The sequence below is a fragment of the Camelus dromedarius genome, chromosome 12, assembly GCF_036321535.1.
Source record: "Camelus dromedarius isolate mCamDro1 chromosome 12, mCamDro1.pat, whole genome shotgun sequence".
Classification (NCBI taxonomy): Eukaryota; Metazoa; Chordata; class Mammalia; order Artiodactyla; family Camelidae; genus Camelus; species Camelus dromedarius.
In genome coordinates, this window is record NC_087447.1 from 3658483 (window position 1) to 3719430 (window position 60948).

Here is a 60948-nt window from a genome sequence, read left to right on the forward strand (position 1 = left end):
GAATGGTCTTTAAAAAAAAAGTGTGACTGTTTCTTCGGGGGCTGCAGCCATCATAGACACATCTATACCACCGGCCTCTCCCTTCTCCTCAATGCTATGGTGAGGGTCTTCTCACTGAGGCCAAGAAAAGGAAGTTGAACAAGAAAACAGTTGAGGCATTTGCAAAATTTGCAGCCTGGGAGCCCTGCCCCCAGGCTGAGCCCTGTGGCTCCACCCTACGGACTAGAATTGAATGTTCAAGCGGCACTTTTTATTATCATTATGACTATTAAGCCAAGTAAGTTCTTAACAGCTGGGCTGGTTGTTCTGAGAAGCCCTGTCACTCTTTCCAGGGAGAAGGAACCCAGAAGACATGACATTGCAATTTTTTTTTTTTTTTTTTGGTAGGTCACAGTAGGATGGTTTGTAGGCGGGAACTGGCTGGTTTCAGTTCTGAGCTTTTGTTCAGTCTCACATTTTACCCCTTCCGGTCATGGCTGGCGATGTGAGGTGGAGCCTCCCATAGGATAAAAACGTGGGTTTGTTACTTTACACACTCTGGACGTGGACTGTTAGCTGGGTCCTGTTGGAACCAACTCCCAAGGAGCTTGCGGTCTGAAGGGCTGACTGTGATCAGCCTTTTCCTATGGCCCACACCCTCCTGTTGAAGTTGACAACCCCTGAAAGTAGTTACTGTTGTGCCCATTTTACAGATGGAGAAGCTGAGCATGTTCAGAAGGGAAAGGCTTTGGGGGTGGGTAGAGCTCAGTGGTAGAGTGCATGCTTAGCATGCATGAGGTCCTGGGTTCAATCCCCAGTATCTCCATTAAAAACAAAACAAAACAAAACAAAACAGTGAAAGGCTGACATTGTATGGCTAACAGAGATGGCCACTCAGTGTTTCCCTGAAGTGGGGACCACAGAGCCCAGAGCCTCCACGTGGTCCTGCCGGCTTCCCCATATCCCAGGTCCTTGGGAAACCAGGTTCCCAAGTGTTCATCAGAGCCTATTTCAATCCTCAAGGGGGCTGGCTGGATCTGGAAAAAATTAGTCACCTTAGTTCGACTATTCCTTTCAAATAAAAGGGTAAAAGCCCCGAACAGTGTGGCTTCCCACAGGGGAGCTGGCAGTGAGCTCCTGGAGTCTTCGCACGTAACTTCCGTGCATCCCAGGCTTGGCAGGAGGGCACTGCTCCTGGAACGGGGGGCCCGCAGGTGGAGGGGCCTCAGGCCTCACTGAGCCAGGTGGTCATTTACTCCCAGACACCCACTGAGCACCTACTGTGTACCGAGCACTGTTGAAGACGCAGGGAGCACAGCTGAGAACGAGGCACATGGGGGCATGCTCCCTGCAGGGGACAGTCCAGTGGAGGGAAGGGTCAGTCAAGAAACAAAGATTCCTTAAGGGCTGAGAAGAAGCCACAACCAGAGGGACTGGTCAGAGGAGGCTGCCTGGAGAGGCGGGGGGCTGGTGGGTCATGGCAGGTCTCCCGAGTAGCTGACATTTGAGAGAAGCCCCGAGAGGGGAGAAGTCATCCGCTTCCAGGTACGAGGTTGGAGAGACGATGGCCAGCGGGGAGTGTCCACTAGGCAAGGGGTGAGGAGGGAGCCCCGGAGGGGGTCTACTGAAAATAACCACCGCCAGTGTCCCCGGTACATCCTCCACCTGCGTTCCTGGCTTAACCCTCATAGCCTTTGCTGACTCCTTCAGGCAGGTGAGGAGGCCAAGGCTGGCCGAGTGCAAGACGGGCTCAGGGACCCACGGGGAGTGGTGGCGAAGGGGGAACCAGGGCTCAGCTCCTCGCACCCCTGCCCTCCACGGGACGGTCACTGCCGGCACCTGCTCAGCAGATGGAACGGCAGCGCTGGGAGAGGAGCCAGCCCTGGGTCCCTCACTGAGCTCACCAGCAAACAGCAGAGGCAGAGAGGGAGCTCCCCGAGGGGGGTCTGGGAGCTGCGGGGAGACCTCAGAGGGCCTGGGTAGCCCCTCTCCAGAGGAGGTGCCCACGTGGACCTGGACTGAGGGAGGGGATCCCGTCTTCCAAGCAGCTTTGCAAATGCAGAGTCAGGGGCCCAGAGGTGGAAAGACTTGCCCAGGCCACACGGAGAGAGAGGAGAAGAGTTCGGGCAGGTTCTGGTCTCCTGGGCCCCGTCTAGAATTGTCTTCCTGGCACCAGGTCTGCAGGCCTGTCAGAAGAGCCCAGGGTCCAAGCAGCCCAGAGTTGTACCTTGTAGCTGTGAGCTGCAGCCCTGAGCGGGGGGGGGGGGGGGGGGGGGGAGGCCTGGCCCCAGGTGGCCAGTTTGGTGAGGCTGCCGGCCCAGAGGGGAGCAAAGACTCACTGAGGAGCCTGGAGACTGGGTGCTGGTCCTGCCAAGTCACTCACTGAGTCCTGGGTGGCCCCCCTTTCTGGCCTCAAGCTGGAGACCTCAAACCTCCTAGGTCCCCTGCGTGGCGTGAATGAGCCCGGGCAGGGTTCAGAAGTCGGGTCCCAGGACTCCTTAGGCAGGAATGGGGTTGGAGGCAGAGAGGCCAAAATGGCCTGGGGATGTCTTCGGTCACAGGTGCTGGTGGCAGCAGGGGTAGGGTGGGCTCCAAGCCCCCTGCAGTGGTGGCTGGGCGGGACCCGTTGGGAGGTGACAGCAAAGTTCCTCAGGTACCGCAGAGGACACGGATTTTCACACCTAGGTGAGCCAGCATCTAGCTAGACCCCACCCCCATCAGGCCATAATGGGCACAGTGGGGGGCGGGGACAACAGGTGGGGGAAGGGAGCCTTCCAGAAGCCAGGCCCTGGGTCCCTGCTAGGTTGGGGGTTCTGGCCACTGACACTTGAATATTCCTGCTGCAGAATCAAAGGGAAGGGGGATAGTGGATGTCCCTGCCCCTGCCTCCTGTCCTTGCACGGAGGTGGGTGTGTGTAGGGCCACCGGGTGCACCCTTACACCTCACCCCATCTTCTCCCAGCACCGCCCACCTGGGCCCTCTGCTCTGCGATCCCTCCACCTGGTATACAGAACTCCATCCCTGAACGACCCAGAGGGCAGATGGCCAAACCCAAGCCCTTGCCTCCCTCCACCTGGTAGCGCCAGACTCTCCCTTCCACGGTCAGTCTTCCCTGGTGCTTACTGTCCCTACCTACCTCTCATTCCCAGGAGTCCACAGGGCCCCAGCAAAGGAGCAGGTTTCTGGGGAGTCCCTGACAGGCAAAGCGCAAGGAGTGACTTCTCAGGAGCTGAGGATGCCGGGTTAGGGCGGCACCCGGGCCGCTGGAGCAGAGGCGGAAAAGGACCCATGGAGACGGGACAGGCAGGCACAAAGTCCAAGAGGCAAAACTTTGGCTGGAAGACGGGAGTGGAGGAGACGCAAGGGTCGGGACAAACAGGTCCGTGGGCCGGGCGAAGCCAGGGGTGGGGGCCGGGGACCCTCCAGGTGGCACTCGCGGCGCTCGTCCCCGGCCGCCTCCCCTCCCCCAGCCCTGATTGGCAGGCGGCCTGCGACCGGCCGCGAGCGCCACAGCGCCCCGGGCGCCCAGGCGAGCGCGAACGGCCCCCTGCGGGAGCAGGGGCGGGGTGGGGGGGGCGCTCGGCTATATATAGCGGCTCGGCCCTGGCCGGCCCAGCGCGCAGGGAGGCGCGCACCGCTCCGCAGGGTCCCAGGCCCGGCCGTGCGTCCTTCCGCCGCTGCCCGCCTCTCCATGCAGCCCGGGTAGCTCCCGGCACCTGGGGGCCCCTTCGCTCGCCTCCCGCTCCTCCCTCGGCCGCTCGCTCCCTGCCCCAGCCCAGGTCGTGAGTTCCCGCCAGCCCCACACAGGCGCAGCTCGGCCCCCGGCTTCCCGGGCGCACCGACCTGCTGACGGACGCACGGCCCGAGGGCGGGGATGGCGAGGCCCGGGGCGGCCGCGGCGGCGCTGCTCCCGGCGGTGCTGCTGGCCGTGCTGGCGCCCTGGGCCGGCCGAGGGGGCGCCGCCGCGCCCACCGCACCCAACGGCACGCTGGAGGCCGAGCTGGAGCGCCGCTGGGAAAGCCTGGTGGCGCGCTCGCTGGCGCGCCTGCCCGTGGCCGCGCAGCCCAAGGAGGCTGCCGTCCAGAGCGGCGCCGGCGACTACCTGCTGGGCATCAAGCGGCTGCGGAGGCTCTACTGCAACGTGGGCATCGGCTTCCACCTCCAGGTTCTCCCCGACGGCCGCATCGGCGGCGTGCACGCGGACACGAGCGACAGTGAGTGGGGCGGGCGGGGCGGGAGAGTCCGGGCCCGGGGTAGCGGCCGCGCCTTCCAACTCGCACATGAAGGTACCGGCTGGCACCTGCTGGTGGGCTCGGGGAACCGGAGCAGACTCGGGGTCCCGTCCCTCCGGCGTGGGAATGCCGGGGACGCAGACACGCTGGGCACAGGGAGTCGCCGCAGCCACCGGCTTTGCGCACCGGGGCGGCCGAGCCCCGCCTCCCCGCCTTCAGAGGTCGGGGCTCCGGGTGCGGAATTCCAGCGCCTTCGCCCGTGGGCACAGGGAGAGCGGCGCAGCCGCTGGCACTCGCGGGGGCCCGGGACTCGCGCCCATGTCGGGGCCGGGCTCGGGGGCCGCCGGGGCCACCTCTCTCCTGTGGACCGGGACTGGGTGCGGACGCCGCGGGGAGGGACAGGCGGCGAGCCCGCTGGGCTCCGGGGACCCCTTGGGGGCGGCCTGCGCCGGGGAGCCGGGCCTTTTACACTCACCTGCACCCCAGAAATGGGGGTCTTGGAGGCTCGCAGGCGGAGGAGGGGGCCAGGCCGCGGCCAAGTCGGGCAGTGAGGGCCAAGGGTCCGGTGCCTGGGAATGACCCGCGCCCCGTCCCCAGGCCTGCTGGAGCTCTCGCCGGTGGAGCGGGGAGTGGTGAGCATCTTCGGCGTGGCCAGCCGGTTCTTCGTGGCCATGAGCAGCAGGGGCAAGCTCTACGGCTCGGTGAGTAGGGGGTTGGGGAGGTGGTGCTGGGGGCGCCTGGCGTGGGGAGGCAGGCGGAGCAGCTGGGCAAGATCGTGACTCTTGACGCTTCCAGGCCGCCCTAGGCGGGAATCGTGGAACTGCGTCCAGGTTCCCTTCCGATGTCCTGAGGCAGTGCCGGTGACCCCAGGCCAGCCCAAACAAGAGGCGCAGCCCCAAGACAGGAGCAGTGTTCCTGCCATCCATGCGCTGGGACTTGCTGGTCCATCAAAGGCTGCCGTTGGGCACCCCTCCCTGTAGCCCCTGGGGCGGGTCCCAGTGGGCAGGACTGCCGCCTTTACGGTGGACACAGTAGAGATGAAATTTTCTGGCTGCCAGGTGCTGGGCAGGTGCCTGGAGCAGCAGCTGCTGCAGGCTGGCATGTCCCTCTTCTCACCGCGGGGAGGTCTTGGCACCTCTGACTTCCCAGGAGAGACCTTGCAGCCAGGCTGGGGTGGGGAGGGAAAGGAGTCCCTGACTGCTGCCCCCAGGGTCCCTTGTCCAGGAGTTAGCCCGACCTGACCCTGCTCCTCCTTCCTCGCAGCCTTTCTTCACAGACGAGTGCAAGTTCAAGGAAATCCTTCTCCCCAACAACTACAACGCCTATGAGTGCTTCAGGCACCCCGGCATGTTCATTGCCCTAAGCAAAAACGGGAAGACCAAGAAGGGGAGCCGCGTGTCACCCACCATGAAGGTCACCCATTTCCTCCCCAGGCTGTGACCCGCAGAGCTCCCCGGGGAGGCGGTGCCAAGGGACACCTTGGTGCACTGCCTCTGGATGGACAGTTTAATGCAACAGTAGGTGTAAGATATTTAAATTAATTATTTAATGTGTATATATTGCCACCAAATTATTTATGGTTCTGTGGGTGTGTTTTGTATTTTTCTGGGGGAAGAAAACCCCCCAAGTCCTGACTTTTCTGGTGAAACAATAGAGACCCTTCTACTGGACTTACTTAACTTGTCGAAAAGTTGTCACAAGTGTGCTGCTATTCCGTGTATTAAAAACCGATGACATCAGACCTTGACATCAGCCCTGCTTTGCACCGTCCCCTGTGGTTTGGTGGTGAGCATCCCTGTGTCTGGAAAGGCTTCCTGGGGCTTTGGAAGCCAGTTAAGGAAGCTCCCTGTCTTGGCTCTGTTCCTAGCATCCTCCAGTGCCCCACTCCCTTTTGTGCCCTGGAGATGTTAATCGGGACATATCGGTTTACTTCGGGTACAGAAAGTGCACTGTCGAGGCCACTGCTGCCACTCCGTTTTTAGATCTGCCAAGAATGACCTTTGAACTCTGCTGTAGTCAATCTTCCTCGATCTACCAGATGGGGGAGACCCTTAGGCAACTTTATAAACTCCTGCTTTCTTTTTCTGGATCAACTGCAGCCCATGTTTCTCTGTGGCCCTTGGGGAAAAGGTATAAACAAAGCAATTCGGTAAATCTGATGCAAAGGATGATATTCCACTGGAGGTGGGAAATGGACAAGATGGGTGTTACTTACAATCACCAGCAAAACCCTATGAATGAAACACAGTTTGTGATAGCAGATACTCTTGATAAGTAATGGCATATATATATATATTTAAAAATGCACACACACTTTCCTGTGTTTGGGAAGCTTCGGGCTAGACCTAGCTACTCATTTTAGGTGGAACGACCTTGTAATTGTACAAAAACCCTGAGTTCGGTTTGCGTGGAGGGAGACGCTGCTTCTCTCTTGCTGCATTCCTTATTAAGTGGGTTTAACATCTACCTCAAAAGCTCAAAAGCCACTCATCTGGCAAAATCTGCAGAAAGCACAGACCGGGTGGAGGAGTTTGCCATTCCCAGTGGCTTTTTTTTTTCCATTTGTAGCCAAAAAGGACTGCAGATAGCGTCGGTGCGCCCCATTCGAACCTTGTCACGTTTGAGCTATCTTTACCCCGTGATTTACTTTTAGTAAGGATAATCATGGTGAAAATATTTGCAGACAGCTGTTAGAGTGCACTATATGGTCACCAAGTAACCTTATATTTTTCTTTATATATTTTGCAAATGTAACCCCTGTCGTTGAAGCAAAAGATGGAAGAGGCAGGGTTGGTGATGTTTAAAAAAAGTTCTGAGGTGATGGCAAACATTTAATTTTAATGAATGACTTTTTAGAGTTTATACAAAATGACCTTAGCTTGCTACCAGAAATGCTCCGAATGTTTCGCCAAGACTTTAATACTCTCCTAGGATGTTTCTGAACTGTCTCCAGAATTAACTTTATGGGAGTCTACAGACAGCAAGACTGGAAAATCTGATTGGAGTTTTTTGACTTTCACATTCCTTTTTAAAACTCTTTGTTCGAATGCAAATCATCTACTTAAAATACTATTCTTAATCTGAGGCCTAGAAGAAAGAAGCCACTTAAGACAGGACCATACATTTTAAACTGCTGTTCATGCAATATAATAAAAATGTTTTTAAAAGTTTTAAACCACGCCCTAGACTCCAGGAGTGATGCTCAAAAGTGCTGATTGCGGGGGGTGGGGGTGGGGGGTGGAATTTGCGGTCGTTCTGTATTTACTGTATTCACTTAGTAGCAAACCAGATTGTTTTAAATGCCGTACACATTGCACGCTGTCTTGTCTCAGGGTCCAATCAGATGGTCAGGAACTCAGAAGTCTTGAGTGCAGAATTCCGCCACCCTTGGCGACTTGTATTTATTCAGCGAATCAGGTTTAAGCGTTTAGCGACGTAACAGACCCCTGGAAGTATTGTCAAGTGCTTATCTTGCTGGGAGGGGGATCTGAGGTTGCTGTATTTACTGCTGTTTTCAGAATCTGTCTGTAGTTTTATACAGGTGCTGACCCACGTTGTGATTTATGTGCTGTGCACATTGAGGTACGGAGTAAATGGAAAGCATTTAGCGCTTCTAAAAAGAACCCCATGTAAATAGTTGGGAGAGGTATTGCAAACGATTAAAACCTGCCTTGAAACACCAAGCTCTGCTTCTCTCCCCCTGTCTTCCAGAGTCTATTTGAGGCCGGGAGCCTCGCCTGGCTGGGGCGGGGTGGGCGGTGTTGCCAGCTGTGTCCACACAAATGTGACCTTGAAGGCAGGACCCTGGGGGGGTGTGAGTGTCACCGAGCTTGGTGAGGACTCTGAATCTCGCAGTTTATTCTCCCGATGGGCTAATTCACACTGTCCCCACCCAAGGAACGGGGACCAACGAAAGCTCTGCGCCCCTTGCCTTGGCCCGATGGAGGCGAAAGCGATTCGCACTTTTCTGCGTGTTGGGGGTAAAGTCCCCAGAGTGACTCAAGGGAATTCTTGAGTACACACCGCCACCAGTCTTGAAATCAATATAATGAACCCCAACTAGCCATGTACAAAAAAAAAGAAAACAGAATAAAGTCATATAGAAAATTCCACGAGGGTGTCAATCACAGTAAAGGTGCAGGTTGTTTTGTGAGCACTGTATACCTATATACAACTGGTTTCTACTGGGATGTGATGGAGGAGGTGCATTAAAAACATGTCAAGCACTGGGGTGGGGGGGTGGAGAGCTCAGTGGTGCAGCACGTGCTTGGCAGGCACGAGGTCCTGGGTTCAATCCCCAGTATTGAACTGCCTCCAAAAATAAGTAAATAAACCTCATTACCTTCCTCCACCTGAAAAAAAATTAAATTAAAAAAGGAAAGAAAAGAAAGAAAAAGCAGGTGGTGTAGAGACAGCTACGGGGAGGAGCCTAGGGAGGGGAGGAGCGTTGTAAGCCTAAGAGGGGCTCAGACACCAGCGGGTGTGCAGAGGCCCAGCCCTCGTCCTCCTGCAGCCTCAGAAGGAGCCAACCAGCCCACACCCTGACCTTGGGCTCCCAGCCTCCAGGACTGGGGGTCAATCAGTTCTTGTTTTTTCAAGCTACCCAGTTTGCGGTATGCGTGGCTGCAGCCCTTTGGGACGAAACAGGGGTAATTTTTCATCCACTCTGGGGTGGGGTGGGGACCGAGTGAAACCTTGAATGATGCCCAGCATTGGCCCTGTCCTCTGTTGTCCCCGTGGTCCCCAGAAGATCTCTGTCCTGATCTGTCCTGGCCAAACACGCACGGTCTCATCTGGCTTCTGGGGTGAGAGCCTGTGGAATCTGTCAGCTGAGCCGGCCCCCGCTGGGCCTCCCAGCCTCCAGCGTAGACTGATGCTCGGTCCACAGGGGACTGACAAGTCATTCGTTCACGTAACGTGTATTTGTTGTGTGCCTACCGTGTGCCAAGACAACACAGCCCTAAGAGCGCGGGGTACGCAGGTGAGGAGAACCAAGATCGCTGCTGCGCACGGGGACGCCTCATGGTCAGGAGGGCGATGACGCCAGGCGAGGAGCGTCAGCATCCAATAAAGTGGGGGCGACAGCGGCCGGGGAAGGGGGGGGACAGGCAGCCCGGCCTCGCTGGAAGGTGGCCTTCGGACAAAGGCGTGAGGGCGCTGAGGTAGGAGGTGACGCGGGCGGAGCCGTCCAGGCAGAGGGAACAGCCGGTGCGAAGACGCTGCGTTAGGAGAAGGCCTGGTGCCTGGAGGAGCCCGGAGGAGGCCGGGGTGGCCGGAGCCTGGGGAAGGGGCCAGGGAGGAGGCGAGGCCAGAGAGGCTGGGTCAGGGGGCCATCTCGACACCCGGGGGCCGGCAGAGAAGGGACACAGCCAGCGGGCTGAGGCTAGACGCTCGAGGGGAGGACTCGCGCTGGAGGGGGTGCTGGTCAGCGTTGGCGGCAGAGCAGTGGGGGTGCTGAGACGTCAAGTTCATAAAAGAGGGGGCGCAGGGCGGGTAAAGGGAGGCTGCTGGGGTTTCTCCAAGTCCACCTGCCACCTAGGGCACCGCGCCCTCCGTTCTGTTCTCACATCTGCCCTCCTTAGTGACCCAACGGGCTTGCAGGCCAGCCTCCCTGCTTCTCAGCTGTGTGAACTTGGGCGAGGAAGGTGACTTCTCTGTGCCTCACAGGCCAGGTGTGAGGACGGAGGCAGGTGTGCAGTGCTCGGTACAACAGTCACCATCCCCTGTCGGCACTGTTATTCTCCCTGAGACTTAATTACAGTCTTTACGACCCAGTCCTTTTTATCTCAGTGCTGATGGGATGGCTTCCCAGCCCAGTGTTAGGAGTCACTGTCGTGCAGAACAAAGGCCCTCATCTGGGCGTGGCGGGGTCTTCTCTGAGTGCTGGCTTGCCTAGTTTCAGAAGGGGACCCTGGGGGCCTCCCTCCCCACCAGGAGCCCGCCCTGGTCCACTCCTGTCGGGTCTAGAGTGTGATGGGTCAAGGAGTCCTGAGCTCAGAGTCCTTCTTCGATGCAAATAAATTGTAATTGTTCTTCATTTATCTTTTGAATCCTAAATGTTTCTCTAAAAAAAAACTAGGGCCAGATACAGAGAACAAACTAGTGGTTACCAGTGGGGAGAGGGCGGGGGGGAGGGGCGAGGTAGGGGGCAGGGAGTAAGAGACATTAACTTATTATGTATCAAATAAGCTACAAGAATGTATGTAACACGGGGAACATAGCCAATATTTTATAATAACTATAAATGGACTATAACTTTTAAAAATTGTGACTCACTATATTGTACACCTATAATTTATGTAGTATTATGCATCAGCTATACTTCAATAAAAGACATTGTTATCAACAACAGCAAAGTGGGGAGAGGGAGGGGTGCCTGCACTGGGCCATGTCCTTGGTTGGGCAGGGGACCGCGCCTGCCCTGGACCGCTGGGGGTGCACAAGGATGCAGAGGAGAGCCCGGGACTCGGGCACCTGGCTGGACAAGTGAACACCGTTCCTGCCCAGCCCCCACCCCCAGCCCCACCCCCCTCCCTGAGCCTCATGCTTTGTTCACTCGGAGGCTGCAGAAGCACTCCACCCTCTGCACGTCCGAACCCTAGAATGGCTGGCTGGGCCCGCCCCTCCTTTTGCCCAGGAGCACAGGCCAGATCCTGGGGTGCCCTCCCCCCGCTGCCCACTGGCCTGCGGTCCCTGCTCTGAGCAGAATTGGTTTCGCCTCCTTGGCTCTGAAATTCACCCATCTCTCCACCTACTGGGCAGCACCCTTTGTGCCGGTCATCTCTGCATGGGCCCAGGTGGCTCTCAGCTGGCCTGCCTCCTCCACCCGGCCCCCAGCGGATGTCCCTTCCTCTGGGGCCTTCTCAGCGTGCCTGTCCAGTCCCCCAGCCCTCTTGCTGGAAGTCTGTCCACAGCCCCCCTTCGCAGTTTGGGTCAAGATCGCAGCCTCCGTGTGGCCAGAGACGCCGCTCTCGTTGCTTCCTGCTGCACAGCAGCCTGCCCTGGAACTCAGGACTCAGGACTGAAGACAACCGTTGGATTAAACCTCACAGTCTGGGGCTCTGGGATTTGGACAGGACCCAAAGGGCTGATTCTTTTGCTTCTCATGGCATTGAAGGACTCAGTCTTTGGATGGACTCAACTTGGGGCAGGAAGGGGGTCATAACTCTTACACGGCAACTCACGGCTTCTAGGGAGAGTGCTCAGAGAGGCCCATGGCTTCTTATGACCTGGCCTGGAAAGTTCCAGAATGTTCTTCTGCCATTGGTCACGCACACCCCTCAGACCAGCCCGGACTCCAGGGGAGAGAAAAGCACAGCGCGCCCAGCCCCTGTAACCTAGTGCGGAGGCCCTGTGCACGCCCGCGCAGGGCCGCCCTGCCACCCCGCCGCCTCCGCCCCAGGGCTCGGCCCTGCTCACGCCGCACGGCTGCTCTGGGGCCCGAAGGCACTGTCTGCTCAGCCGCCGGCCTTCTGCCATACTGCCCTCCCAGCCTGGAACGCTTTTCCCGCAGCTCAGTGTCCTGGGGCTGACCTAACAAATGACCACAAAACAGGTGGCTGAAAACAACTGAAATTTATTCTCTTACCGTCGGGAGGCCAGAAGTCTGAAATCAAGGTGTAGGCAGGGCCTCGCTCCCTCCGGAGGCTCCAAGGGAAGGTCCTTGCTACTTTTTCCAGCTTCTGGGGGCTCCGGGGGCTCCTGGGCTTGTGGCCACGTGCCTGCAGCCTCTGCCTTGACTCCATGTGGCCTCCTCATGTCTCCATCCACATTTCCGTCAATGTTACGGAGCATCAGTCATTGGATTTCAGGCCCACCCTAAGCCAGTATGACCTCATCTCAACTTAAATGATTACATTTGCAAAGACTGTTTCAAAAAACGTCTTGGGTGGACTTGAACTCAAAGGGCACTAATCAACCCAGTATACAAGTTAACTCTGATTTGTTATTAAATCACACAAGGGCCATTTGCTGTACGGACTAAAGGAATTGATACCTGCTCAGTGCTGGGAAGATCAGGGTCTGGCCTTCGGGGGCTCAGCCGGTGTCCTCATCCCCAGCGCCTTTTCTGGCTGAGTCTCACCCCAAACGGAGCCACGTTTCCCGTGACTGCTCCCTGGTGTCTCAGGGCAAGTTCCCTAGAAGCTAAAGCTGGATGAGGGTTCCCTAGCGAGGGGTTAATCAAGGGGGGAGCTCTCCAGAAAAACCTGGAAGCAGATGAGGAAAGCAGAACAGGACCAGGAAAGAGAAAGACGGGACCACAAGGGGTCCAGCCTGGCCTGACCCGGCGGGGCGCTCTGGAGCCGGGGACCTGGCTTGGTACTCCCTTATCTGTCCCTAGCTGCCTGCAGGTTGCCCCAGGGAAGAGCAGCCCCTCCCAGGCACCAGGCAAGCTGGCTCCTTTCTGGGAAAGGTAAGGAGCAGGGCGTGATGAGCCATCAGCGGCTTTGGGATGAATGCACCATCCTGGGAAGGGCTCCTGGGTGGGGACCAGCATCAACCACTCCAGAAGTTCTTCATAATCCTTCCACAGTTATTAATTGATTGATGAATTAAATAATTATTTGCGTGGGACTGTTTTCTCTGTCTGCCCAAGACTGGAATCTTTGAGGGCAGGGACGGGCTGAAATTCGCTCACCATCCAAATATCCCCCAGACCCAGGATGGCCCTGTGTACCTACGAGGTGCTCCAGGCAGGCATGTGGGGGAAGCCTTTCCTGGGATCATAGGTGTAAGTTAGTGTGTGTCCTCACCCCCCGGGTCGGGTCCACAGTCTGCCCTGCCGGGCAGGAGAGCAGGGGCCGGTTTCAGTGGTGAAGGAGCCCCTGGAGGCTAACGGTGGGACTGCCAGGTGTGATGTCAGCCCATCCAGCAAGTCTACTCTTAGTTTCCCCACTCAGCTATGAGGGCCAGGGCTCCCCCTTCTTTTTAATGGTGGTAAAATAAAACATAAATCTATCATCTTAACCATTTTTAAGTGTACCGGCTTGGTGGCATTTCCTTCCTAATGCTATGCAGCCATCACCTCCATCCATCCCCAGAGCTCTTTCTGCTTCCCCAGCTAGGCTCTGTCCCCATGAAACACTAACCCCCCTCCCCCAGTCCCTGGAACCCAGCACTCTATCATCTATCTCTATGGATTTAACTCCTCCAGGGACCTCCTGTAGGTGGAATCATACAGTATTTGTCCTTTGGTATCTGACTTCTTTCCCTGAGCTTCATGTGCTCAGCGTTCATCCATGCTATAGTCCGAGTCAGAATTTCCTTCCTTTTTAAGGCTGAATAATATTCCCATTTCGCTTGTTCATTCAAACATCAGTGGCCACTTGGGTTGCTTCCACCTTTTGGCTGCTGCGACCGACGCTGCTGTGATGTCTCTGCAAGGACCCAGCTTTCACTGTGCGTGCCCGGAAGTGGGATTGCTGGCGCACATGGTCATTTTATTTTTTTTGAGAAACCTCCACACTGTTTTCCATAGTGACTGCAACAGTTTACATGCCCACCAACAGTGCACAAGAATTCCACTTTCTCACATCCTTGTCAACATTTGTCATTGTCTTTTTTTTTTTTTTGATAGTAGGCATCTAGTGAATGTGAGGTGGTGTCTCATCGTAGCTTGGATTTGCATTTCCCCGCTGATTAGCATCTTCTCATGTCCTTGTCGGCCACTTGAAGATCTTTATTTTGGAGAAATGTCTATTAAGTCCCTTGCTCATTTTTAAAATCACACTGTTTACTTTCAAGTTTCTGAATATTAATCCTTTATTAAATGTATGACTTGCAAATATTTTCTCCCAGTTTGTGGCTTGCCTCTTCACTCTGTTGATCGCGTCTTTTGATGCACAAAATTTTAAAATTTTCATGAAGTCCACTTTGTCTATTTTTTAAATTGAATGATTCTTTAAATTCTATCATGTTTTACAATTTTCAAAAGCTTCACACACATAATTTCATATAATCCCATAATAAGCTTTTTTCTATTTTTTCTTTTGTTGTCTGTACCTTTGGTGTCATATCCAAGAAATCACTGCCAAATCCTATGTCATGAAGATTTTGCCCTATGTTTTCTTCCAAGAGTTTTATAGTCTTAGGCCTTACATTTAAGTCTTAAGATCCATTTTGAGTTCGTTTCTGTATATGGTGTCAGGTCAGGGGCCCTTATTTTTTTCAAAATAGTAGACAGCATGCTTATTTCCACGACTTTCGTTTTCCCTGACCCCCGGCTGGGTTGCGGGGGCAGGTTGGAGGGTGTCCCCTGGGATGGGATGGAGCTGGAGCATTGCGGACCCCCTGGTCTCATCCACCATGTTGGTTACTCCTTGATGCTGCTGGGCGGAGACCAAGACGCCTTGGGGATTCCTTTCCCAGTGGTCACATCCAATCACGTTCAAAGTAGTGTGACGTGTTTCACTTCATGAGCCAACTTTCACTCCGTCTGGCCCAGCCTCATCCAGAAGGCCCTTGGTGTATACATGTGGGGGCAGGTGGCCTTTGGCTGTTTTGCCCCTAGACCCCAGACCCCACACATTTGGACTGCCTTCCACACTTCTGGTGCCTGGGACTGGGTGGTGTTGGCAATGCCATCCTTGTGGGATGCAGCAAACCAAAACTAAGAATCACATAGATCTCAGTCCCCATTACTTCCTTTGGGGATGCTGTGTGACCTGTGCTTCGCCAACATCCACACGTGCATGCATAAATATATGTGCATGGGGTTGACCAGATGACACCAGGAGCCTCAGGCCCTGCACCTTTGGGGTCATCTTGGGGCCCGGTGGCCAGGACACCACTCAGAAGTGGTCCCTCTGGACCTGGAGCCCCAGTGCCCACACCCAGTGCCCTCTGGTCTGGTCCCAGGCAGTTGCTATCTCTAGAGCTGCCCCAGGTTGGTCCTGAAATGTCCCTCAGTGTTGTCAGTCCTGGACTCCCCAGCTCCAGGGCTCCTAGGAGGAAAGCCTGGGTCTGGAAGGCGAGAAGGACTCCTGCTGCCGCCCTGCACCTGCTGTGAGCTCTGAGCAACGAGGCTGCACCCACTGAACTCTGCTCTGCGACAGCAGGATGGAAACAGTGGTAACAGCCCCCCTCACAGGCTGGCAGGAGGGTTAAGAGAGTTGAGGCAGGGCTTCCAGGACCTCAGATGGTCAGGTGCCACCAGGGCTACTGCCGCACAACTCTTGGGGGTGCCGTTTCTTCCTGGGTCCTGGGTTCCTCCCCCGTGATTTTCCCTCTACCCACACACCATCTGTACTTCTATTTACCCACTATTTTTCTTTCCACCAATCCCTTTGTTATTTAAATAATTGTTTTAAAACTTTGCAATCCCAGCTTAAATGGAAAAGCATTGTCCCAAGCACACACAGAAGGTAACCCATGAGAACAAACTCATAATGATGCTCGCACATTCTTGCAAGATGCTGAAGGCTCTGAGCCAGGGGCTGCCCTTTTTTTTTCCAAGGAGATTTGCAAGTGTTAGAGATATGTTAAGGACTTACTATCACCAAACAGAAACTTTCTCCTCTTAATGAAAATGGCTGAAAGGGACGGTCTTCACTGTGAGATTCCCTGTGACTTAATGCCATCCCCCGACCCCGTCCCATCTGAAACTCCCTCTCCCGAGGGTGGCTGGAGTGACACTCTGCACTGGGACGCACCCTGTTAATACCCAAAAGGGCCCAAACAGCGGACTGCCCACTCTGGGCAGACACGGAGCCAAACCCCAGGGCACCCTCTCCACGAGGACCTGCCGGCACGTGCTTGTCTGTGCAGAAGCCCAGACTCTTGGATAAAACGATGGATGAGAAGGAGGGGCATAGGTCAGTGGTAGAGCACATGCTTAGCATGCTTAAGGTCCTGGGTTCAATCCCCAGTCCCTCCATTAATTTAAAAAAATGATGAATGAGTCTCTGGGAAGGTTCAAAAATGGCCATGACTTCTTTGACTCTCCTCCCACTGAGATCTGGGCGCCTATGTCCCCTCCCCTGTGACTGAGCGGGCTCCTGACTGCTCCCAGCGGTGGAAGAGCCACTGTGCCTTCCGGGGCTGGAAGGCGATTCAGCTTTGATTTACCAGACCCCTTGTCCTTGCAGCCCTGAGCCGCACCGTCGGAAGTCCCACCGACCAGCGCTGCCGTACTGGGAGGAGGCCCAAGCTTTGTGAAGAGGCCGTGTGTTCTCGGCGTCCAGCAGCGTTCCTGGCCATGTCTGGAGTTCAAGCCGTCTCATCCCACGTGAAGAAGCCTCCAGGTGACTCCAGCTCCCTGCTGCTTGTCCCCTAAGCTGAGGCTCCAGATACCGTGCAAGGGAGACAAGCCGTCCTGTGTGTCCTCTGTCCGAGTTCCTCACAACAGAATCAGTGGTTAGCCCAGCACAGTGGTTGTTGTCTTGTACCATAAGTTGGGAGGGAGCTGGTTAGAGAGCAGGAGCCAACAGAAGCAGGTGCTGACAGAGGCGGGGAAGATGGACGGAAGCGCACACCCCTTGCAGCCCACTTGCTCCCCAAAACCACAGGACATCCAGGCAGGCCGGCTGGCTGCACATTTTCCTTCCTTGGTTCTGGGAGGGGAGCTGGGGCCAGCCACGGAGAACAGTGATTGCTTGTCGTGGGAGCTTCTGGAAGAATCCAGGATTTTCTGGTGCCCTGAGGGAACTGCAGCATCAAGGGCCAGTGCAAATCCTGGTGGGTCTCCTGGATGGCAGTCAGTTCCTTCTGCGCCCTGAGGACCAGGAGGGGCCGCTTAACAGGGTGAATCGTTTCTGACCCCAGGAACTGGCACGGGGCTGCCACTTGCGCTAGGGGCCCAGGAGCTGAAAGTCTCACTCCATGGGGTCAGCAGGGAGAGGACGAGTGGCCCCTTTCCCTTCTCCTCTTCTGCATCTCCTCTCCTCAGGAGGATAACGACAAAAGATAAATGATCGCCTGCCCAGGGGGCCTCAGCTGCCGGGGGAGGAAGGCCCAGCCAGCGGGAGGTGGAAACTCTGACCAGAATAAGAAGGACATCTCTTGAAGAGATGCAATTGGAGCACGAAGAACAATTAATTTTTAAAATGAGTTTTAAATGTTCAATAGATGGATTTTAGGGGAGAAAAAAAGGATGATGGCTGAGTCTGAGATCTGAAGGCTCATCCAGAAGAAATAGCTTATAGTCCTCTCCCTGCTCAACCCTGCCTCCTCCACCTCTGGCCTCTCCTCGGCCTCCCTGCCCCCATTTTGTTCTGTGCCCAGGCCTCTGCACGCCGCCCCTGCTGGGCCTGCTCTCAGCCCCAGCTCAGGGAGGCTCTCAGCTCACACCAGATAAGCTGGCCTCCCGGTCACTCTCCTCTTGTGTGCAATTGTCTGAAATCTGTATTTCTCTGAACTGTGTTTATTTCTGCACATACCTGTTTGCTCCCACCCCCTCTTAGTGGCGAGCTCCTGGGTCAGGCCTTGCCTTTCTGGGTCAGCGCTGTACCCCAGAGGGAGGGCAGCGCACGCAGGGGACACTTGGCGTGCACTTGTTGAATGAATAACTGAATGAACACATGGAATCTGACCATCTGGTGATCATTGGACAGGAGGTGGTTACGTGTGGTTAGGAACAGATCTTTGAAATGGAAGAAACCTATTTACCAATGCAAATAATCAGCTGGACTGATGGTTGCCACTTCTGGGTAACCTGTTCTATCATTTACTTAATCTTTTTCTTGAAATCAACTCAGTTTTTATTTAGCGGAAACTGTATCCGTCCTGTAATTGGAAAACTGCTCTCCCCTGACACTGATGAGGAGCGACCTGTACACACAGAATCATGATTAAATTCCGGATGGAAACCGGTCCTCCCCAGAGCATCGGCCTGTGTCTTGGCTCTCTCCGAGCTAAAAAGTGAGGATCAGCAAGTCCTAGAAAGGTCTGAGGGGGCGGCTTTGAGACTTTCCTGTTTCCAGTCGGAAGGATGAGGGAGGATGAGCTGCCTGCACCAGCAGGTTATTCAGGTGACTTACTGCTGCGTCCGCAGACCATCCGCTCTGGGTTCCAAACCAGCAGGCGTCCATGGCTCGCACTTTGGGAAACACTAGAGCAGGACCAAAAAGTCAGCAAAGACATAAAGGATATGAATTTGAGTCATTTATCAACAAGAGAAACCCCTGTGCTCTAAAGAAAGAGGTTATACATGTGGACTGTATTCCACAGAATGTTCCTATAGATGGATCATGTACCCGGGTTTCCCTCTACCCCAAGAAAACTATAATGTAATAAGGCAATCCATGAACTAATCTAAGGTGAATTTTAGAATTTCCACTCCTTGGAAATTAAAAAGGAAAAGAGCTCTGCTAGATGGAGAAAATAGCCACGGACTCCCCCCGTCCTGCCGTGTCTTCCTTTGGAGCATGACTTTCATTTTTCCCAGCCGGGGGCGGGGTTTGCTCCTCCTTGAACCTGGGCTTGGCCACTCGGCTTGCTGTGGGCAGTGGGGCAGTCAGCAGACTTGATGCAAGATGAGGCTTGAAAAGTGGGCATCAGAGCAGGCGTTTCCTCACCGCCCGGGGGACCCTTGCGCCCAGGCTCCCTGCTGGAGGGAGAGACACTCGGCCCAGGTGCGCCCACTCCCCTCCACAGCTTGCCCACCGGCAGCCCCGCAGGCGAGGCCGTCTTCCGTCGTCACCATCAACGCGCCCGCAAGTCCCAGGTGAGGGAGGGCGTAAAACGCATCTACACCCAGACCCAGGTGGGGGCCCCCGGGCCCCCGGCCACAGGCCCCCCGGCCAGGCCACGGGCCCCCGGATGCGCCCTGGCTGGGGCGATGGTCTCTCTCCCTGTCGATCTGGTCCTTGCCCCCTACACACGCTCACACTTCCTGGGGACGCCCCTGACCCCTTCCCAGCTCCTTGACACCAGCCCAGGAGGCTGCAGATTCCGAGAGAGGAGCAAACAGTGCCTGGAGAAAAGCCCAGAACCCGCCAAGCCCCGACTCTTTGAAACAAGCTTGAGGGCAGGGCCTGATTTGTGCTTCAGAGCTAACGTGATTAGGGTGGCATTTGTCTCCAGAAAATGCTGATGGACTCAAACAGCCCCCGGCCCCCAGCCGCTCTCCTGGGGGGCTCCTGCGTGACTAGAGCCCAGCCCCAGCCGTTGTCCCCAGAGCTCGGAAGCTTTGCTGAAATCCTGGTTTGGGGTCCTCAGAGAGGCAGGCCCGCCGACCCTGGGCGATGCGTGTGTGGTCACCTCACTTCATGGGTGAGGAACGTCAGGCTAACGTTACCTGCCTGGCTGGTGGGAGGGCCCTCACGTGACCCCCAGATCTCTTTAACCCTAGACTGCCCTCAACCACTTCTCCCCAACGAGAGGCTGGAGAAGTAGTTCAGGCTGCAAAGATGGACAGGTGTTTCAGCCTCATCGCCACGGGTCAGGCCAAAGAGAGGTCAGGGGACAGCATGTGAGTGTTGTGGGGACTGCTGTAACAAACAGTGACACACCAGGTGGCTTAAGACGAGACAAGTTTATTCTCCCCAAGTTCTGGGGGCCAGAATCCGAAATCAGGATGACTTCCTGCCTGTTCCTGCTTCCGGGGGCTTCAGGCGTTCCTGGGCTGTGGCTGCCTCCCTCCGGCCTCTGCCTCCTTCCGGCCTCTGCCTCTGTTGTCACCTGGCCTTCTCCCCTCTGTCTCTGTTTCTAGTTCTCCCTTCAAGGACACCTGTCAGATTTAGGGCCCCCTCTAAATCCAAAATGATCTCATCTTGAGATCCTTACCTTAATTATGCCTGCAAAGACTCTATTTCCAATAAGGCCACCTTCATGGGAACTGGGGGTTAGGACTTTGATGTATCTCTTTGCGGGGCACCATTCCATCCAATACAGATGGGGAGGTGGAAGCCCATCCCCACCTTGGCCAGCCCGGCTGGGTCAGGAGAAACCGTCCTCTCCTGGGGCCTGGATGGAGACCGAGAGGGCTGGCCTGACTGGTCCCATCCGATGCTACGGCCCAGACTCAGCAGACAGAGGAGCCAGGCCAGGTGTGGACAGTCTGTGCCATTAGGGCAGAGACATCCTAGGAAAGCAAGTCCAGCTACTGTCACCCAGCCCTCAAGGTCCCTATCACATCCCCAGCCTCACCTCTCACCCTGCCCCCTCATCTCCCTGCCCCCTCCGAACCACCTACTGGAGTGTTCTTGCCCCAGATCTTCACAGGCGGGCTCCTGTACATCTGAAAGCCACCTCTCCTTGACCCCAGCTAGAGCTCCCCACCGCAGCCCCCCAGCCAAAACCACCAAGTTCACATGTGTGGTGTGTGTGCCTCCCCCTACCTCTCCGAGCCCAGGAGAGCAGGTCCCGGCAACCCGGGCATCTGGAGGAGCGCCCGGCACTCCGCAGGGATGGGACCACTGTTCGCTGAGTGACAGTGAGCATAGGCAACCATCCATTTTCCAGTCTGTGGTTTACCCACAGCCCTGAGGGTCTGCTCCCAGGCAGGGTCCTGGCTCCCCATAGACTCTGGGCTAGAGCCAGGCAGACTCCTGGGGGCAGGATCAGCGGGCAGCTGGCTGCAGTGTCAGCAGACTTGGAGCCTTTTGGTGAGAAATGTGCATTTCTATGGGCAAGATGGTCTCAGGAAATCTCCACCTATTCATGTGCAAACGCTGGGCCTCTGGGGTCCCCCGTAGCTGGGGCTTTGACAAGCAAGGGGCAGAGGGAGTGAGGGGCACAGGGGCCTGAAGACCCGCCCCAGGGCCAGGAGCCAAGGCCGGCAGACAGGGACGGGCAGGTGGGTGGCCGGCCAGCGGGTGCCAGGGCTCTCTCACCAGCTGGTGTGGGAGGTGAGGCCGCGGACCCTCGGGGGCTGCGCAGCCCCCGCCTCGGGTCCCGCTCACACCCTGGTCCGCGCTCCCTGCAGGCACTGGGTGTGTGCACAGAGAGTCGGGGTGCCTGCATCTCAGCCCCAGCCAGTGAGTCCCTCTCCCCCGTCCTCAGTTTCCTCATCTGTAAAATGAGACTTGCTTGGTTCCACTGTGTGCTTCTGGCCCTGAGAATCTCAGGAGTCCCGGACCTCGACCTCTTGCCCCAGGAGGCTCAAGTACCGCCCCCTCCGGGGTTGTTAGATAAAATCCAGCATGCCCAGTTCAATCTGAGTTTCAAAGAAGCAGACGTTTTAGCGCACGAGACATCCTTATACTGAATTGGGGAGATACTTATACTAGCAAGTTATTCAGTATTTATCTGAAATTCGAGTTGAACGGGGTGCCCTTCTTACTAGCTAAGCCTGGCCATCCCACCCCAGCTCTTCTCTCAGGTCGCAGGGACTCTTCTGCACCCATTTCTGCAGGGATGGTGACCCTGAAGACGAGGACCGAGGACCGGAAAGGCAGGGCCCAGCCTGAGCTTTGGCTTGGCCTGATCTGTGGGGGTCCCACTTCTGGGTGGTCCTGACCGAGGCGCTGTGCATGAACCCTTTTGCAGCTCACTCACACCGGCAGGGAGAGGTCCACGTTTCTTGAGGGGCTGAGCTGCAGGGCCCGGGATCACATGTGTCTGTGCTGCGGGCACAGTGAAGGGTCCTGAGGGCCCTCCTCCATCTCTGCCCCTGACTTTCCCCAGGATCACCCGGGGCACAGCCAGATGAGGCCTTTGCTCAAAAGCTCTGCTAACTCCTGCCCCTCTGCTCTCCTGTCTTCTGGAGTCTCCTTCTCTCTGGCTGGACCACTGCCCTCTGAACCCTGGTGGGGCAGGAGGCAGATCAACGGTCAACCCTCCCGTTCCCTGAGGACGGGGCTCGGGGCTGTCCCGCCTGCCCTGGGATGTGCCGGCTCTGGCCTTACCCTTGAGTCTCTCTCCCATTCCTGGGGATGCGCCTGATTCACGATTCTGAGCAAACTGCCTCGTAGCTGGCTCTGAGCGTCTCCCCATCTGCAGGGCGCCCTTAAAGCTCTTGGCCCTGGGGAACGGAGCAAACACTTCCTGCTGCCTACAATATGCCAGGCAGCCTGGCCCCGGAGCTTACGTCTTAGTTTGAGGGACAGGCAATAAACAAAACAAATTTGAAGACAATACAGCATCCCAGAAGGAAGGGCCAAGGAGGGTGCCGCTGTGTGCACAGCGCAGGGGCCGGGGCTGCGATTTTCATTTGAGAGGTGGGGAAAACCTTGCTGAGAAAGAAAGGGGCCTCTGAGCACTGATGTGGGAACAAGACCAGCAGGTGGATCGAGGGGGCGGGTGCGCTAGGCCGAGGGCACAGCCAGGACAGAGCCCAGGAGGCTGGGCTCGGAGGAGCACACAGACAGGTGGCTGCAGGAGCAAGTTGGGGAGCAGAGGGCAGAGGCAGAGGCAGATGTGAGCTTCGACTGGAGGATTTGGAGCAGAGCAGGGGCCTGACATGACTTGCGCTGTAAGAGGTCACCCTGGCGGGGGGAGGGTGGAGCTCGGTGGGAGAGCACGTGCTTAGCATGCATGAGGTCCTGACCAGCCTGGAGGCTCCTGAAATCACCCAGGCTGCAGGTCAGGGGCTGGACCAGAGAGGAGCCGGGTGGGGAGGTGGGAGAGGCCGGCGGACAGAGCGGGGAACTGTTCTTTGCAAATACCACGTGGCCCAGCTCATGGAGACAGCCGGGCCTCCTCCCTGTCCTTAACTTTGATGGCCACTGCCCCTTCAGATTGGAAATGCATTTGTTTTCCTCCTTTTCAATGAATGATTTATTTTCCGGTCTATAAAATGCACCCACCACACTTGCTCATGAGCTCACAGACCCAAAGAACGTAAGGAATTTCCCAGCAGGACAGAGGCCAGCCTCACCCCCTCCCCATAGCCATGCCTCTCTGCCCAGCCCCCTCACCCCTGCTGGGTCTAGTGCCCAGAGGTCCCGAGCCAGCAGCAGCCCTCCGGGGCCCCATGGGAGTAGATTCCAGGCCCAGAGATCCACCCTCGCCTTCAGCCACCCCATCCGGGAAAGGTCCCCTGCCTGGCTCGCCCGTGGGCTGGCTGCTGGCAAGCAGGGGGCAGCCTGGATGTCCAGGGGCCGCAGGCCATCAGCTGAGAGCTTGGGGCCCAGGAGGATGAGACCCAACAGGAGGAGAGAGAGGGTGGCAGGCAGAGGCCCGGAGAGCCCTGCCGCCCTGGGGAGGGGGGCAGAGTCTGCCCAGCTCTGCTGTGCAATCTTGGACAAATCACTTAATCCCTCTGTTCTGTACGCCATCCAGCTGCAAAACAGCACTTAGGAGGCTGGGGTGCTGGGAGCCCTAATTAAGCCAGGCTTGCGGAGGCCGCCAAGGCCTGCAGATGAAAGCGCCTGTTGAAGTGCAAAGTGTCCCCAGTAACTCCCTCGGGCCCGGATGGGAGCGACAACCATGAAAGAAGGAAGCAAGGAGGTGGCCAAGGTCACATGGCCCAGAGCACCGACCAGGACTGCGCTGAGGCCAGGCTGGGCCGGTGGGGGGTGGGGGGGCAGTCTCTGAGCGACAGGCCCCTGTGGCTGGCCCTCTTCTGTCCCCTCACCGGCAGCACCGGGGCACCGCAGTGTCCATGGCAGGCTGTTCTCAGGGCAGAGGAAGGGATGCACTGATCTGCTGGATGCTGGTGGAGGACCTCGTCCCAGGCTCTGGCCTGCAGCCGCAGCCAGCCTGCCCTTTGTCCTGGCACAGGGACCACCAGCCTCCACTTGGCTCTTGTCCTTCCCTGTTAAGCTCTGCTCTCCTTCAGGGCCTGCATGGTGGTGACCTGTGGCCTCTGGACCTGCCCACGCCCCCATTGCAGGGGGCATCGATGTTCTCCAAGCATCTTTCTGCCCAGGAGCAACCTCACTCACTCTGTCTGGAACACTCCAAACTCCCCTTCTTCCATTCTTTCCTCTCCATCTGATCCCAGGCTCCTAGTGACCACACTGGTGAAGTCCCTGCTGAAATGACTCACACGTCCCCTCCAGTGGCCTTCGGCTCCGATCCCCTCCCTTGTCTGCCTCCCATCCTTGTCCACCTCCCAGCCTCCACATTAGCAATTTACAGAGATCGGAGATCTGGATATGACCAGGAATTGTCCAGGAAGAGCCTGTGCTTAGAGGGCCCTCCCCCAACCCCACCCTGCCGAGGCTAGCCTCCCTGCCTCCAGCCCTAGAGCCGGGGCCCCCTGCTGGAGCCCTGACCCTCCAAGTTTGCCCCCGGGAAAAACTGACTGACTCTCAAGGTAACCTCTGTAAACATAGCGCCAGATGAGACCCCAGAGGTGGAAATGAGGTTCCTGAGAGGGACAGGATGTGCCCGGGTCACTGGGTCCATCCACATACCCTCAAGGTGCCTGTCGTCCAGAGGGAGCCCTGCGGGGACTGAGACTTTCTGGAGAGCAACCAGGCAGTGAAAGCAGGCCACCCTGCCCTGCCGCCTCCACCTGCGACTCAGCCTCCAGGCTGGCCTCCAGCAGGTGTGACCACAGCACACGAGTTGTCACACTTGTGTTGGAGGGAACGCACAGCGGGGCAGCTGCCATGGAGCGCAGTCTGGTGGTTCTGCAGCGAGTTAAAGGCAGAGTTACCACGTGATCCAGCAATTCCACTCCCAGGGCTATGAAATGAAAACAAGGGGTAAAAATGTACGTCCACACAAAAACTGGCACACAGATGCTCATCCATCACTATTCACGGTAGTCAAAAGCTAGAAACAGACCAAATGCCCAAATAATGGACAGAGAAACAAAATCCCATCTACCCATGCAATAGAATATTACTCAGCCATAAAAAGGAATGGATTACCGACACCAGCTGCTACATGGATGGACCTTGAAAACATTCTGCTATGTTGGAGAAGACAGACACAAAAGGCTAAATGGTATAGAAGTCCATCTGTATGGAATGCCCAGAGCAGGTCAGTCGGCAGAGACAGAGAGCAGATGGGGGGCTGTGGGGGGCTGAGCTTGGGGAGGTGGGGAGTGGCTGCTGTTGGGTGTGGTGACTGACTCCTCGGGGTGAGGGAAATGTACTGGAATTAGGAGTGGTGGCCACCCCACATCGTGAATGTACTAGCTGCCACTGAGCTGTGCACTTGGAGATGGTTAAAATGGTCAACCTCGTGTTTTCCACAATAAGAAAATTATTTACACTCAGAGGAGGAACCATTCCCCACCCCTCCCGAAGGGGCTGTAGAATGACAGCACATTTAGATTCTGTGACATTAAATGATGCAGAAAGTTGTTCCCCAGATATTAAGGGGAAAAAGTCTGGTTTGGATAGAAAGGTTTGGAAAATCTAGTTATGTATGACTGTGCATGGACGTTCTGGAAGAACGGACACCAAAATTCTCCTGCTGGCGGTCTCTGGGTGCGGAGGCCGTAGGGGGCCTGATGCGTGTGTGTCTGTGTGCACCTGCATCCTCGGTTGTCTCTGAAATGTCCACAGCAAACTTTTGTAACCAGAAAGCATTTCAGAGATGCAGATGGCAGAAAGCGTCACAGTGTCCTGGAGGTCCTGCCAGCCCACCCCGGGAGATGGCGGTGTGGAGAGACTCAGCAGGTGCTGTCTGTCTTTCCAGGACGGGGCGATTGGGGAAGCCCCTCCCCAGTTCAAGGGGGCAGCATATCTCCCAGTCACCGTCGCTTCCTGCTCAGGGGGCCGGAAGCCAAGGAGGGATCTGGAGAGACTGGGGGAAGGTTCTCCAGGGCCAGGGACGGTGAACGACTTTCCTCCATGGGCCAGTGGTACAGCTTTCACTCTCCGCTCACTCATCACTCACCTGTTCACTCACTTGCGAGGCATCTGCTCAGGCTCCACGTGAGGGTCTGGGAAGACTGGCTGAGGCAGGGATGCTGCAGGAACACGAGGGGAGGACAGTAGGCATGCCACAGTCCTGTGCACCGGGCCCCACTCCCTCCAAACGCCCTGCTGCGTTCTGGGTGGCTGGTCTCCTCCCGCCAGCGCTGAGATGGGGTGCTGGCTGCTTTCAGCGGTAGAGGTCCAGGGCATTCTCCCAGGGAGGGGCTGAGTCCCCTCCAAACCAGCCGCATCCTCTTCCTCTAACAACCTTGGAGAACACCCCTGGGTCCTTTGATGCCTTGCTCCCTTGCAGTGGACTTGACCAGTCTGGTAAGCTGACGAGCCCCACTGTGCGCCAGCCGCTGGGGTGTGCGCCGCGGCTTTGGACAAGAGTCAGACATGGGCCCTGCTTGGAGCTCCTTGTCCAACTGTGCTTTCTGGGAAAGCCATCTGAGGAACTAGACACTCACAGTCATGTGCTTAAAACTTTAGTCACTCCTCTGCCCCCAGACTCCAGTGTTGTCCAACAAAAACCCATGTGGCCTAGGGGATTGGGCCCCTGCTGTGTCCTGTGACTCCCTGTCCCACCTGCTGCCCCTTGCTCTCCACCCTCCAGCCCTGCTGCTCTTTCAGGCTGGCTCTCCAATGCTTCAAGCTCTCCCTACCCCAGGGCCTTTGCACTTGCTATTCCCCATTGTCTGGCACATGGTAGGCACTTAGTGAACATTTGTTCAATACATGGATGATTAGAAAGATGTGGGGGGCTGCTGAGCCCTAAAATGCTTCCCAGACTCCTGCAACAGGGCTCTGATCAGGGTGGTTCTCTGGTCTCGACTGTGAATTTTCTTTAGCCGTTGTGAGAATCCACAATAATCACTTGGCTCGGCACTAATCCTGAATTAATGAGGCGACACTGGTTCTTTGGTGTTAATATTCTCTGAAGTTCGGCTCAGAGAAAAACAAAAAGAAAGACACCCCCCACCCCACCACCACCACAAAGCAAGGCACAAGGGAGCATCCGAGATTTTGGGGGCGAGTCCAAACCAAAGAAAAAAGCAGAAGCTGGCCCCGGTGTTTGGCCCGGGCAGCCTTTGAGGGCCAGCTGTGCCCGGCGTGTTTGTAGTGCGGGCGGCACCGCCTGCCAGATGTTTCCCAGGAGGACTGCCACTTCAAACGGGCCAGTCCGAGCCCATTACCTGAGCAGCCTTTGTGTATTTCAAAGAAGCAGCCAGTTGAACTTTCCCTGTAATCATTCGGTCCCAACTTGCCTTTAATGGACCATGAGGGAACTCTGCGTGGAGGGCTCCCCGATCATCACCAGGTTCCGCTGGCCTCGGAGCCCGCCTGGAGAGCTCCCCCCCACCCCCCGACTCCCGCGGCCCCCGCAGCACGAGCCGTTGCAGGTCCAGGGGAGGCCTGGCCGCAGTGAGAGCAGGGAGCGCACAGGCTGCCCGGACGTCGCTGTGCGGCCGCGGGGTTGCAAGCCCGGGGCAAGGAGCCCGACTCCACCACCTGCTGGCTGGGACGCCTGGGGCAGGTCCCCAGGCCGCGCTGTCTTACAACTGTCAGTGTCACATAATACTAGACCTTCCTTGCAGGGTCACTGAGAATCGCTGATGTTTCACGAAAAACAAAACACCAAACCAGGGTGCGGTAGGTTGAATAGTGTTCCCCCAGTTCATGTCCACCTGGAACCTTATTTGTGAACGTGACCTTATTTGGAATAAGGGCCTTTGCAGTTGGAACTAGGTAAGGACCAAGAGGAGGTTGTCTTGGGTTAGAGTGGGCCCTAAATCCAACGACCGAGAGACAGAAAAGGACACACAGATGGACACACAGAGGGAAGCCCGTGTGAGGACTGAGGCAGAGGTTGGAGGGACTCGGCCACAAGCCGGGAGTCACCTGGAGCCCCAGAAGCTGGAAGAGGCAGGAAGGACCCTCCTCCAGAGTCTTCGGAGGGAGCAGGGCTCTGCCCACACCTTGATTTCAGACTCTGCCCTCTGGACCTGGGAGGGAATGCATTTCCTGGTTTTTAAGCCTCTAAGTTTTCAGTTGTCATGGCAACCCTGGGAAACTAATAGAAAATACTGTTATGCTAAAGAATTCTCTGTGCAACTGAAACGTCCCAGCAGAAATCCAGGCCTGACATCTGACAGCAGCCTCTGCTTCCTAAGCAAGGGAAGGAAGGAGGAGCAGAGCACACAGGGAAGAGGCTTTAGAGCTGACAGATCTGGGCTTGAAGCATGGCTCTGTGCTCCTGCCTGAGGTACAGACTTTGACAAGTCACTGATCCTCTCTGAACCTCAGTCTCTTCATCTATGAAATGGGGACCGTTATACTCGCCTTCAGAATTTCTGTAGGATGTGCGACAGTGAGCGTTCAGTAAATGGAAAGGGTGTTGGATTAGTTATTTATTGATGCCTAGCCAATGACCCCAAAACTTAGAGGCTAAAAAAAGCAAGGAGCGTTTATTACCCCCACAGTCAGCAGCTCTGCACCAGGAATACGGGAGAAGCTCAGCTGCAGGCTTCTGGCTCAAGGCCCCTCATGATGTTGGAGTCAAGCCGTCAGCTGGGGCAGCTGTTTCATCTGAAGGCTTAACCGGAGCTGAGGGTTGTGCCTCCAAGGGGGTCTGCTCACACAGCTGTTGGCACGAGGCCTCAGCTCCTCACCACATGGTCCTTCCCACGGGGCTGCTTGAGTAATCTCATGACGTGGCAGCCGGTGTCCCCTGCAGCAAGCCACCCAAGAGAGAGCAAGGCGGTGGCAGTAACACCTGGGAGGTCCTACACTGTGACTTCTGCCAGCCGCTCAGAGCAGCCCTGCTACAGGGCGGGGGACGGGGACCACACAAGGGCACAGATCCCAGGCGGCAGGGGCACCGGAGGCCGCCTTGGAGGCTGGCTACCGGGGAGGTGAGAAGACCCAGATGTTCTCAGGGACCCCGGGCGTCAGGATCGCACACTGACGGGTGGTTTCATTCTCCAGACTTGCCTTTGGGCCCAGCCTCCTGGGAGCTGGGAGGCTAACCTGGCCACATGCCCGGCAGCTGGACTATAATTTCATTTGTCTAAATCCTCTCCACGTCTCACTGTGTCTCCCCCATGCGGACACACAGGGCCAGCATTTTCTGTCTGTTTCATAGGGTCACAAAACTCATTAATGCCGACATCTGGCTCGTGGCCCAAGTCAGCAGCCCACCAGGACTCTTACCCCTTCTCGGGGGAGCCCAGCCTTCGAGGCACATCAGGCTTGGAGCCTGGGAGACTGGAGACATTCTTGGGGGGCGATGGGCAGGACTGAAAGCCTGACAGTAGTGTGTCATGTGAGCGTGCACGTGTGAGGGCCAGTGCACACGTGGGCGTGCCCGTGAAGGCGTGGGCAGGTACCAGTGCGCACGTGTGATTTACGTGCAAGCCTGAGCACAGATACCACCAGAATCTCTTCAATCATGAACATTTCCACGTTCAGTCAGCTCTCTGTATCACGGGCTCTGTATCTACCAGCTCAACAAATCGAGGATCAAAAATACTCAGAAAAAAATTCCAGAAAGTTCCAAAAAGCAAAACTTAGATCTGCTGCCTGCCTGCAACTATTCACATAGCATTTATAGCGTGTTAGGTATGACAGGAGATTTAGAGGTGATTTAAAGTTGCAGGAAGATGGTTCAGATTATATGCAAATACTACACCGTGATATAAAGGACTTGAGCATCCAAGGATTTTGGTATTGGCGAAGGGTCCGGGACACTGAGGGACGTCTGTACACAGGGCATTGCACGTGACCCATATGTGGGTATAAAGAACAGCAAAAAGCAAATACCCAGATACCTACCACCAAGCTTCACAAACAAAACACCACCCATAGTTGGGCGCAGCAGGTGCCCTCTCTCCCCTGGAGTAACCACCGGGCAGAATTTGGGGACTTGCTTTTCTCACCCGATAGTGCACACGTGAGATCCGTCGCTGCCGCACACGGACCGCAGCACAAAGCACGTAACCCCTCCCCCGGGGGGAGGGGACGCGCGCGTCCTGCTCTTCTCTCGGTGCTGCAGTGCATGGATTTCCCCAGGGCGCCTACACGTAGGAATTGAGTCATCGGGTGAAGGATGCACTCGCCCTCACCTGTGCCAGGTAGCGCCAGCTGGTTTTCTTGCCAGTTTAAACTTCCATCAGCCGTCTCAAAGAGTCCGGAAGGGCATACCTTCATCAGGTCCTCTTGGGCAGCTGATCCTAGGGTGGGTACACCCCCCCTTGCCCGCTGTTTGCCCGGGGAGCTCCCATGGAGGCAGCGCGTGATGGGTGAGAATGTGGGTTTGGAATTCAGGCGGCTCTGGTTCCACATGCTGTGTGTCCTCCAGCAGGTGACGGCTCCTCTCTGAGCCTCATCTGAGACTGGGGAGGGCTGCTGGGGGCTTCCCTGAGACGATCGACGTGTGGCATCCAGGCCGTGTTAGGAAAGCCCACTGTTGTCATCCTCATGGTGCCTGCCAGCTACTTTTGGTTCGTTCATTCATCCATTCACTCGACAGTCGTTTCCTGAGCATCCACTGTGTGAGGGCAGCAGTGGACAGACAGACAGCAATTTCTGCTCCTCCTGGAGCTCATGTTTTGGTGGGGAAGACATGCAATGAACAAGTTTTCAAAAACATATAGCAGATCAGATGGTACAATGTGCTAGGGGGAAAACTAACGCCAGAGAAAGGGTCAGGACTGTGATTCAAGGGGCACAGCTGTGATGTCAGAGGTGGCGTTTTATTTTAGGGTTTCATGTGATAAGGAAAGCCCCCTCTGCCACTTTCAGTCCCGTGGTGGGACATGTGACCCAGGCCTGGCCGACCAGTGCATGCCGTTCCCCCTCCAGCAGGGACTGGTTCCGAGGTGGCTCGTGACTCAAGCTCATCCAATTTGTGGAAAGTAGGACTTGGGGAGGCGCTGTCTCCCTGTCCACGGGGGCCGGGGGCTACATCATTCAGAAGTAATTATCTGGGCCTGGAACCAGCCAAGAGGAGGCAGAACTAAGAGCCTGAGAGAAAGAAATTAGATCTTAGTGACACCCTTTGAACTCCTGGAGCAAACGAGACCTGAAGTTTGTCCTCTCCACCTACTTCTCGGTCGGATGAGTCAATAATTTTCTCCCTCCATTTTCTTTTTCCTAAACAGTTTGGGTTGAGTTTTCCTTCACTTACGACTGAAAAGATTCTCACTAATTCACACTTGACGTTGGCCACTGGGCCAGTGTGTCTTCTTAAAACCAATCATGTCTCTCCCCAGCTGCCATCCCTCGGGGGCTGCCTTCTTTCCAGGATGAAGTCAAATTTGCACCAGATGGGACTCACAGCTGTCCATATTTGGGGTCTTCAGCTCCCAGCAGCCTCCCCTGTAGTGGCTTTTCCTGTATTGGAAACTGATTCAGGCCTAGACTTCCGATGACAAGGACAAGTAAGCCTGGGCTCTTTCTCCTAGGGCATGCGCCTGCTGATGGCTGGGCTCAGAGAAGTCTGCTGCACCCAGAAATTCAGGGTCCCTCTGTGGCTGCGACCGAGCTGTTCACACACACACTCACTTCTCTCATTCTGGGAACCTGGTAACATTTGAACCCAAATGTGGCCATGTGACTTGCTCTGACTACTAAAATGGCCACTCAGGGCAGAAGCTTTAAGAACCAGTGATTCCCGGTGCCCCTGCCTCTGTAACCATGGAAGCACATGGGGAGGTGGGCCCTCCATCAGTATGGGTCTCTGAGCAGCAAACAAGTAGTCCCCCCGCCAACCCTGGATGGACACAGGCACTGAAAGATCAGGTTTGTCATTTCAAGCTATTGAGATTTGGGGGATGTTCATTACTGCAGCATAACCTAGGCTTTCCTGACTGCTGCATCATCCACAGTGTCAAGTTGTAGCTGGTGAGCTGTTGTCCACCCACTAGTATATCTCCCAGCCTCTTTTAGATCTGGGTGGAGCCCTATAACTACTTCTTGCCAATAGGATGTGAGTGGAAGAGCCACAATGATTAAAAAACTGGTAAGACTTCTCTACACTCTCTCTTCCTCTCTTTCAGTGGAAAGTAAATCACCCTGAGGCCCTAGGACAGGGGTCAGCAAATGATGGCCCATGGACCAGCTCTGACTTGCCATGGGCCACCTCTGGCCACATCTGTTTGTTTCTGTATCATCTCTGGCTGCTGTGCTGATGCGACGCAGGCTTGAGACATTGGACAGAAACAACTGGGCCTCATTTAGCCAAAAATATTTCCTATCTATCCCTTTATAGAAAAACTTTGCTCATCCCTCTCCTAGGAGATGGTGGAGCCCAGAGCTGAAGGAACCTGGATCTGTGAGTCATCAGGTAGCTTTCCACCAGAGGAACAGCCACAGGAGACAGTCAGGTGAGCAAGACATAAACTGTTATTACGTTATACCATTGAGTTTGTTACAGAAACTGGCATTATCGTAATTACGACTCACTGGTGATAACATGAGGCCAACAGCCACGGGACAGTGATAACATTGGCCTGGTGGTGTCAGGGACCCGATCTCTGTTCATTCATTCATCAGATCTTATTACTGGGCAGCAACTGCACCCCAAGCACGAGCTAGGTGCTGGGGCAGAGCAATGACTGAGACTTTTGGCCTTAGTGGTCCTGCAGTGGGTGAGGCGGTTAAGACTCTTCCACTGACTCATTTTGGAAGCTTGAATCAGTCCTTTCTTTCCCTCTGAGCCTCGCCTCTCCCCGCAGCCTGTAAGATGGGGCATCTCTCTAGAGACCCCAACTCCTCCGGTCCCCTGTAACTGGCCAAGGCCGGTGTTGTGGATGGAATGATGTCCCCCAAAGATATTCTCGAGTCCCAAGCCCACTACCTTGTGTGATCTTGCTTGGAAACAGGGTCTTTGCAGAGGTAATCAGTACATTGAGGTCATATTGGATTAGGGTGGCTCTAGTCCATTGACTGGTGTCCTTAGAAAACAGAGACACAGACACACAGGGAGAGCACCACGTGATGACGGAAGCGGAGATCGGGAGATGTATGTACAAGCCAAGGAGTGCCTAGGAGTGCGGGTGACCACCAGCAGCTGGAAGAGGCAGGAAGCACCCACCCCCAGAGCCTTTCGAGGGAGCACGGCCCTGCTGACACTTTGATTTTGGACTTCTGGCTTCCGGGACTCTGAAAAGCCAGACAGGGTTGGCCCAAGCCCTGCAGGGCCAAGGAGGCTTCTGGGATCCCAGAGCAGAGAAGGGCTGATGGGTCCTTGCTCATAACCTCCTCTTGGGAAGGAACCATCAGACGGCGCCATGAACCCTCCCCGTCCCATCATCCCATCTCCCCTCGGGAACCTGTAGGTGGAATTCATGGGCCTTCTGAGCTGGGAAGAGAAAAAAAGATGACATTTATTCTTTCTAACCTTAATGAAATTGACCATTTTCTTCCTTTACACATGAGGGAACCCACTGTCTATTAACACTGTTGACCGTCATCCTGAGATCTTTTCATGTCATATCACGGTTGTTGCATAATCTTGAAATGTCAATCACTGTCATCACCACGAGATCCATGAGATCTTGCTATTTAAAGTATCAATAAAGAAGCATGGGTTTGACTAAGTCACCAGTTTATATTTCAGATATATTTTGATAACAGCATTTTAGTATCACTGGTTGCCATCGTCAGCCTATGCAGTTTGCTTTAAAAACCTGAAAATGTTATTCAGAGAAGCAGGGTCTGTGGTCTTCGTCAGGTGCCAGATTGGTCCATAACTGAAAATATACCTCCGGGGGTCGGGGGCTGAGAAGGAGGGATAAATTAGGAATTTGGGGATTAACAGATACACACTACTGTATATAAAATAGATAAACAATAAGACCTCATATACAGCAGAGGGAATTATAGTCAATATCTTGTAATAACACCTAATGGAAAAGAATCTGGAAGAGAATATGTGTGTATGTACGTGTGTGTAACTGAATCACCTTGCTGTACACCTGAAACTAACACAACATTGTCAATCAACTATACTTCAATTTAAAAAAAGAGGAAATTGGATGATGCTGGAATGGGGCCCCTCCCCCACCTGCCCACCTTGGCTCCTTCTCCCCTTGGTTGATTCTCCTGAGCCCCACTTACTTTTGGTCCGTTTGGACCTTTGCACCAGGGCCAAGAGCCGACATCAGTGGGTCCCCCCGTGCAAGCCTCCTGCGAACTCCCTCCCTCCGTGTGAGAGTATTGCAGTGGGGGCCCCCGGCCTCTGGGGCCCCCACAGTGCCTCGGCGTGGGAGGCAGTGGAGGAAACAGTGTTGGCAAAGTGGGAGACCTACCAAAAGTATGAGCCATCAGCAGGGCAGACGGAGGATTCTGAGGAAAAAGTCCCAAACCATCAATTATTTGCTGCCCTTCCCATCATGAGGTGAAGTCTACTTCCTTGTCCCGTGAATCTGTGCTGGGCTGGAACTGGCTTCGACCAATGGAATGTGGCGGAAGTGACCCTGGGCCAGTTCCCATCCTAGGCTTTAAGGGGCCGCCGGCCTCCATGATCCTTCTGGGGGATCCTTCAGGTCCAGTGCCCCTGCTGAGGAGACCACGCAGGGAGACAGAGGGGCCCCAGCAGCCCCCAGACCATGCAGCCAGCCCCGCAGAGGCACCTGCTATGTGGGTTAAGCCATCCTGGAAGTTCTAGTCCCCACTGAGCTCCCAATTGGAGGCACCCATGGGAGTGGCCCAGCCCACCTCCTGGAGTGGACAGGAGCCCTCCCAGCCCTGCGCAGACTGCAGGACAGTGAACAAATCGATGGGATGTTTAAGCCCCTAAGCTCTGGGGTGGTCTGTCCTGTAGTAAGAGCTCACCAGAGTGCCAGTGATCCTGTAAATACCCTAAAAGTTGGCCAGGAAATGAAGGTAACTGTGATTTCATCCTGCCCCAGACTTCACCTCTATGTATATTTGGCTTCCCCTGTCCCCACCCATGCAGGCTCTGTTTGGTGGGGGGTGGGGGAGGTGGGCAGCAGCACTGGGTCTCGATTCTCCAAGGAGGACACCTGTACCCTGAATGGGAAGCTGATGCTGGATGCTGGTTCAATTTATCTTCAAGGAGGGGACACCTGAGAGGGTCCCTGGCCCAGGCCCCCCAATGGGGGTCCCCTGACAGAGGCCTGTCCTTCCAGGCGTTCCAACTGGAGGGAAAGAAGTGGTTCCAAGGAAACCCCCGGAAAAGCCCCAAGAAAAGGCAGCAGAGTCTTGGGCGGGTGGAGTAGGGAGAATTTCTGCGAAAGGTCACGTCTTGCACACTCCTCCAGCGCGCTTGTGCCGCCAGTGCGTCGATGAAAGGTTTTTATTCTTCCCGGGGCACCACCCAAACAGTGGCTGCCGTAGTGGAGGGCGGACTTGGTGCCGAGGGAGAACAGGCCAGCTTCCCTGTCCTCTCCTTTTTCTAGTGGATTTTTGAGGTTTGAACAGAGTTAAATGTCACCCGGGGCTGGGGCTTCAAGCCTCTGCAGGTAGTCTCAGAAGATGGATGGTGCCCCCCAGGAACGGCTGGGAGGAGGCACCGGACGTCATCACCCAGTGCTCCCAGCCACGGAGTGGGTGGCACTGGCTGGCAGGGCCTAGACACTGCTGTCCTCCAGCCTGGTCACAACTCCTCCCAGCGCCCGAGGCCACTCTCCTCCAGGGATCCTGGCCACTCCTGAGGTGTCTGGTTAACAGAGGCCCAACTACTTTGGGCTCTTCCCACATTCTGCGGTCTGATCCCTTTGGAGCCCTGACATTTGCATGAGGTGCTGGGACTGTAGGGGTCTGGCCAGCGAGCCGCGGGCGCACACCGGGTGACTCCTGTTTCCATGGTCTCGGGATGGAGTGTGGGGCGCTCAGTTCTGCCTCTCAATCCTGTTATCTTCCACTTCCTCTCTGGGGGACCTGGGCAGGGCCTCTCTGAGCCTCAGTTTCCTCATCTGTGAAATGGGCACAAATGACCTGGCCTCACAGGTTTTCGAGAAGATCCAGGAGACTGTTTCTGAGGGCCTGCTCACTTGGGAGCCTGATATAGTGGACGGTGGGCAGTCAGTGCCGATCCTGTGCGCTGCCTCTGGGGTCTGGTGCTGGGGGCTGCACAGAGCTGCAGAGAACCTGGGGATCCCAGTTAGCAGGCATCTCACCCTGATAAACCATGGAGGGCCCAGCTCCCGTCACCTGTGTCTGACACTTCAGCCATCATTTAACGTCAGAAAGTTTATTGCAGCCCGCAGGGGCTCAGCCTAATGGGCTGGCCTGGCGGGGAGGGGCCTGCCCTTTGAAGAGGGTCTTTATGGTAATGGATGGTAATTGTGAGCAGCCTGGGGAGGGGGCAGGTAGGAAGCCACACACACACCCCACCCCCCAGGAGATAATCAAATTAACCTCAAAACCAAATTGCTTTCAGCCAAAACAAATCACTTTCAATCAAGAAGCAACTGCTAAGACCCCGAGGTGGCAAAGCCACAGGGGGTGTGGGAGGGACCCTGCTGGTCCCCGGGACATGGGGGCGGGCCCTGGCCTCTGCTGTCCCTTGAGACCCCTGTCAGCAAGGTGGGCTGAGGAACACTTGTCACGGTAATAGAAGGGTAACGCCTTCATCCAGGGCTGGGGGTGGGTGTGTGTTTTGGGGAGCAGGGGAGTGGTGTGTTTCCTGGCCAAGCTGTGGTTCCAGCATTGATTTAGGGGTCCTCTCTATTTCAATAAAGATGGTGTATAGCGCAGGGAAATATGTCCAATAACTGCAATGACCTTTAATGAAAAAAATATGAAAACAAACATAGGTATGTGTGTGCATGATGGGGACATTGTGCTGGACACCAGAAATGGACACATTGTAACTGATGGTACTTCAATTGAAAAAAAACACAGACTTAGGGTCTCCCTCTGTCTATAGACCCAGGCGGTTCACAGGCATGGCCTCCAGCGGCTGCGGCTTTGATCCCTGGTTTATGACAGGGGCGCACTGAGGCTCACTGGCTATGTCACAGATAGGGTGATGAGTCAACCCAGTCTTAGCAGTGGAAGTCCCGTGTCCTGGGGACCCCCTCGGTCCCCCTTGACAGTTGGTCACCCAAGACAAAGTTACACAGCTGCAGTGTGGCTGAGCTGGGACCCGTCTCCTTCCTCTTCTACACCAAGCCCTCCCCCTCCCCGTGCCATTCATTCATGTACTCACTAGGGAGGCGCCCAGTGCACACCCACTCTGTGCACAGCCCATGACCAGGCTAGGCCAGTGCAGGGAATGCCGTGGCTTCTGCCCCAGGACCCCCCGCACACGCGGGAGGGGCCTGCCCAGCGGGCACCCGAGGGATGGGGTGGCATAGGCAAGCGCACCTGCTGAGCACCCAGAACCTTCTGCTCCCCAGCTAGAGTCTGCGCTTTCCTCCACGCTTGGGTGATGCTGGGAGTCTCCATGGCCAGGGCTGGTTGTCCTCATTCCTGCCTCAGGGGGCGGTGAGGAGGTCAGGGTCCCGCCAGGAGTAGGGAAACAGTGAGGACGGCCCGGTGGGGGGATCGGCCATCATCCCTCCGAGGCTCCACTCCGAAGCTCTCCAGGGACAGTTCCCCAGCTGGGAGAGTGATGCCCAGCCCACATGCTGTCCTTGCTGTGTGACCTTGGGCAAGTGACCCAACCTCTCTGAGCTGAAGCAGCCTGGTCTACAGAACCTTCTAGAAGAGCCTTTCCCATCATCCCTCCCCTCTTCAGTCTCTCTTGATAACTGCAATTGCGGTTTCACGGAGAACACGGCGCCCTTGGAAGAGAGCCTGTGTACAGTCACTCCCCGCCATCCGTCCCCTCCCGCCTCCTGTCCCTGTTGAGGCCACTCTTGCTGGCAGCCCTTTTCCAGGGGCTCCAGGACGCGGCTCCCTTCCTGCCCCCAGTTTCCACGTCCCGAGCAGCAGACCTGCTCTGACATCCCACGTGAAGCCCCAACCAGCCCCTCGACCCCTCCTCCAGCCGCATTTGCTTCTCACTTGTTTGCAGGGTGTGCAGTGGCCCCCCTCAGCCCTCAGCTGGATGGACCTCTGACCACCGCCCCCTTCATCCACCTGCACCTCCTCCCTGTGGATTCCCGCCCCACCCAGCCTGCTCCCTCCTGTACTTGGCCCTCTGGGACCCCTGCCTCAGAGCAGATGCCAGCGCTCTAAGGCCTCGGAGACATGAGGAGGTCTGGTCCCCGGGCCCCTTCCACCCCGCCTCTCTCTGCTCACCCCCATTTCCGCACTCCCCGTTCCCACTCCGGGACCTCTGAGCTTCCCTGGAACAGGCTTCCTGGGCACCCCAGGGCACACCCCTCCTTTCCTCCAGCTTTCTGCACAAATGTCCCCTCGCCAGGGGCCCCAGACCCTCATGGATATGGAAAACTCCTCTGGGGTGGATTTTTTCTAACATGCCCACCATGACCTCCAGAGCTGATGCCCTCAAGAGGTGAAGCCCTCCAGAGGCGATGTTCTCCAGAGGTGATGTTCCCCAGAGGTGAGGTCCATGCCCCTGCCCTGAGCACTCGGGATGTGGGCTCAGGTCCAAAGAGGTCGGGCTAGGGGGAGACCGAAGCCCTGGAAGGGGAGGCAGCTGGAGAGGGGCCGCATGGGGGTGGGAGGCTGAGGCACCCAGGCTCTGGTCACAAGCTTGGGTGGCCATGGGCACCTCCCAGCCTCCTGTGCACAAAGTCTTTTGGGGAGCCCAGTGGGCCACGTGAGCAGACGTGGCAGAGTCCTCAGTTCCTGGACACGGAATTTCCACCCCAGAGACGGTGGTATGAAGCCACTCAGTTTAGGGGGTGGCACCGTCTGATGTTTCCACGGATTGTGGATTTGTTGTTTGTTTCTTGGATACGCCACTGCCACACGCACACAGGGGCACACACGTTCACATCCTCCCACGCTCACGTGCATTCTCTCACACACTCGCACATACTTGCACTATGCACTTGCACACACACTCACAAATTCTCTTGTACACACACATCCATGCACACTCGCTTGCACATGCACATTAGAACTGGCGCTCCACGAGGGCAGGGACTCTGCTCTGTTCAGATGGACAAGTCTGGGCACCTGGCGGCTTGGGTGCAGCCGAGGCACTGGGATGGGGGTTCAGACACTGGGGGTTTGGAGCAGGCAGCGAGGGGACAGGAACCAAGAGGCATCAGGGGGCTCGATTTGCAGAGAGCCTCATGGGAATGCTGCCATCAGGATGCTGGTGGCCCTCAGGGCCCTCAGCAGCCCCGGGGGGGAGGGACACAGGCCCCCAGGGTCCCTGGATGCTGAGGGAGGAGGCACTGCCCTCCCTCTGGGGCTGAACCCTGTGACCAGCTTGGGCGGCAGGACATCAGGTGCGCTTCATCTATCTCCTCAGTTCATCTTCTGCTTCTCTGACTCTCAAATGGCCCCTTAATTGGCCACTTGGCCCCTAAATTAGGGGTGATTAGGATCAACCCCCAAGCAGCATTTCAGATGGCGGCCAGGGGTCTGAAGCCCCTCTTCAGGTCCCTGGAGGCTTCAACTTGGTCACATAAAGGTCAGCCCTCTGGCCTGGCACGGGGGCCTGGGCAGCCTCTGACCTCCAGCTCTTAAACCTGACCCTGGCGATTCAGACCGAGCGGGAAGGGGCTCTCACGTGCAGGAGCCCCCTGCACTTCCCGCGGGGGCTGGCGGGCTGCAGGCCTGTGTCCTCGTGTACTTCCACGGGCATCAGCTCTGGAGCCACCGAGACCCCGGCAGCCTGAGCCACAGGGACCCCTGGTGCAGACGGGAGGCAAGAGGCAGGGACTGTCACCACTGTTTGCCTGCTGCTTGGACCTGGGCAAGTTCTTTCCCCCCATCTGAGCCTCAGTCTCCTCTCTCCCAGCCGAGGGTCGTCCCAGCACCTGCGGTTTGGTAGTGCCGCTCTAAGTGTTGGATGACTCGATGGTGCACTGTTTCTTTCACAGATGGGGAAGAAGGAATCCAAGCTCGTGGGCAGTCCACAGCCGCCATGTCTCCCCAACCCCAGGCAGGCCTGACACAAAGGCTGGAGAAGCGTTCTTGACCTTAACTGACTCAGGGAGCTGCCGGGGATCCCCAGTGTTCTGAAGGTCCTTCTCCTTTTGAGGTCACGGATCCCTTTGAGAACCTGATGAAAGTGCTGAGCAGAGTGTCCAGAGAAGTGCGCACAAGCACGCATGCATGCACAGAAGTCCAGGCAGGTCTGCCCTGTGCAGTTGTACAGGCTGTGTCCTGCACAAGGGCTCCTCCGCCTGAAGTCCGGTCTGCCCACCGAGCTGGATGCCCGGTGCAGGGCTGCGTCTACCAGACTTAGGACACCCCTTTGTCAGTCACAAAGACACTTTATAGGCTAGTGGGGGCATTGGCCGTGTAGGAACCTGGGGCCTTGGGTCCCAAGCCCCGCTCAACCTCGCTGAGCCAGACTTGCTCTCTGGGCCTCAGGTTCCCCTTGGAAACAGGAGCTTGTGAGGTTCCCTACATCCCTTAAAAGTCAGGACGGCCAGGACCCAGCACACAGGAGCTGCTCAGGCACCACGTCGGGGAATGCTGGTGCTTCTGTGGGCCCCGGAAGCAGGCAGGGCCGGTGGGAGAGGTCGGTGCCTGTTTGGCAACATCGCCCACGCTCCTGGTCAGCTGGACACCACCCAGAAGGCGCGGGTGCTTGCTGTGGTCTCTCTGATGTGTGTGCCCCCTGCGAGGCTCCCAGTCTACAACTCCTCCTCCTGCAGAGGGTGATCCCCGTCCACCTCTGCTCCAGGTTCTCCCCCGGAGCCGAAAGCCATAGCCCTGCGGAATGCAGCACCTCCAAGAGTCACAGCCCGCAGTGAACTGGCTGCATTGCTCCTGGGGCCTCCCAGCTGCCTCCCACCTCGGGGCAATTTATGGGGTCACGAACCACCTCGAGGGTGCAATTCCCTGCCCTGGTGCCAATTGGCCCCCAAAGTGCTTTACAACCTGCTTGTAGCACTGAGGAAGGGAGCAGCCCCTGGACAGCCTGGTGGCCCCGCCATTTGGCCCCTAGGCCAGGGCAGCCAGGGGAGCCCAGGTCTGGCCACCTGGACCCCCAGCCCAGCCGAGCCGTGGTGGCCCTTCCTCCTGCCCCTTTTCTGGCAGTGTTGACAGAAGTCACCTACGGTCATTTTTGAAGTAAAGCCATCAGAGCCCGTGGCCCCCCCAGAAGGAGGGGAGCGAGAAGCCCGCCTCTCTGGGCACCACCACCCGCCTCTCTGTGCTTCAGACTCTTTTTGGTGTGAAAGGGGGTAAAAAAAGCTGCTTTTCAAAATTGTTGTGAGGATTAAATTAGATGACAGATGTCAAGCACTCAGTGAATGGTTATGATTTTATTAACATGAAGGCGGAAATTGCCCAGCGTCTCACCTTCCAGAGACAAGCCAAGCTCGTATTTGGAGTCTCTCCTTGGGCCCTTTTGCTTTCTTCTTCTTCTTGTGGAAACTAGCATACATACGGAAAGTGCATACAGAACAGGACAGTTTCACTAATAATTTTAAGGCAAAGGCCCACAGGACCAACAGCCAGGCAAGAGGCAGACTCTCGGCACCCAGAACCTCCTCCTGCCTCGACCCGGCCTCCGCCCAGCCTCCACTCCCTTCTGACTTTTGCAATGATAATCTCCTTGCCTGGGGGCAGGGTGGGTATAGCCCAGGGGTAGCACATGTGCTTAGCATGCATGAGGCCCTGGGTTCAATCCCCAGTACTTCCATTAATAGAAAAAAAAAAAATCTTAAAAAGAGTAATAATTTCCTTGCCTTAACCTGGACTTGCTTAATGCCAGTTTTATTCCCCGTGTTCTGCCTTGTCCCTCTTCGTTTTGTTTGTGAGGTTTACTCCTGCGGCCGCATGAACTTACAGGTCGTTCATCTTGCTTTGATGTGTAATAGTCCACAGCGTGGCTGTCCACCCCCACCCCCCGCCCGGAGAGAGACCTCTGGACTGTTTCAGAAGCAGCTCTAGGAACGCAGCTGCTCAGGAGGGGTCCGCGGGAGGGCGGTCCGCTGGGCAGTGGAATTGGCGGTCGGACGGCATACCGAGCACCTCCTGCACCAAAGGACGCCAGCCATGTCTTTTAGGCCAGCCTTTGCTCTCCATCTGTTTTTGAAAAATCATAGTGGGGGTCAGTCTGTGTCGATACAGATACAAAACCAAAGGCTCCCCACAAAGTGCTTGTGTATACAGAGAACATTTCTGAAAGGAGACATCTTGGCCAAAATCTGCTGGCGGTGGAGCGGCTCAGCGTGGGTGGAGAGGCTGCGTTTCTGCTTCGTCTTGGGCCCTTCCCTGTTGTTTAATTGTGCCACCCAGGGCATGTTTGTTTTATTATCAGCACAGGCTCACGCACACAGAACACAGGGTGTCATTCTGGAGCCTGGTCTGATGAAGGGCTATGAGTTTCTGCCAACACACCTTGTTCCCGGCTGCATGGCTGCTCTCGGTGTGAGGCCCAAACCGTCCCTAAGAGCTGGACACTGAAGTTGGTTTCTATTTTTACTATGGTGAACAAGACTAACCAATTTACCCGTGCAGATTCTTACACATTTTTATGATCTTTCCTTCCCTTCCAAAAGTTAAAAAATAAACTTTATAAAAGTAGTGTATGGTCTTTAGAGAAAACATGGGAATTGGGAAAAAAGAAAGAGAAAAGGGCAGGGGAGCCCACCACAGGTCCCCCACCCAGTGCCAGTGCTTCTGGGCTGTTTCCTCCGGTCCTTTTTCCCTGCCAGGCTGGGCGTGTGTTTGCCCTGAGTTGGAAGCACCCCCACCCTGCCCCGTTCTATATCCACTTCTGCACTGAAGATCTGCACTTGGGGTCCCAGGGTCTTCCCTCGGCTGCTCAGAACCCAGGCACAGGTGAAGAGCAGGGCCATCACCTTACAGCTGGGGAAACAGCGATTTCCAGGGGGCCAGGTCCTGCCCTTGTCAGTCGTGGGCAGGGGAGACATCCTAAGTAAATGAACATACAGATGAAGACACTGTGGCGTGTCGTGCCCTGTTAGGGTAGAAGGTGTTCTGGTGTCTGTTTTCTCCCCCTTCCCACCTCTGTGGTTGAGCCTGGTTATCTAAGACGGAGCTGCCAGATTGCATCACCCTGAGATCCGTGGAGTTGTGCAGTGCACAACCTGTGCCACTGTGCACAGCGGCCTTGGGCCAGGGCCCCGACTCACAGAGACGGGGAAGCTGATAAACAAAGCCTCCCAAGGCCCGGGTGTCTTTCCAATCCATCCTTCCTAGAAGCATTTTCATCCTGGAAGGAGCCCTCGGGGAGGGCAATAGCCCCTCTCCAGTGGCCCGCTTGGGTTGCTGGCAGACAGGACTGGAAAACAGCAGCACCTACTATGTGCCAGGTGCTCATTCATTCCCTGCTCAGAGCAGCCTTGCTTTCCAGAGGAGGACACCGAGGCTGGAGAGGCTCGGAGAGGCCCGGGAGCATCACAGAGCAGGTCAGCGTCACACCCAGGAGCACCTGGGCTTTGCCGGCCTCCCAGTAAGCCGGCCCTGGAACCATAAAGGGCGTGCCCCCTCCCGCCTTGGAAGAAGCACCGGCGGCAGCCCCCAGTTTGTTCCCCGCCCATTAGCGGTCCCAACTTCTGAGCCACACTGGGCGTCAAGGGATGAGAGCAGAGATATGCCACCTTTTGGGAGCTGACATCCCTATTCTTATTTAATTCCTCCCCGCCTCCCTGAGTCTCTCCAAGTGTCAGCTGGCAAGCATCTGTCTCGTAAATCAAAGCGCTCCCGGACTCGCTGGGTGTGACGGGTCTCCGAGAATTTCACGGAGCCCTTTGGAGGAGGCATCGTTGTGAACTGCAAGCAAGCCAAGTTAAAAGCCCCCTTTGGGAGCACAAAGTGGCCTGGAGAGCCTGGCTCTGCATGGAGGTCACAGCCTCTGGGAGCCAGGTGGGCAGGCGGTCGGGCATGGATTCCATCCCCAGAGGGCAGCCCCTCTGACCCTCTAAGGAAACGTCGAGAAGGTTCCGGCTGGTGGGACCTGAGCATCAGGCCATTGTACCAGAGCCTGGGGATTGTTTGGGAGGAAGGTGACACTTGGGGACGTGTAAGACCGCACTGTCTGCGCACCTTTGACCACTGAAGCTGCACGGACGTCCCCACATGTGGTCACTCACTGTTGACCGACTGGAGTCACTCAAGCATGCTGTAGGAATCCTTTGTCTGTGGGGCCCCGAGTCTGCACCTCAGAACTAGTGCTGGTCAGTTCAATAGCTTCTGGGCTGTGATTTTAAAGCTCTCCATTTCCAGTAGAGAAAAGCTAGGGAAAAGCTGAGACATACAAAAACAGAAATAAAATGCGTGAATTATTTTTTGAAGGGAATCTATGCACGTTTAAAATTTTTCGCCCCTTTTTGCTTTCACATAATCAGAATGTTGCTGTGTATTTAGCGGGTGTCCTGTGCAGCCTCACATGGCGAGGATTTTATTTGGGGGCACGAGAGTTTGGGTGCATCTTCGCTCACCTGACTGCATCTGTAGCACCAAATACGTAGATTTCCCCATTGTCTCAGACTCGTGGATTCTCTCCCCAGGCTTTGCCCACCGTGGGAAGCTGGGGTCCAGCTTCCAATGGTGGGGTTCGGCCCAGTGGGACTGTGCCAGTGATGTTCCGGGGCCGAGGGCGGAGGGGGCCGGGGAAGGGTGCTTTCTGAGCTTGCCAAGATGGAGGGGAGCTAGCCAGTACGCCCATCGGCCCCCAGGAGGGGAGCCCCTTAGTGAAGCAGTGTTGAGAAGCACCCCTGGCCTCTGCCCAGGTGAAGTCTGTGGCCACCCTTGGGGGCTGCTGGCTCTCTCCATGCTGCCTCCACCCAGAGGACCCCCTTTACCACCCCCGACACACGACACAGGTGTGTCCCCTGTCTCTGCTGGAGGACAGTCTGGGCCAGCCACCCACTACTCCTCTCTCAGGGCAAAGAAGGCGGCACCTCAGCCGGGGGTCAGAGCGCTGCAGCGGGACAGCGGGAGATAGCACTGCCTGATGGGGGCACCAGTGGTGTCCCCAGGAGCTATTTCCTCCCAGAAGCGGTGCATGATGTGACCTTATTTAGAAAAGGGTCTTGGCAGGTGGACTTCAGTGAAATATCATGAAATGAGCGCGTCTTGGATTACCCAGGTGGGCCCCCATCCAGGGACAAGCATCCTTACAGGAGAGAGGCAGAGGGAGCCTGGAGACAGAGGAGGGAAAAGAGGAGAAGCCACAAGACGATAAAGCAGAGGCTGGAGAGAAGCAGCCACAGGCCCGGGGATGCCTGGACCCCAAAGCTGGGAAAGTCCTGAAAGGATCCTTCCTGAGAGTCTCCAGAAGGAGCCAGCCTGCAGCATGTGGATCTGGGACTTTTGGCCTCCAGACTGTGAGGGAACAGACTTCTGTGTGTCAGCCGCCCAGTTTGTGGTCATTTGTTCCGGCCACCCCAGGACACATGCAGAGTCCTGTGGTCCTGTCTTTGAGTCCCGAGAGACCGCTTATAAGCAGCGTGGCCCTGAGCAGGGATACCTGCGCCCTTGAATAGGTGTGAGGACCCGAGGTGGCTGTGAAGCCTGGCATGTCGAAGGTGCCCAGAAATGGCCATTGGGGGTGTGGCAGTTTGTGGTCAAAGCAGATCAAAGGCCAAGCACCTTCCTGGGAATTATCTCCTGTGACCTGGTGGGAGGCAGGTGGAGGTGCCACTCCCGGGCAACAGACCCCCACATCGGAAGGGGCAGAGGATCCGAGGCTCTGCCCAGTTTCACATCCAGGGTCACTGGTTCTGAGTTCAAGGGGAACAGAGACAGTGACTCCAACTGTCTTGTGAGGAAGCTTCTAGAAGGAACCAGTAAGACACACAAAATCGTGGGGCTCAGACGCTGAAGGTGGAAGAGGAAGCTCCGTCCCCCAGAGGCCAGGTGTTCTACGTGTCCCCTCCACTGCCCAGTGGCCAGCGTCTCCCCAGGGGACTCCCCCACATCCACACACCCTAAGGGAAATTCCCACAGTGAGTGGCTGGGTGACTGCACGGCCGCGCCCAGGCTCAAGTCAACCTCTCGCCAGCGTGGAGTTGGGCCTCTGGTGAGGAGCGGCCTGTGCCAGCCGGGCACAGCCAGGCCCCCTCCAAGGCCAGCCTCCAGCGAGGAGGAACCAGTCCATCCTCAGGACCGACACCTGGCCTCCCAGGGTCACGAGCAGCCTGGAGAAGGGGCAACCCTTCCCGGACAAGCTGGATGTGAGATCTCAGGGTGCTCACAGGTCCGGGTCCACGGACCAGAACCTCACCAGTGCTGTTCCGTGGGAACCCAAGGGTGACGTCAAGACTTGAACAAGGGCCCTGGATGGATATTTGCGGGGAAGGGTGAGAACAGGGACAGGTGCGATGATGGATACAAGGGGAGGGGGGAGTCGAGGGGAAGGGGAGAAAGGAGGTGGGGCTGGACGAGCAGGGCTTGGGGGCACCCCTCCACCTCCGCTGGTGAGGGCCAGGCAGCTGGCTGTCCTCTGCCTCGGTCTCCTTGTCTGTGGAGTGGGGCTGTGGGGAGATCCAGCACGCAGCCTGGGTCAGGCCCCGCACACATGCTGTGTCCGACTGCCAGTGGGGAAACAGGAGCCAGAACAGACACAAAGGAGGCGGGGGAGGGGGCATGTCACCTGAGAGGAGCTAATGGGCCAGCCTGGGATGGACGGCAGGGCTGTCACAACCCCAGGGGACTGAGTGGTGGGGTGGAGGAGCTGCCTGGCAGCGTCCAGGTCCAGAGCAGCCCTGGACGGGGCTTTGGGAAAAGGCGCCTTCTTGTGGCAGCCTCAGTGCATCAAGAGGTCTGGGTAGGGGCCAAGGGGACCTGCCCTCCAGACGTGCCCTGGCCCACCCGGGGCCGTGGGAGCCTCCAGCAGCTCCCCAGCCCCTCTGTAGTCATGCGCCCTCCTCGTCCGGGTCTCGTCCCATTTCCTGGATGGGGAAGCCCGGTCACGTGCTGGTCCCCATGCACACAGCGGGAGCCTATGGAAGGAATCTCCAACCCCCTTGATCTGTGGTATGTGCAGCCAGAAACCCTAGCCGGAACTGAGCTCGGAGCATCTGTTTAAATGCCTCAAAACCGAAATACCTCTGGTCTCCACTGACCTGCCCGGAAGGCAGGGCTGGAAGCCCAAGCCTGGGGAGGCCGCTCTCGCCCCTCCTCCTCCTCACCCCCCTTCCTCTCCCTGCTTTCAGTTAGCAGACATTTATCACCCCAGGGACATGCCAGAGCCGTGCTGGGCCTGGGGGGTATGGTAGTGACCAACACCTCCAAGCTTACAGACACCAGGCAGAGGGAAATCCTGAGCCAATCGCAGAAATCATCATTTGATGATGATTACTGTAAGTTCTGTAAAAGAGGCAAAGGTCCTTTCATTTCCTCAGCTGTGAAACGGAGACGACACCCTCAGAGCTGCCACAGCAAGAGGCACAGGGCACAGGCGCACGTGCACATTCACGCAATGCACACACACTCACACGCGTGTGCAGGTGCCTGCGATGCACGCACACTCATACACATGTGCAGGTGCACGCAGTGTGCACACACAGACTTATACACACGCATGCACATTTACGGGCGTGCACACGCTCGGACATGATGTCTGGCTCAGTGCCGGCAGCGTTCAGCTCAACGGTGACTACAGTAATAAACAGTGCAGAATGTTCTGGAACGTTGGGCTAAAGTTGGCCTTCTCACGATCTTCTTACTCCTGAGACGGCTGTTCCCTGTGGTCTGGGCACGGGTTTGCTTCTCAGGTCAGATATGAGGGTGACTCCTTCTAAAAGGAGGGCTGACTGTCCAATACAGGACGAGACCCAACCAGGAAACTTGTAAAAGTGATTTCCCACTTCTAAAAACGGCATTGGGGGAGGGCAGAGCTCAGCGGAAGAGCGTGTTCAGCATGCGTGAGTCCTAGGTTCAATTCCCAGTGCCTCTGTGAACAAGTAAATAAATAAATATACCTAATTACCTCCCCCTCCGAAAGTAAAATTAAAATGCAGCAAAAAAATTCCACAAATGAAATGAAGTTTTTTAAATTAAAAAATAAACAAAAATAAAAATGGCATTGCTCATGATGGAAAGGAAGCTACCAGCTGAAGACAGACTGAGCCACTGTCCAGTGCACAGAGGGCACGGGGATAGAGTCCCTCAGGGACCGGAGAAGCTCCGGGATCATTCCCCAAGGAGCGGCTGCCTGGAAGGAAAGTCTGTCCGTGCCTGTGAGCCTGTGACATCGGGACGCAACAGGACTCCTGCTCGTCCAGGAGACACGCCCCCGGGAAAACCCAAAATAGCCCAACTTCTCCACGGCCTGCTTGGTGCTGCGCTGGGGTGCAGCGGGCCAGCCATGCGGCCTCCCAGGCCCCAGCTTCCTGCTCTGGAAAATGGGGTTGATGACTGGGATCTCCTACACACATTTGCTTTTCTGAACCATTTAATTAAGTTTATTTATTTACTTATTATCATTATTATTATTTTTTTTACGGGGGGAGGTAATTAGGTTTACTTCTTCATTTCTTTGACAGAGGTACTGGGGATTGAACCCAGGGCCTCATGTGTGCGAGGCATGTGCTCTACCACTGAGCTACATCCTCCCCCCCGAACCATTTGGAAGTTAGTTGCGGATGAGACACTTTCATTTCTAAATTCTCTGCAAGCAAAGACATTGTCCACGGAACCACAATCCAAAGACCCAGCCCAGAGGATGTGACCACCACAGACTGACCAGCGCACAGCCCACAGCTGGCTTCCCCCGAGGCCCCAGCAGTGCCCTTTGCAGCGGTCTGCTCTCACTTCACGCGTTCCTCCCCGTTTTTGGAGGTAAAATTGACGCGGCACAAAAGCCGCGTGGAGTCCAGCGCGGCGGTCAGCACATTCACGCCCGCCGTGATCCTCGGCTCCAGACGATTTCGCCGCCCTGAAAGGAAAGCCCTCTTCCGCTGAGCCGCCGTCCCCGTGCCCCCGGCCCCGCGGCGGCCGGTCCGCTTAGGCAGGTGTTTTCAGTGAGGGGCTTTCAGCACGTGTGGAGCTTCCTTTAAAAAAAGCCTTTGTTGCAGGTCAAACGTCACACTGGACGCTGTGTGTGTGTGTGTGTGTGTGTGTGTGTGCAGGGAGGGAACGTTGCTGTAATGGAGTGCGTGCTCATCCCCTCTCTGCTGCTCACAGGCTGGGTGTCTTTGGGCCAAGACTTTCCCTGTCTGGTCCTTATTTTGTTCATTTAGGGATAAGGGGCTTCTAGGAATTCATCTTGCTGGTCCTGTCCAAGCCTAGAATTCTGAGCCCATCCATTTCAAATGACCTGGAATAGTACCTTCAACGTACAAAGTACCTTCAACCATATAAAGCTTAGCCTCCGGGGATATCTGTCCTGCCTGACCATCGCCACCCAGGCCTGGAGGGCAGCAGGGCTGGGCAGGAGGAGTCCACTCCCTGGTGACCTGGTTCCCTTCCTTTCCCGGAGCCTGTTCCCTTACACATCAGTGGGTCTTTACCACCAGCCTGGCTTTGAGCCTCAGTCTCTCATCTGTCAAGTGGATCAACAGCAAGCTCTCGGTGCTGCTGGACGCATTCTGGGCAATGACGGCCTTCACTGCAGCCCATTCTCCAGAGATGAGGTCTCACACGTGAGCCTTGGCAAAGCAGCTGGGTCTGACTGTCGCTGCCCCTCCTCTCCTGACACCAGCAGTCTTCCCTTCTTACCAGACTTCTCTCCGAGGAATGGCAGCATTTCCCAGCGCACGGTGAAAATGACAGTGGGCATTTCAGAGTCCAGCGGCGCTGCCTGAGATGTGATTACAGTACCAGAGGCTGTTCTGCTGCTTCGGACTTCTGGGGAAAGTTCTCATTTGTGCTAGCCCTCTGGTCCAAAGCATCCAGCATGGGGCCTCCCTGTCTGCACCTCTGGATGCCCCAAGCACACTCCCCCAGCCCAGGGAGCCCTGCCTCTGGGGAACCACAGGGCAGGAAGAGGCTCCAACACTTGAGTTCTGACCCATCAGAAAGGCTTGGCAGATCAATGAAAAACCAATATGGTGATGGAAGCCAGGGGAGGGTGGAAGGAAGGATGGACAGAATGAAGAAAGAAAGGACAGACAAAAGGGCGAATCCAGTGAATTCACGGCCACACCAACACTCCTTGGTTCCTTTACGTGATTCACACAGTATTGCTTGACCACCGACAACGTGTCAGGATCTGCACAAGGCGCCGAGCGCCCGGCTGCCAACCGTATAGATGCGTCCCTCACCTCCGAGGAGATGTGTCTCGGAGGAAACAGGTGGCAGAGCAATAATGACACCAAGAAATACCGGCCACGTGTGACCGAACTGGGGCTCCTGGGAAGAGGGTACCTCTCTTGCCATCTTGCTGGAATCAATGCGGGGGCTCAGATGACCCTAGGCAGGTGATGGGGCTGGGACGCCAGGACGCGGCTCTGAATTTGGGCGGGCCTCTTAGCTTTCTAAGAGTCTGTTTGGGTTTTCCCTTCTTTCTTTTTAAAAAATTATAGTTTAGTACAGATAAGGTAAACAACAAGGTCCTACTGTGTAGCACAGAGAACTGTATTCAGTGGCTTGTAGTAACCTGCTCTGAAAAAGAATATGAAAAAAATTCATATATATGTGTGTGTGTATATATATATATGACTGAATCACTACGCTATATACCAGAAACTAACACAAGATTGTGAATCAACTATACTTCAATTTTAAAAAATAGTACTGCTGTGGTCAAAAATAAATACAGTGTAATGATTAAGAATTTTATGACTTGGTTGGGAGGGTACAGCTCAGTGGTAGAGCGCATGCCTAGCGTACACGAGGTCCTGGGTTCAATCCCCAGTCCCTCCAGTTAAATAAATAAATAAATAAACCTAACTGCCTACCCCCTTACCAAAAAAAAAAAAAAAAGAATTTAAAGACAACTTCAGACAGAACTGGATTCAAACCCCAATTCTGCTGTTTATTATCTTTGTGTGTCTGGGCAGAGTGCAGTTTCTGAGGTTTGCTTTCCACATCTTTTTAAAAATTAAAAAAAAAAATTTGGGGGGGAGGTAATTAGATTTTTAAAAATTTTTTTTTTTTAATGAGGGTACTGGAGACGGAACCCAGGACCACGTGCATACTAACCGCGTGCTCTACCACTGAGCTCCACCCTCCCCCTGTTTCCACATCTTTAAAATGGGTGCCGTGAAAGTCAGACACGACAGCATCGAGGGTCCAGCACACTTCTCGGCACACAGTAGGGGCTTCACGAGGGTCAGCCACCGCTAACATCGTCACCACCGCCGCCACCAGCATTGTGACCAGCCCAGCATCCGTACAGGATGAGGGTCCAGCAGACTGTGCTGGCCCCGCGGGGCTCAGGCTTTCCTACAACCCCTGGGGGCAGAGAGAAAACGCAGCGTAGCAAGTTGTTTTGGAGGGAGAAAACAAGAGACTTTGTGCAGCAAGCCTGAAGAACCGTCCATTGGTGAAAGCTGGGTTGGAAGTCGCAGGCCTGGAATTTCAGGACTTTCTGATTTCAAGATATCAGTTGCATGATTTTCAGGGCATCCCTATCAGCGGGGCCATGGCTTGTCATCCAGCTGCTTTTTGTTGTCTTTGAAGAGGTGCCCTTTGCAGCGCTGCAGCCTTCTTAGACCGCTGCACTGGCGGGACGAGGTATTTTCCGCTGGAATACAGTTCTGTTTTGATGATGAGTCACTCGGAAGATAAAATTCACCGACAGAAATCGGCTTTATGGCCATATATTGGCAGGAGTTCATCTGTCCCGGGAAGCATTGGCGTGGCAATGACAAAAGTGAAGCACAACCACACCCAGGCTCCGCTTGGTGTGGGGGTGGGGCTCAGGCTCAGGGGGTGGGGGTGGCGGTGGCGGGGTGTCTGAATCCACAGCAAGAGAGGCTGTCAATCCAAGCTCCTGTGCCCGCCATGTGACTGCTGGTGGCTGGGACTTAAACGTGGTGTCAGGTTCACCCAGTGAAGTCGGGAGGACCCTCTCCCTCCCTCAGTGTGGACAGAGCTGGGTAGTTCCCGAGTGCCAGGAGAAGCCAGCCTGGCGTGCCCTGATCTAGTGTCTGCTGGCTGGTGCCGACAGGACCCACGTGGGGAGAGAGACCGCAGGCCCAGTAACTCCTGCTCCGAGAGTGGACAGGGGTGAGATATACCTCCACGGATGTCCTCCCCCGTGTGATGGAGGAGAGCGAGTCGGAAACAAGCTAAATGTCCGGCCGAAGGGGACAGATTGCACACTGCGGGGTACCCCACTCAGATCTGCTGACCCTGTTGCAGAAGGATATTTTAATGCCATGGGAAATATTTCCAGTAAGTGGGGCCTGAGGAGGATACAATTCAGAAACTTAAAAAAGAAAAGAAAAAATATATATATATATATACACACTTTGAAAAGTGTGAGGAAGAAATTCACCCAAGTAGCCAGAGGCTAGTAACGCAATCACAACACTCCAGGTTTCAAAACGGTCCTTGGTGCTTTCCCATATTTTCCAAACTTTCAACCAGGAACAAGTACTGCTTTTGCAACGAAAATGTTCAAAATCAACTCTACGGAGGCATAACTTACAATAAAATGCTGCCTAATTTCAAGGGCACTGTTCAATGAGTTTTGACAAATGTCACTGCCTGTTACTCACAGCGGTCAAGAAAAAGAATTCTCACCAGCCCAGGAAGATTCCTCTGGGCCTTTCCAGGCGAGCCCCACCCGCCTCCTGCCCCAGGCAGCCAGCTTTTTGTCACTATACATTAGATTTGCCTTTCTCTAGTATTATCATTACATTAAAAAAAATTTTGTTTTTATTGTTTTGGGGGGGTTGTGGAGGTAATTAGGTTTATTTATTTATTTATAACAGAGGCACTGGGAATTGAACCCAGGACCTCATGCATGCTGAGCACGCAGTCTACCACTGAGCTATGCCCTCCCCCTGCATTTTAAAATAAATAAATGTGACAAAGATAGCCAGAGAGCAGCCTGTAAATAGATACCATGCCTATTACATGCCCACATATGCAGGGTGGGCTCTGCATAAACACTGATCCCTCAATTGATAGAGGGGTCTTTTCTTTCTTTAATTTTTAAAATTTAATTTTTTACTGAAGTGTAATTGATTTACAGTGTTAGTTGCAGGTGCACAGCAAAGTGATTCAGTTATACACATACATACATATGTACGTTTTTCTCAGATTCTCTTCCATTATAGGTTATTACAAGGAATTGAGTGTAGTCCCTGTGCTTTACAGTCGGTCCTTGTTGTTCATCTATTTTATACATAGTAATTCGTGACATATCTTTTCTCATTCTCATATTAACTCTTCTGGAGTTTGAAAGCACTCGTTTTTCTGTTTCACAAATAAGTGGAGACTCCTTTTTCCGCTCTGACATGGCCTCTGCCAATTTCTGGGATAGTGGAATGCCCTCTTTTTAGAATAGTAATCCTAACAGAGGGAAAAAAATGGGCCTTGGTGAAGAATGCTTTGGGGAAAATGAGGCATATTCTAGAAGATTCTAGCACAAATATGGGGCCGAGACCCAGGTGCCCCGCGTTCCAGTCTCAGCGAGGCCAAGAACTAGCTGCATGGCATGGTCCCCGCCCCCACCCAAGTCTTCACAGTACTATCTGCCCCCAAAGTTCGTATTTTTTTTTTTCTGGTGAAAACAGAAGTTTCTGTAATTACAAAATACTTCTCAATCATGGGGCGGGGGCAGGGGATTTGGGAAGGGCACAGGGAAGTGCTTGTGTACTTAAGAAGGCACGTCTGACATTGTAACGTAAATTTCCAACCATAAAGTGAAAAGAAAAGCCATTACTTTCACAATGCAAAGACTGAAGTGATGCTAAACTAGATTTTCTTAGCTGTGGGGAAGTGGGTTTAGAAATGAGGAGAATCTCTCACACCAAGATCAGAAGGAACAACTCCAACAAGCTCAGATGAAGGAGGGAAGCCCCAGGAGGATTTAGGTCAGTTTAAAAGATCCCAGCTAACGTCAAGTCCAGAACAAAGCCGCCAAACCAAGCCCTTCTGGTCATCTGGCTCTGAGACCCCTGGGCCCCTGCGTGGGCTGAGGGGCATCGGGGTGACTGGATCTTGCTTGGCTGTCTGCTCACCAGCGCGAGTCAGAAGGCGGGTCTGCCCTGAGCGGCTCTGGAGCTGGTCCTCACCTCCAGCGCGGTCCCTGCCCTCACCTGGAGAGCCCGACAGCGGCAGCGCGCCCCCTGCCGGCCAGCGCCGCCTTTCCTCCGCCCCTCTCGTAGCACTTTCTGTCCGCTGCCCTAGATGACCCAGGACAAGGCTGAAAGCGGGCAGGAGGAAGCAACCGGCCCAGCAGGCTCATGACCTGCCCAGGGGGAGGCCCGGCGTGGATCTGTGCTGCACAGGGTCTGACCCTGGAGCCCGCACCCCTGCGAGGAGGCCACACCACCTCTCTGAAACTCGGCTCGGCCTGGACTGACAAGTCCGACAGCCTGGGTTCACATTCCAGGTGCGCCGCTTACAGCGGTGGTGCAGCCTGGGGTCACGCTAACACTCTTCTGGGGCCCCCTCTCTGCTCCATGCGGCGGGCAGGTGCCGCGGGGCTTTAAGCCGAGAACACCCATCTCCTGCTTAGCACAGGGGCCGGGCGTAGGAAGCTGCCGCTTTTACCAGCTTCCTGAGCCCTGGTCACTGTGCCTACTCTCTTCCCACATGGCCTCAGGAGGGGCAGCAGAGGGTTGGGGGTGGAACCAGAGGCTGTCGTCCCCCCTTCCTCCCCACTGCTCTCCTCCCCCAGCCCGATTTGGGGCACGGCCCCCAGTGCAGCCTCTGCCACCCTCCTCAGTGCCCCGAATTTATCCAGGGTCTTTAAAAGGAAAGCTGCAGGGGAGGGTAATTAAGTTTAATAGGAGCCGCTGTCGATTTAAAGCCACAGGGGGGAAGTAATTAGATTTAACAGAAGCCGCGGCTTTCTGAACCAGGATACGCCGCGTGGGGGTCTCCGGTCTATAAAGCTTTCGAGATGATGTCTTTTTGTAAAGACTTTCCTGGTGACATTTTCTGCACGCTCCATCATTAACGCCAGTCACCGACGGGGGTATGAACATGGCCTTTGCTCACTGAAATTCATTAGACCTGGCACCGCTTTTTCTCTCCGTGTGTCTGCACTGTTTGTCCTCCGTTGCCTCTGCCCTGAGCCAGTATGGCTTTCCCTCCAAACCAGCCTCCTGGGGCCCCACACCCAGGATTTGGGGGTGGGGGTTGGAGGAATAATGAGAAAGAATCAGTGTTGAGCCAAAGCCCCCAGGAGGAGCCCTCTCTTTCCCGCCAGCGCGCATCCTCTGGATGCTGTCTTTCTCCCAGAGCCTCATCAGAGAAGGTATCTGGTTTGCGGGAGCCACTTCGTCGAGTGGCCCCAAATTCCCCATCTGGTGCCTGTGTCGACCCTAGCGGCGCCCATCATTGCTGCTCTGCCCCTCCCCATCAGGTAAGGCGCTCCCCTGGTCCTCCGCAAGTATCGCGCCCTGGCACCCGAGAAGCGCGCAAGGACCCAAAGACCGATCTCCGACAAAAGGCACCTCCAAAATAGAGAAGCCTCCCTGCGCCGTGCGCCCTGTAAAGTCAGGGTTTCCTGAACTGCAGCTCGCAAGCCCGCCCTGTCCCCGAAAGGCGCCTTCCCCGAGACCACCCTCCCAGGCTCCATCTCCGGGGACCGCGGTGGGCCGGGCCGGGGCAGAGGCGGGGCGGCGAGGGGACGCGGAGCCAGCCCCAGGCCGAAACCCGGGCTGAAGCGCCATCTAGCGCTCGCCCGCGCGCCTCCATTGTTTCCCCGAGAGGGGAGGTCGCGCCCGGCCTCCAGTCGGGGGACAATTTACCAGGAGAAAGGGAGGGTGCGGGCAGGGCTCGCGAGAACAGAAAGCTGGAGAACGTGAGAGGGTCTGAGCTGCAGGGGAAATTCTAATGGACCGCTTTACCTCTGGAGACTTGAGGGTTGGGACACTGGCGGGAGCGAGTGGATGTGGGCTTTTAAGGGTAGAGGGCTCAAAGCCGAGGCGAGGCTTTTCCGACAAGAGGGAAAGATGGAAAAATCAGTGCCCCCAGCCTCAGGTCCCGGGATTCCAGCTCCGCGTCCCTGCTAGCGCCCCGCGACGAGCGCATTCCCTGCAGAGCCTGTGGCCTGGAGGCGGGTTCTGTTGTCTTCTTTCTTTATAAAATCAAACTCGCCCAGCCAAGAGCGACCTGGCCGCCGGCCTCGCCACCGCGCGCGCGGGGTGGAGCTCCCCCGAAGCCTGCCGAGAAGCGGGGCCTCCTTCTGCCCCAGATCTGGGCGGCCAGGGCGGGGTCACCCGGGCGGGGCCCAGGGAGGGGCTGGGTCGGAGGCGGGGTGTGAGTGGGTGTGCGTGGGGGGCGGAGGGCTGATGCAATCCCGATAAGAAATGGTTGGTGTCGGGGGCAAGACGCGCTATATAAGGTCGCTGGCCGCCAGCCGCCGCGCCGTCGGAGTAGGAGTGCCTAGGTACCCAGAGCGCACCGCCGTCTCAGGGCCGCGGCCACTCCGCCTCCGCACTGAGCCCCGCAGAGCGTCCCGGCTGCCGCCCAGCTTCTCCCGCACCCTCGCCGCCAGAACTGCTCCCCGAGCACGAAGGAGGTGCCATGCGGAGCCCTCCGAGCCGGTGCGCCGTGGCTCGCGCCCTGGTCCTGGCCGGCCTCTGGCTGGCCGCAGCCGGGCGCCCCCTAGCCTTCTCGGATGCTGGGCCGCACGTGCACTACGGCTGGGGCGAATCCGTCCGCCTCCGGCACCTGTACACCTCCGGTCCCAACGGCCTCTTCAGCTGCTTCCTGCGCATCCACTCAGACGGCGCCGTGGACTGCGCCCGGGGCCAGAGCGCGCACAGTGAGTGCCCGCCGGGCCCCTCACCCGCCACAGCGCCCTTCTTCCCTTTACCCACCTAGGCTCCCTCGAGTTCCCCACTACCAGGAACCCCAAGTCTTGGCCCCCTCTACGTTCTACTCCATTCCTGGACCCCCCCGGCCTCAGAAGGAGCTGGGGGAAGGGGAGATGAGTGCGTGGACCTACTGCACCCACGCGTTACCCTCCCCTTGCCCCACCTTGGGCTCCTTTGGACCCCCCCCAACTCCTAGGTCCCCAGACTTCGAGAGAAACTGGGGGAGTGGTGGGGTGCACCGGCCCGTACACAGACCAACCACATCCACGTGTTGTGGGCCCCGCGGGTCCCGGCTCCAGTTTTTTTTGCTGTCTTTTCGGCCAGGTTTGATGGAGATCAGGGCAGTCGCTCTGCGTACCGTGGCCATCAAGGGCGACCGCAGCGTCCGGTACCTCTGCATGGACGCCGACGGCAAGATGGAAGGGCTGGTAGGTGTCTCCATCCGGCAAGACGCGCTGGCGGGATCTTTGCCGGTCCCCGGGCGGGAGCCTGAAGGGGAGGAGGGCACTCTGGAACGAATCCAGGGTTTCCTCGTTTCCTCCGCGGGGCCCGCATGGAGATCGGAGGGGAAGACTGCAAGGGCGGGATTAAGCTAATGTCCAGCTTTCTAATATGGAAGTTTATGGCTGGAGAACGGGTGAGACCCGCCTTTGCATTTCCACTGGAGCCAAAGGCGGGTCCAGCTGGACGGAGGAAACCCATTACTAGGCTCTTCGATATTAAACGGGGAAGCCCACCTCCTGCCTTTCGGGCTTCTGCCTGTGCATGTGTGGTGCTCGCCTCCAGCTCCCTCCCTGCAGTGTTAAAAAAAAGGAAAGAGAAGAAAGAAAGAAAAAGAAAAAAAAAGGAAGGGAGGAAAGAGAGCAAAAGTGTGTAGACACAACTTGGATCTTTTTTTTAAGTCAATCTTCAAATAAGTTAGAAGAAAAATCATATTTGGGATTGAAGATTTTTTTTTTTTAAATTAATTTTCATCTACTAGAAAAACGGGTATTTTGCAGACGCCATAGGGGAACATCCGGGGGTGTGCTTATCCTCGAGTTGGGCTCACCTGTACTGCAAAGGCTTTTGGGGGGAGGGCGGGGGCGGGTTGGGGAGGCTCAGGTAACCACAGGGGTCTCCGGGCAGGAAGTGTGCAGATGCTCGGTCTCTGGTCGCCAGAACAAAGGCTGAGAGTTCAAAGGGAGCCCGCGCCCCCGGGCGCACAGAGAAGGCTGTGTGAGGTCCCGGCCCTGCGCAGGGCCTCCTTGCAGCCCGCTGCGCCGGGGGCTCAGATGGAAGCGCAGGGGCGAGGGGGGAGGGAGGGGACCGCTCCTTCTGGGATGCCCCGCCCTCCAGAAAAGATGCAGACGCCGGGTCTCCGCAGCACGAATCTTTTTAGTGTCTCAATACTGTTTTGTGGCTCTAGGTCCCCGTTTTTTGTATTTGTCCAGAGTATCTGTTGCAAGTTTTATGGGAGAGTCCTGAGTGAAAAGGACAAGGAAGGAGGTGGGCGCTTGCTGAAAGCTGATACCCAGAGCCACTGCAAACCCGCAATGGCAACTTTTGTTACCCTGACATTTACTTATGGGTGCGGCACCAGTGGCGTGTCTGCAGGAGCAGATGGATCTAACCTACTATTCTAGTCCAAACTGTGGGGTGAGGGTCTCTTCACCTAAAATTCTCTTAATGCCTCTAGATCCCATGGTTGTGATTTAGCAAAACTTGAGTATTAAACAAACAAACAAAAAACACCACCAAATTCCACCTTCTCCTAGAAACTCGAAATCCTTCCATTTTCTCAATGGAGAAGAAAATGAGATGCTAATTTCTCCCAAAGAACCAGCAGAGTGAAACAGTCGCCCCACTTGGCTTTAATTCCCTTGTTTATGAATTTGCATTTCCCCTGCTGTCTGGCCACCTTTTCCCTGAGCAGGAGCCCAGCGTGTTGCTTCATTAGATGCGGGCCTTATCAGGGCCTTATCAGCACAGTGCTCACCCACCTGCAGTTCAGCGACCTTTGTAGGCTTGGGCAGAAATGAGACTGGGTGCCTCCCAGCATAGTTTACGGCCCAGCCCTCCTGGCTCCCTGCCTTTGGCTGTCCTCCATGTGTCCCCAAGATGTCAAGCCCCTCCTCAGTTTGGGACATGACTTTCTCACTGGCATCTCAGCTACCAGTGTTCTGGGACCACGGACTGGTTTCCTTCCGTCCTTCTGGCCACATTTCCGGCCACCCACGGGGTGCAGGCTTCTTCCTGGCCCGGGGGGAGGGGGCTGCCTTTATCTTGATCCTGGCAGGCTGCCTGGAGGGCCCCAGCTACTGAATGAAGAAGCGGGGGGGGGGGGGGGGGGTGCTGAGGTTTCTGACAAGGGCACCAGACAAAAAGGCTCAGAACCGCTCAGTCATTTGGATCTAAGTGGGGAATGGATTCTTTAATCTGGGCCCCAGATTGGATGACTTGTGATGCTTAATTAAAAGCCTGATCCTAAAAGGATAACACAGTTTAGCAGTGCTTCCCGGTGCCAGTAGATACAAGGGACTTCTTAATGTCAATAATTATGGGAAGCATGTCATGCCTGTGATTTTAATGGCTACTGCTCAGAACAAGACTAAGTTTAAAAAGTGACATGGTTTAGTGAAGAAAATAAAGGATCTGCATGAGATATGTCTGAGTATATGCATGAAACACACATGAAATGTACCTGAAGTGTGTAAGTTGAAGGTTATAAGGTATAAAGGCATACAAAGTACACATATTTATATATAAAGCGTATGTTTATTATGTTTAATGTTTGAACATGTATTTAATGTTACATAATTTATTATGTTTATGTATTAATACAATGTAATGTATTTAATGAATATATTACTCTAATATTTTCTTTATACTTTATATACGTGTATATAGGACATTATACTAAATAGATATAAGTTTATATATATATATACATATGTACCATGTATGCCTTCATACTTTATAACCTTTAACTACATGCACACGTACACATACACACGGCGTATGGTGCAGGCCCGAGCAGCAGTATGTAGCACACACGACCACCTGTGCCTGGTCTCTCAGCTACTTCTGCTGGCATCACACCCCTGTGGGTACCCACTGCTGCTCACAGGCTGTTTGTTTGCTCCACAGACTGAGTACTCGGCCGAGGATTGTGCTTTCGAGGAGGAGATGCGCCCTGATGGCTACAACGTGTACTGGTCCAAGAAACACCATCTCCCTGTCTCTCTGAGCAGTTCCAGGCAGAGGCAGCTGTACAAGGGCAAGGGCTTTCTGCCCCTGTCCCACTTCCTGCCCATGCTCTCCAGCATCCCAGCAGAGCCCGAGGAACTCCAGGACCACCTGGAGCCCAATTTGTTTCCGTTGCCCCTGGAAACAGATAGCATGGACCCCTTTGGGATCGCCACCAAACTGGGAGTGGTGAAGAGTCCCAGCTTCCACGAATAACGGAGGCTCGGTCCTCCCTTCGGCCCCTGGAGACCAGGACCCCAGGCTGTGGTGCTCGAAGAGAGGGTTTTCTACAAGTAGGATCCTGAATCCATGTTCTATTTAGCTTTAGGAAGAAACATTTAGAACTTGTACATATACAAAGTTTTACATTGCCGGTGCCAGTTTCTAGTGGATAGACTTGTATGATCATAAAATTGTAAGCCGCTCCCCCTCCCGCCCAGCCTCTCCCTACCCCAGAGCCCCCCCTCCCCCGCACCTTTGCCATTGCTGGAGAGGTTGCTGTACTACCCTTGAATACCTCCACTGATGGGGAACTCACTACCTTTGGTGCAGTTCTTATGCCAAGCTGACATTCTCTGCAGTTCTCCCCATCAATTCCAAGCAGGGGCAACCAGAAGAAAACAGTCATTCTAAATTTATGTACAGGTGATCAACTTTGAAACCCCAGGTAAATCTGACTCTGCTGGAGGTTAGAACTGCTCCAGATGCTGTCTCCAAGGAGGACCATTGGCCCTCTCCAGTTCCCTCCAGGATAGAACTAACTGGGTGCAGGCACTGCCCACAGGCTTTAGGAGCAGGGGGAGCCCAGAGGCTCCCTCCAGCCTGGGTAGATCTTAAGAGCTCTGCGATGGCTGGTTCTGGGACGGATAACCTCCGCT

At 55.6% G+C, this 60948-nt stretch overlaps 2 protein-coding genes and 1 non-coding gene across 3 annotated transcripts; 2 read left to right on the forward strand and 1 right to left on the reverse strand.

Annotated features, from left to right (window-relative positions):
* Nucleotides 1–3854: 3854 nt before the first annotated feature.
* On the forward strand, nt 3855–5652 carry FGF4 (fibroblast growth factor 4). Its single transcript, XM_031447968.2, has 3 exons — nt 3855–4194; nt 4810–4913; nt 5476–5652. The coding sequence occupies exons 1-3, from the start codon at nt 3855–3857 to the stop codon at nt 5650–5652; spliced, it is 621 nt and encodes a 206-aa protein (XP_031303828.2).
* Nucleotides 5653–48436: 42784 nt separating this feature from the next.
* TRNAA-CGC (transfer RNA alanine (anticodon CGC)) lies at nt 48437–48509 on the reverse strand. The gene has a single exon. It is a non-coding gene; the product is annotated as a tRNA-Ala (tRNA).
* Nucleotides 48510–56549: 8040 nt separating this feature from the next.
* On the forward strand, nt 56550–60286 carry FGF19 (fibroblast growth factor 19). Its single transcript, XM_031448067.2, has 3 exons — nt 56550–56790; nt 57167–57270; nt 59972–60286. Exons 1-3 carry the CDS (start codon nt 56550–56552, stop codon nt 60284–60286), a joined length of 660 nt encoding a protein of 219 aa, XP_031303927.1.
* Nucleotides 60287–60948: the final 662 nt, after the last annotated feature.

Coding starts and splice junctions, on each gene's coding strand:
- FGF19 (XM_031448067.2), top strand. CDS start 56,550: ATGCGGAGCCCTCCGAGCCGGTGCGCCGTGGCTCGCGCCCTGGTCCTG. Junction 56,791..57,166: donor CCGGGGCCAGAGCGCGCACA/GTGAGTGCCCGC, acceptor CTTTTCGGCCAG/GTTTGATGGAGATCAGGGCA. Junction 57,271..59,971: donor ACGGCAAGATGGAAGGGCTG/GTAGGTGTCTCC, acceptor TTTGCTCCACAG/ACTGAGTACTCGGCCGAGGA.
- FGF4 (XM_031447968.2), top strand. CDS start 3,855: ATGGCGAGGCCCGGGGCGGCCGCGGCGGCGCTGCTCCCGGCGGTGCTG. Junction 4,195..4,809: donor GCACGCGGACACGAGCGACA/GTGAGTGGGGCG, acceptor CCCCGTCCCCAG/GCCTGCTGGAGCTCTCGCCG. Junction 4,914..5,475: donor GGGGCAAGCTCTACGGCTCG/GTGAGTAGGGGG, acceptor CCTTCCTCGCAG/CCTTTCTTCACAGACGAGTG.